The sequence below is a fragment of the Sphaerodactylus townsendi genome, linkage group LG13 (assembly GCF_021028975.2).
Source record: "Sphaerodactylus townsendi isolate TG3544 linkage group LG13, MPM_Stown_v2.3, whole genome shotgun sequence".
Taxonomy (NCBI): Eukaryota; Metazoa; Chordata; class Lepidosauria; order Squamata; family Sphaerodactylidae; genus Sphaerodactylus; species Sphaerodactylus townsendi.
Genome location: NC_059437.1, coordinates 11,107,741 through 11,179,040, shown reverse-complemented (window position 1 = coordinate 11,179,040; position 71,300 = coordinate 11,107,741). Strand labels below are relative to the sequence as shown.

General features: G+C 61.2%; 1 non-coding gene across 1 annotated transcript; it reads right to left on the bottom strand.

Annotated features, from left to right (window-relative positions):
- Positions 1-38,258: 38,258 nt before the first annotated feature.
- Positions 38,259-38,330, bottom strand: TRNAA-GGC. The gene has a single exon. It is a non-coding gene; the product is annotated as a tRNA-Ala (tRNA).
- Positions 38,331-71,300: the final 32,970 nt, after the last annotated feature.

The following is a 71,300-nucleotide window of genomic DNA, read 5'->3' as shown; positions in this document are numbered from 1 at the left end:
TGGCCCCAAGACTTAGGTTTTGGGGCTCAGAACACATTAAAAATTCAGGGCCATCAATTAACTCACACTTTTAATAGCTTCCTTCAGGATTTAAATGTATGCCTGCTTGGGGTAACTACCATATATGTAGATGAGAAGCTATAATCTGGCACTAACAGCCCCACTACTGTTTATTGGTACTGTTACTGTTTTAATTATGCTTCATCTATATGCTTGGCGCTATTTTTAGTTAAGGTTTTAGAAAATGGAATATCAATTGTGTTTATTGTACTATATTTTGTGGCAGTTAGTGGTCTTGGACTTTTTAATGGAAACGTGGGTAGTACTCTTTTAAATGAACGATATTTTATAGTCAATTTCCATGTTTTTTTTCAACATTATTTTTCCTTGTGTGCAGTCAATGATCCATCTCTTCCAAGTCTCCTGACTGTGACTACAGACATCCACAAACACTGCAGTTCAATTTCTAGTGGTATGTGAGAATTACTACCAACAGAATTACTGTTTAGTACCAGACCCTCCCCCATGATCTCAGGGTCTGAAATGTTGGGCGATTTCCCACCGGCGATTAATGCTGGAATAGTCGCCCAAAATAGCCAGACCTCCCCACTGCCGAACTGCGGAACACAGATCAGTCCCATTTCTGGCGCTCCCCCACCGCTTATCATGGGATTTTCCTGGACCTGCTTGTATATGCACCTTTTACTCCAATGGGAGCTAATAGGAGATGGGGGCTACACATTTGAGGGCCCATAACTTTGGCCCCATGAACAAAACTTCACCCAACCTGGGTGGTATCATCAGCAGAGTCTCCTACTGATGCCACCCTGGATCTGTGAAGTTTGGTGTAGGGGGTCCAAAGCTATGGACTCCCAAAAGGGGTGCCCCCATCCCCCATTGTTTCCAATGGGAGCTAATAGGAGATGGGGGCTACACATTTGAGAGTCCATAACTTTGACCCCCATGAGCTTAACTTCACCAAACCTGGGTGGCATCATCAGGAGGGTCTCCTAAAGATACTCTGAAATTTTGGTGCTGCTAGCTTAACAATTGCACTCCTGACAGCAGGCACCCCCCAGCCCCAAGGGTCAGGCCTAGACGTCTTCACTAGAAACATGCTGCATTGAGGATGTTGGAACCTGGATGAAAAGGTGCCGATTCTTTTGAAACTTGGTTGTATCTAGATTAAATTTTCAGTGGGAATTCGGATGTTAAGAACCCAGAAGCTCTGGTTTTGTTAAAGCTGCCTCAGATGCCTTGTGGCATGAGTACATGAGCAATATAACTTTAAAAAAATTACAAAATTGGGTAACATTGTATTAAACATCCTCTACCATGTAATTTTGGGATGTGGAATGGTATAGTATAGCCCAATCTCATCACATCTCGGAGGCTAAGCAAGTTCGGCACCTGGGTGGGAGACCAACAAGGAAGACTTTGCAAAGGAAGGCAAACCACCTCTGCTTAATTTCTTTCCTTAAAAACCATATGGGGTCAGCTGCAATTTGACAGCACTCCACACACACACTTACACCATGTGATCCTAAACACAGTCACATCCTTGATACTCTTCACTGAACTTAGAAGAGTATGTGTAGTAGGAAGTTTGGAGGTGGTTTGCCATTGTTTGCCTCTGTGTTGGCTGAGAGAGTTCTGAGCCAAGTGTAATTGGCCCAAAGTCACCCAGCAGGATTTCCAGCAACATGAGAATCCTATGGATGGAAATTATATGTGCACATTTGCTTTGGGACAAAATGAGGGCGAGAAGAATTGTGTAAGTCAACTTGGGTCAACTTGGGATATAAATAATGTAAATAAATAAAATATTTCACCAGTAAGCCCACTTCCCAATGATCTTGGAACCTAGGCATACTCTTTAAGACAGAGATGGTACTTTGAGTCCAAACCAGTAAGGGTTTTAAGAATCAAAATCAGCCGTTTGAATTGGGCCCCAAAACAAACTGGGGGCGATTCCGCACACGAGTAAAATAGGTTCGACCCAGTTCCCTGAGAAGGGTACTAACCTAGGTCGAAGCCATTGTTGTTCCCCACTGCAACCAGCTTGATCCCAGCTTGGAGGGCGAAATCATCCTGTGCCTCTTCACCGCTTCGTTCCGATTGGCTACTGTTCTACAGCCATGTTCTGTCTATCCCCACACACGTTATTTAAAAAACTGCCACAGGAATGGAGGGACGAAGGTGGCGTTTTTTGATTGGCCAGCTGTACGCATGCTCGAAACACTCAGCTGTGATTGGCTGAATGGGGGACTCCTGGCACCAGAGATTCCGCACTTTACTGGAATCGAGCTGAGTTCGAGCGTGGTTCCCTGAAAAAGTAGTCGTTCCCAACTGGAGTCGGAAATTTGACCGTTACACGGGGTGAAGCTGGTACAAAACCACGTCAATCCTAGTGGTTGTGCGGAGCACTTAGGTCGAACGCAGCTCGAACTTAGGTCGATAACCCAAGTGCGGAATCGACCTGGGAGTAAGTGCAGTTGATACAGCAGTGGTTTTATGTGCTTGACTTTAAAGAATGCTCTCATGGTCTTAGTATTCAGCGATGTGAGTAGGGGGCTGCTCAGGAAGTGAAACCTGCCAGATGTACCAAACGTACGAGGGCGTACCTGTTTTCATCAGGGAAATGTTAAAGGGTATGTCATCACCACTGGCCTTATGACATTTGCCAATGAGTCATACCTCCGTGACTAACTGCCATTCTGATGCATTCGTATCTCCAGATGTAATCCATTGCACCCAAACGCACAACTTCCTGTAGACTGAAGTAATTACTTTCAAACACGTTTAATTAAAAATACTATCTGTGGGTGGGGGGGCAGGGGGGGGGGAAGGACTACTGAATCCATGGCTCATATTTCCAGACATGTCTCAGTCTCTACCATAAGTGCCGTACACATAATTACACGGCTACAATCCATTAATTACAAATAGTAATTAAAAGCCACTGTAGGAATGTAACTGATTAAAATTAGCACTGCCTCTGTAATTTTATTAAAGAAACATGTTTTCCCCCCATCGATCGAAGAGACTTAAAATGCTAGTCTAACTTTTCACGTTTTGCCTCACTTGAGTAGGCAGAGAGAGCTTTCCGCTCCATTTGTAAAAGAAAAAACAACAACAAGGAAAACACAGTTACCCTTTGTGTTAGAAGAGTTAAATGGCTTCTTTACCCATGACAGAACGTATGGATTTTTTTTACACTTTGTTTCAACACATCAAAATAAATAAATGTGTGTTAAGAGAATACACAAAGCCTATTTTACAGTAAACAAAAATACACAGAGAAAATCTGAAATGAGAAGCTGGCCTAGAACAAGTTTAAACAAAGTACAGAGGTCCTATTTCAAGAGATCCAACATAAAGGACAAGTTAACGCTCCTTTGGATGCTTCAGGAACCATTGAAAGCAAAAAATGGTTTAGCAAGGATTGTTCGCTCCGGCTTGAGAAATTCCTGAAGATCAAGGGACAAAGCGTGGAGAAGGTGGAATCTGGGAGGGGAGGCAGCTCAGCAGAGATCATATAATCCCTTACAGCATAGGTGTCAAACTTGCGGCCCTCCAGATGTTATGGACTACAGTTCCCATCATCCCCTGCCAGCATCATGCTGGCAAGGGATGATGGGAACTGTAGTCCATAACATCTGGAGGGCCGCGAGTTTGACACCTGTGCCTTACAGTTTACCCTCCGAAGCTGCCATTTTCCCCAGGAGAACTGATAGCCTACAGCAGTGGTGGCGAACCTAAGCCACTCCAGATGTTCATGAACTATAATTCTCATCAGCCCCTGCCAGCATGGAGTGCCATAGGTTTGCCACCATGGGCCTACAGATTGGTTATGACTCAGGCCTACCTGAGAGTTGGCAACCCTCGTTTACCTCTAAGGGTGAAAATGCGTGTATATCAGTGATGGTGAACCTTTTCGAGACCGAGTGCCCAAATTGCAACCCAAAACCCACTTATTTATCGCAAAGTGCCAACACGGCAATTTAACCTGAATACTGAGGTTTTAGTTTAGAAAAAATGGTTGGCTCCGAGGTGTGAGTTACTCAGGAGTAAGCTTGGTGGTAGTCAGTGGCTTTGCTTTGAAGCAACCGTGCAACACTTTGAATGGATGAATCACGACCCTAGGAGGGTTTACTCAGAAACAAGACCCATTGCCAGCAACTGAGCTTACTCCCAGGTAAAGGATCATGCTTTTGTTCTTCCCATGAATATCAGTAGGGTTTAACAGCGCTTAACAGGGTTTCCTACACTGCTTCCCCAAAACTGGGTCTTAGGTTTAATGCTAATAATCTCCCTGAAATAATTACACTATTATCACATGATGAACTCTGTGTGCCACCACTGGTGTATATTCTGTGACCCTTCCTGTGCTCACCCTCTAGGGTTCCTGCATGCTCCTTTTCATTTATTTATTATTTTACAGCTTAGGACCATCTGCTGCAGTTCCAAAAAGAGAATCATTTGCACCCACTGGGGAAAAACTTAAAAATACCTGTAAGCTGGTCTCAGCCAGAGATAGAACAGCTTGGGGGAATGGCTATTTTGTTAGGAAAATGGAGTGGAGGAGTTAAATATCCTATCCCATCTGTTTGAAAGTAAAAGATCAGCAGGAGGGAAGGCAACACGCTGGGCCCAGGAGGTAAGTGGGGTGTTGGGGGTGTGGCATGGGGGTCCATGGGGGGGGACTCAGAGTCCGTCCCGGGCTCCATTTTACCCAGTTACGCCTCTGCCCAGCTTTCACCAGATTCCCCTTTTATATCAGAGTCTTGAGGCTGAATTCTATAAAAGAAAAAAGCCTTGGGGAAATCTTCCCAGCCTAGCATTGAACAGGTAACAGTGCCCTAAGCATGCCATTGCCTAGAACAGGGGGTCTGCAACCTGCAGCTCTCCAGATGTTCAGGGACTACAATTCCCATCAGCCCCTGCCAGCATGGCCAATTGGGCAGGGGCTGATGGGAGTTGTAGTCCATGAACATCTGGAGAGCCGCTGGTTGCAGACCCCTGGCCTAGAATCACAGAAGCTCCTGACTATGAATTTACAGCTTGGTTTTTAAAAGAAAAAAAAGAAACCATGCATTTTGGCACTGAAAATTCACTTTCAAAATGCAGGCTGAATCCCTTCTGATCAGAATATGAATATCTGTTTGCTTGGTGTTGGAAAGTCCTGCCCTGTCACAGCTGACTTATGGTGACCCTGTAAGATTTTCATGGCAAGTGATGTTCAGAGGCAGTTTGTCACTGCCTGCCTCTGAGTCATGACCCTGGTATTCCTTGGAGGCCTCACCTCCAAATACTAACCATCGCTTTTCGGAGGGAAAACTGGGAAAACCGCTGAATTTTTATTAGAAGGGCTCAAGTCAAAGACACAATGGAAACTTGACCACCTCTTCCTTACCAACCTTACATGCTTTGTCCAGTTTTATGTCCTGTTTTAACACCCACTCTGTCCTGTATTTTGCTTTATTGGTATGCCTAATAAAGGTCAGTTGAAGTTGAACCATAGCTTTTTGCATTTTATCCTGTTTTATTTATTTATTACTATTTATTATCTGTCAATGCCAATAAAGGTGGATGATGATGACGATGATGGTACTACTACTACTACTACTACTACTACTACTACTACTACTATAAGGTGACCAGATGTCCCGCTTTTGGCGGGACAGTCCCGCCTTAAACCAATCTGTCCCGCGTCCCACGGGGGTTTTTAAGTCCCGATTTTGCCTTCTGGGGTGCTCCCCTCCGCCCTATCACAGGGCGGGAAATGGGAGCACCCCCTAAGGAAGGCAGAAAAAAGCGGTAGAAGTTCTCAAGGCCAAGCCATGCCACGTATGCATGCCCCCCCCCGTCCCGGTTTTAAAAGGTGACAATCTGGTCACCTTATACTACTACTACTACTACTACTACTACTACTACTACTACTACTACTACTACTACTACTACTACTACTACTACTACTACTACTAGCCAGGGCTGTCCCTGCTTAACTTCCAAGATGCCATATGACCAGGCTATCCTACATTTTTTTAGTCCTCTGAATTTCAAAAGGAAGCATCAATGGACGGAAATATATTAGATCTGGTCATATGCCTGCAGTGTAGCAGAAAAGAGTTACGGCAATTGATAGCAAGGGGTGGTGAAAGGCAAGCTTCTTTAACTCTTTCTAATAAAGGCCTCTACATTTTAATCTGCATTATAGCTGTGGATATAGAAAATGCCCCTTTTTCCTTTTAGATATTTTAATCACAGTTTAAAAGACCTCAATTATATCATTCCTATAAATGAGCTTATAATAAAAACCCATCCCTAATTCAATATGGGAAAACCATTTAAAGAAGGAAAGCAGAGTTTGAGTTTCTAAAGGCCATAACTGCTGTAAGGAAGATGCGTGAGCTCCGGTCACCTTTGAACGTAAACAGCAGATACATGCCAGAGTGATTCACAATGTGTGTTGTTAGGGAGGATTTAAGGTTAAAACCACCACATGGTTTCAAAAGTCAAAACTGCCCCCTCTCCACACACTTATTAGCACTTCAAAGGAATAAAAGCGGCCACGACTTACTGCGGTCGCCATTGCTGGGGAAGGGACAGCCTCCCTTGGGCCGCGTCCTTCCCGGCTGCCTCGTAAGCTCCCTCTGCTCGCGAGGCTTTTGGTCTTTTAGGGCACCAGGCAGTGATGCTGGGCGCCCTGACGTCACCTGGGAGGAGGGCCGGGCAGCCTATTTAAGGCTAGGCCCAGCTTTGCCTCCTTCCCATTTGCTTATATGGCTTGCGCCCCTGGCAGCAGTAGAGTCTTCAGGTAGTGGCAACCGCCCATCTGGAATCTCACAGCTGCTCCAGCATGCATTCATTTTTCATCAGCAAGCGTGCTGTAGACAAATTTAGGTGTCTGGGGGACAGCACTCGGGCTGCCCAGCACACAGATCAAACCCCCATGCTGCGCCGTATGCTTTGTTTGCCTTGAACCAATTTTTGTTAAATAAAATGGCTATGGCCAACTTTTTACCACACAAGAAAGCATGTTGTACTCAATTTATTGTAAGTCTAGGAGGGTTCTTAGCTACTTCCCTCAGGCAGCAATTTAAAGGACTAGTCTCTTTTCCATCATAGCGCTAATAACTCACAAGAATTGACCTACATGAGCAGGAATTGAAATGTTCATACTCCTCCCCATCTGGTTCTGGCCCAAATCAGGACCATTGCACACCTGTAATTTACCTTTTAAAGAGAGGCACGAAAGTTCTTCATCATGATGATTCTGAACTGACATTCAAAATGTGTTGAAAAGAGATAAGTCTTGCTGTTGAATCTTCCCCCATTGCTTGCAGCGCCACTGCGCCAGTCAATATACCGGCTTGGGCCAGTCTTAAATTTTCATGGATGGGAGCAATTCTATCTGTGAAAGCATGATTTCCCCACCATTCCCTCTTCCGCTGTGGCTTCTGATGCCCCCTGAAATGGCTGCTTCTGGAAGATGGCAATTCCTCTCAGGAAGAGCTTGAAGGGTGAGTCAGAGTCGTCGACAAAACTGCCCCTCTTTGGTGCCTGGATTACTCTAAACCAGGGACCCCAAACTTTTTGAGCATGAGGCCACCTTTAGAATTCTGATAGAATGGTCACCACAGAAGATGCTTATCACAAAATGGCCACCACCAGAGGCAGAGACAAAGATAGGTACCTCAAATACAGGGGACAAGCGAGTTAATTTATATTCACAAACACATACATACGGATACTGGGGGAAAGGAGTGAAAGAGAGAACAGAACCATCATTGTCCTGTCAACTGCGGTTGAAATGTTATTTTAACCCACACAGCCAGTCGGGTCTCCAGTGGCTAGTGAGAAAACCTGCTGGACTCTTGCCCTGGCTTACCTTCTAAAACCACTGGACCAGCAGCAGGAGAGGTTTTTGCAGGTGCCATGGTTTGAAAGTGCCCTATACTTTCATCATCCCAGCACAGACAAACACGGATTCACTCACAGCCACCTAGAAGAAGAAGAGTTGGTTCTTACATCCCATTTTTCTCCAACTTCAAGGAGTCTCAAAGCTGCTAACAATTGCCTTCTATTCCCCACAACAGACACCCAAAGGAGATGTACTGAGAGTGACTCAAAGGAGATGTGTATATTAAAACTGCAAAGATTGTCATGCCCTTATATAAAGCAGTCGTGTGATCGCACTTGGAGTACTGTGTCCAGTTCTGGTCGCCACATCTCAAAAAGGATATTGAGGAGATAGAAAAAGTGCAGAGAAGGGCAACGAGGATGATTGAGGGACTGGAGCACCTTCCCTATGAGGAGAGGCTGCAGCGTTTGGGACTCTTTAGTTTGGAGAGGAGACGGTTGAGGGGGGATATGATTGAAGTCTATAAAATTATGCGTGGGGTAGAAAATGTTGACAGAGAGAAATTTTTCTCTCTTTCTCACAATACTAGAACCAGGGGGCATTCATTGAAAATGCTGGGGAAGAAGTAGGACTAATCAAAGGAAACACTTCTTCACGCAACGTGTGATTGGTGTTTGGAATATGCTGCCACAGGAGGTGGTGATGGGCACTAACCTGGATAACTTTAAAAGGGGCTTGGACAGATTTATGGAGGAGAAGTCGATTTATGGCTACCAATCTTGATCCTCTTTGATCTGAGATTGCAAATGCCTTAACAGACCAGGTGATCGGGAGCAACAGCCGCAGAAGGCCATTGCTTTCACATCCTGCAGGTGAGCTCCCAATGGCACCTGGTGGGCCACTGCGAGTAGCAGAGAGCTGGACTAGATGGACTCTGGTCTGATCCAGATGGCTTGTTCTTATGTTCTTACCCTCACTGCAGGGAAGAGCACCAGTGTATAACTGGCCAGACAGACATCTTTCAGCTCGACCAACTCACAGCTACCTGCTCATTCTTTGGCCTCCTCCCCAGCAACCTCAAAACTGCTGTGCCTCCAGGTACGTAGAAAGCCCGTTCCTTCTGTCAGCAAGTTATCACCTTCTCTAAGCACTGAGCAATCAGGAGGCCAACTTTTACCAATTAGTCCTCAAGTTGAGGGACGTTGACATTCTAAGGTCCCGACTCCCACCAGTTGTCACTTGGGGCCAAACTCTTATGGAGAGACCCATTCAAAGTAAAGTACAAGGTAAAGTTTCCCCTTCAGTCGAGTCCGACCCTGGGGTACCAGGGCAAGCAATGATTTCATAGGCAAGCCACTTTTGTGGGGTAGTTTGCCATTGCTTTCCCCGGCTATTCTTTACCCCCTAGCTGTGTGCTAAGTACTCAATTACCAACCAAGGAATGAATGGATGGTTGAGTTGACCATGAGCCAGCTGCCAAGATATCTGACCCACAGGGGCTCAAACTCCTGACCATGTGAATGGCAGTGCAAGCATTTAACCACTACACCACGTGTCTCCTCCATTCAAAGTACCCCAACATCCATTTAACCGTAATTGTCACTGTGTGACCAGAGCTCTTGAAAAAATGATGAGGTTGATAAAACAGTGTACACAGGGCAGCTGTCTTGATTATTGGTTAGCACGCTGACACCCCAGCTACCTGAAGCTGATATATTCATTTGTATAATGCATAATTGCTCCTTGAGGCCTTTTCTCTAAGGTCAGCCAAGTCAGCCATGAACATACCCCATATTAAAAAGAATTAAAATGTACTTTAAAAAGCCATCTAGCCACTGTAAAAAAAAAATAAAGCAACAAAGCAGACTCAGAGAAAGCAGGATGTGAAAAAAACAACAGCTTGTTTACAGACATGAAAGCAAACAGTGATTGTAATGGGAAATACTGATATTTTTGGATTATTAACTGACACTTTTGCCCACCCACATCTAAAAAATAGATTTTAACAACACATGTAAAATTATTATCTCCTGCTGGCAAATCCTTTAATGCCAACGTACTCCCAAGTGATGGCAGGGCTCTTCATTTTAATGTGTACAAGCTGGCTAGGATATGAACTTTGAGATCTAAACTTGGGACCAGGATTAACAAGCTACTGTTATCTATGCTTCCTTGAACTTGCCAAATCTTTGTAAGGGAACAGGAAAGGCCTGGTGGGAACAGTGTGAAATGAACAGTTCTGGGAATGCGCTTCAGTCAATAAATATCAACAAGATGCACACAAAAAGTGTAACAGAAAAACCACACCCAGCTATGCCCAGATAAAGGGTAAGGAAACCTTAGTACAATCTGGAGCACATGCAACAGACAAAGGCTCATTCCACACATGCAGAATAATGCACTTTCAAACGGCTTTCAGTGCTCTTTGAAGGTGTGCAGAATGGCAACATCCACTTGCAAACAGTTGTGAAAGTGGTCTGAAAACGCATTATTTTGCGTGTGCGGAAGGGGCCTTACTGAAATGGAAAGGACTTCAGTCCTGCCAAGTCAGTGTTGTCAGTGCAGCAAAACCCATCATGAAATGGTTGAGATGTTATCAGGCTGCTCCATGTGTTTGTATATAGCTGTAGCTTGTACAGGGTCTCATGGGGAAGTCCACCAATGGGTATTAGCTAGGGTAAGTTAAGGAACTTTCACATTCACAAGCAGGAAACTCTGAAACCCAAGGCAAGAAGGAAACGTAAAAAGAGCCAGCGTGGTGTGGTGGTTGAGTGGTGGACTCTGATCTAGAAAACCAGGTTTGATCCCCCGCTCCTCCACATGAGCAGTGGGCTCTTAGCTGGTGAACCGGGGTTTTTTCCCCTGCTCCTCCACATGAATCCTGCTGGGTGACCTTGGGCCAGTCACAGTTCTCTCAGCACTCTCTCAGCCCCACCTACTTCACAAGGTGTCTGTTGTGGGAACAGGAAGGGGAAAGGTTTGTAAGCCACTTTGAGACTCCTTTCAGTTGAGAAAAGTGAGGTATAAATCCAAACTCTCGTTTTTTCGCTTACGTTCACACAGTGGCCAATCAGTCATCAGAGTTGGAGATCAACAACAGAAGCAGTGAACAGGAGTGGCCAATCAGTCAGTGAACAGGAGTTCACACAGTGGCCAATCAGTCATCTCTTGGAAGCCCACACGCAGGATGACTACAACAGCATTCTCTCACCCATGCTCCCCAGCAACTGATAGAAAGAGACAGACTGCCTCAGGTACTGTGGGAAGCAGATATGCATCATATTTGGTAGCAAGATTTGGGGGTAGAGCCTGTGAGGGTGGGGTTTGGCGAGGAGAGGGATTTAAGTCAGCTATGATACAATAGAGCCCAACCACCACAGCACCTCTTTTCTCCAGGGAAACCAGTTTCTGTTAGACCACTTATAATCCCAGGAGATGTCCAGATGCCAAATGTGGGCAACACTTGCTCCCATTACCAGACACAATCCCATATTTGGTAGGATATTACAAACCAGAAGTTTGATTTTGCCTCCATTTTAGGCTTATTGGGGCTGTCTTTTCCATTTTCAACTGACACTGCTAGCATTTCTTGTGGTTCAGCCACATTCAAAGTATCTACAAATCAGAGCAAGGATACATCTCATTTCTAGTGTATGTGCCTAACAATCATATTTGCCTCATTTGACAGTGGGCCTTTCCCCACTTACCTTAAGCCCCGCGCTACTCTCCTCAAGTAGTACGGGGTCCCCATGCATTCCCCACGACGGGGCGGCGACAGCACAACCGCCCCGACGCTGCTGCTGTCGCGCCCCCTCAGCGCGTGGCATCCCTGGCGCTGGAGAAAACGGCGCCTTTTGATGACCCCGCGCAGAGCGGGGGGTCGTGGGGATGCCCGGGCGCGTGCCAGGGATGCCGCGCGCTGAGAGCAGCGCACGGCATAGGGGGGATCCTTGTGTGTGGGGAAACGCCCTGTGACAAACAGATGTGAGCTGATCACCTGGTTGGTTTGGTTCAGTGCCAAAGGCGTTGAACGCCTTTGAAGGTTGAACTCCTGCTGAACACATTTGTATCAGTTTTTTTTAAAAAATATATGAATGCACGAGAATATTGCTAATCAAAACCAATTGGCAGCAATTAATGTTGACAAGAGAAACTTGGACAAACACCAAATGGTAGGTGGGTTTAAAAAAAACAATGTTTATTTGTGATTGATTTATATAATTTGTGGCAGATTCTTAACTGTTCATTTAAACCATTTCCTGCCAACTACAGCAGCAAGGCAGAAAGGAAGAGAGTAGAACTCAACTTGGCTGGGTGCACGTACAGGCACGAACAGTCAGTTATGTTGTAATGCACTCTTAGGAAGGAACACCAGGGCGTAACCTAAGAAACAGCCATAAATGCTTTGACATGAATGCTTTGACAAACACATCCATGAAAAATGGGCTTCCTGTTCCCAACAGGTGACTGAGGTATGAGCTGAACTAGCATCCGCTTGCGCAGCCCTAATTCCTTGAAAATTTACATTTTCTAAGATACCTTGAACCTACAGAACTCACCCCTTCTTGGCTTTCCAGAAAGCTAGCTTAGGCCTCTTCCGCACACGCAAAATAATGTGTTTTCAAACCACTTTCACAACTGTTTGCAAGCGGATTTTGCTATTCCGCACAGCTTCAAAGAGCACTGAAAGCAGTTTGAAAGTGCATTATTCTGCATGTGCGGAAGGAGCCTAAGCTTCCTGAATGCAAAACCACCTGGGAGCTGCTGTGAGGTCTTCAGATAGATAGTTATGAATAATAAAACAGGAGCAAAACTCTAAAATAGTTCCGAAATGTCTCATAAAACCAAGCACAGTGAGATTCCCATTAAGGAGTTTTGTGAACCTTCTTCAATATCCTTTTAATTTTTTAGACAGTTCTTCAGAGAAATCTTCCCTCAAACAGGAACTTCCCAGTTTTTTTTATAGATGGGTCTGCCTTTATTTCTGACTCAAAGTGTTTCCCAGGGGCCTTTTGAATAAAGATAGAAGCAGTGAATAATGAATTACCCAGACTCCAAGACTGACCAATTTTCTATGTTCATGTGGCTGTGAAATGCCTGAGTGAAAAGTTTCACCCTCACTTCCATTTGTCATGCACAGTTCACCTCCTGTTCACTGCTTCTGTTGTTGATCTCCAACTCTGACACTTTTTTAAAAAAGCCCTGGACATCCTTAGGTGGTCCTAGGCCGTTTCCCCACTTACCATCGACCACCCTTGCTGCGCGCTTCTCTCAGCGCACGTCATTTTTGGCGCCGCTCGAGCGCTTCAACTGCGACCCCGTGCTCTGCGCGGGGTCATCAAAAGGCGCCGTTTTGAGGAGCGCCAGGAATGACGCGCGCTGAGGGGTCATGAGAGCGGCAGCGTCGGGGCAGCTGCGTTGTTGCCGCCCCTGTAGTGGGGAGTGCCGTGGGACCCCGCACTACTTGGCGAGAGTAGCGCGCAGCAGATGGTAAGTGGGGAAAGGCCCCTAGTCCCATGGTGGCGAACCTATGGCACTCCAGATGTTCATGGACTACAATTCCAACCAGCCTTTGCCAGCATGGCCAATTGGCCATGATGGCAGGGGTTGATGGGAATTGTAGTCCATGATCATCTGGAGTGCCATAGGTTCACCACCACTGTCCTAGTCAATCAGGGAGGACAACAGACCAAATCACCTCAGAACATGAAGCACTGCTGTTGCTTCGAAAAAGCCTCTTGAGATAAACACAACCAAGCCAACCAGAGCTGACTTCCTGATGGTGTCACACAGTAAACCCAGAGTTAATGCAGTACTTCCTGTCACCCTCAGAATGGGTGAACTTTTCCACCCCATCCTACTATCCTCCCCAATCTGCCAAACCAAAGGTGACTGTTGCTGTTGGTTTTTTTAAGATCTATGTTTCTACCATTCTGGCTCAGCCCTGTGGATTTAACTCATGTGCATAGACTGCCTTTCTGCTTCTCCAAGTGAGGCTTGTGTGCTCTGCTTCCTGCTTGCAGAGGAGAAGAGGGGAAAATCTGAACTGTAAAACGGGGCTCTCTTCCACATGACCCCTTAAAGACTGCCATTTTCTTGAGGTAAGGCTGACTCCAGAGTTATGATTTACACCATTGAGAGAATAGAGCCAAATGCGTTATAAGCGTGCCGCTTGCCCCCCCCCTCCTGCCCTGAAACGCAGGCAATTCATCTGAAAAACATTGGCTCAGCAAATTTGCGTGCTCGCGCCTATTGTATTATTAATGGAAGCTGCTTCAAGTGTTCTTTTCCTCCTATCTCTCTGGGGAAGCGGGGAAGCAAAATAACAGATTGTTAAGAGGACGGAGCCAAATTAAAAAATAAAGTGCATGCAAATGACTTGCTCTTGGTATGGATTTGGGGACGTAAGATGGCACGTGTCAAAGCGCCGCAAGTGGAGCTCTGTGCACGGTGTAAATCAGGGCAAAAATATGCCTCCAACCAAATATATCAACAGTCTTTTCCAGCCTCTGAACTTTTTTGCACAGATGGGCTGGAGAGGTGGGGGCGCTTATTTTTGTAACTGTAAATGTAGGTAGGCAGGGAAAGGATTTGGGCAGACATATGGCCTCTGGTGGGGGAAGGTAGGCGCCCCTTTTAATTACAAAGAGTTCATGAACATTTATGTACAAGGAGATGTAGTAGTACTCCTTCTGCATATATTTCTTAATATTCCGCTTCTTTAAGTGTGAAACATTACATCATTATCATCCAAAATAGAAACATGATCTCTTTAACAAAGATGAGGCATGCAAAAACATTTCACACTCCCTCCTTCAGAAAAAGATTTATCACAATAAACTAGCAGGACCATCATTATTCCCTCCATTATCACCTTGTGTGGTGGTTAAAAGCAGTGGATTCTAATCTGGAGAACCGAGTTCGATTCTCCACTCCTCCACATGAGCAGTGGACTCTGAACTGGACTTGTTTCCCCGTACCTACACATGAAGCCTGCTGAGTGGCCTTGGGCTAGTCTCAGTTTTCTCAGAACTCTCTCAACCCCACTTGCCTCACAAGGGCTCATTCCGCACATGCAAAATAATGCACTTTCAAACTGCTTTCAGTGCTCTTTGAAACTGTGCGGAATGGCAAAATTCACTTGCAAACAGTTGTGAAAGTGGTTTGAAAATGCATTATTTTGCATGTGCGGAAGGGGCCAAGGTGTCTGTTGTAGGGAGAAGAAGAGAAGGGGGTTGTAAGCTGCTTTGGGACTCCTTACAGTATAGAAAAGGGAGGAAAAGAACCAACTCTTCCTGTCCCAGTGGGATCCCAAGAAAAGGGATCCGTCTCACAGATAAGGCCGTCTGTCCTCAGACTCAAATTCAGGTTTCCATCCAAACACGGATGCCACACATCTAAGCTTACTTAACGTTTGCCATGAAATAATTTTACTGTGAAAAAGCCATCACACAGCTGAAATGCTACATGCAGAACATTCATCACAGCCCTTAATATTACATCAATTATTAGAGTAGGTTCACACACAAAGGCCCCTTCCGCACGGGAGCGAATAATATGGCTGACCCTCGGGAGACTGCGCAAAAACGCCAAACCATTCGCACCGACCATTCGCACATTGGCGCATGCTAGCAGCGTAACAGCCTGCGCCTCACCCTCGCGCCGCCCGACCAGCGCGAAGCCGGCGTTCCCAAACCACGCTTCCCCAGCATGGTTTTGGGAGCAGCCGGTGCTTGGAGCTCCACCTGCCGTCACGCAGCGGCAGCGGCTTCAAGCGCCTCCCCAGGGCGACTTACCAGTCCCGCGGCCCTTTCCGAAGTTGCTCGCCAGAGGAGCCTGGGGACACGCCCCCTTTGCCCTGCGACCCTGGAGCGGCCGTGCAGGGTACGGGGGCGTGTCCCCTGGCCTCGGCTTGATGTCGCCATGAAAAGAGCTTTCTTGCGGGACCTGAGACGGTCACAGCCGTCATTGGGATTACGGCGTGGGTTACGGAAGGGGCCAAAGTTAAGAATTGGAGAATTAATTGGGATCCCATGGAACCCTTTCATGCCATTATTCTTGGCAGGAGCCAGCCAGTGTCCCTGCCCTATCCGTTGATTCCAAGCATTCTTCCGGGGGTATATCAAAATAAATGGGATGTGTATGCATGTTCACAATCCAACGAGGATAAGCATAATTCACATGACTAGTTTCCCAGATAAAACCTAGGATGCGGCAGTACAATTCACGCCATTGTGCATACACCCACTCAAAAGACAATGCCCTCATGTTGATGGCTGGTGGAATCAGAAACAAATGGCAAATTCTCATGTCCTGCCATGCCTGCATTGTAATTTCCTTCACCTTTAAGTTCCTTTTCTTTGGGGATATTTTTCTGTTCTGCACATGGTTTGCTCCCCTTAATGGTCAATTCTACATTATATTGGTTTATATCCAGCATAGCTCCCTGAAGATTTAAACTGCAGATGTTTATGCCAGGCATAAATTGGTGTATTACTGATTAGACCGACTTGGATTGGGAACAAGGTGTTTGGGGGGGGGGCAGGGCAAGTAGCAGTTGCTTATAACCATTTCAGAGAGAGAAAATGGCATGGGAGGGAAGGCTGTATCCCCCTCCTCTTCCCCTCATGTACTGCAATCCTAATCTGAATAGGACCCCCGTTAGCCTGGGAATCAAATTCTCTGCAGGGACCTTGCAAGCTGCATCTTGCAGCTGTTATGGAAGTCCCAGGAAGAACACAAAGACAACATAACACAGAGTTAGGCCATTTATTAACAGGGTCTAAGTAAATACTAAGGAGAATATCTGCAACTATCAGGCACTGGGGAAGTACCGGTACTTTGGAAACTGGCCAGCAATTCATTTATGAACCAAGTTCTACCTTCTGCTCATTCATGCCTTAGACAAGCTACCTTCTTTTTAAACCTATCAACAGTTTACCTGGTGCTTTTAGAAAGTGGGAGAGGCCACTTCTGATTGGCTGAGTAGATTAAAATATAATTGCCTCAGTGCAGCTATGACAGCAAAATGTTGGTTTTATTCTCTATCTCATTCTTCTTTCCCAGTGTATTTTCAAAATTACTTACCTTTCCCTTGCACCTGAATTTTCTTTGGGTGTGTGGCTAGGTTTGCATCCCCTGGCAGCCATTTTGTTGTTGCACCCACCATCTATGTCAGACATGTCCACAGGCTCACAAACAGTTGACAGATTTACAGAGCAAATTCTGACTTGGTGCCTCCAGTGATTGATGTTTAGTACAGTGATATCAGGATCCCCAAACCCCTGGAATAGTCCAACTCGTATGATTTTTTTTCAGGACCTTGGACAGCGCTGCCCAACTTGCAATTCCATCAGTATAATACTGATGGAATTATAATACAGTATAATTTAACACTTTTTGGAAATGCGTTATCTTCACAACCTCTCCTTTTGTTTATAGTGGCCTGATAAAACAGAGGATGAACTTTGGGACTGAGGTAATTCTCGGGCTTTTTAAGCTGAGAAACATGAAAACAGTGTACTGCAATTATTTGCAGGGAAGTTTCTCTTTCATCAGCGGAATTTTCATCCTTTTAAAATTAGCACAATACTTCAATGTTGCTTCCTGCATCACTGATGCAAAAATAGCAAAAAACAAAAAACAAAAACAAAACAAAACAAAAACGGGGATCATCTCCAGCCAACAATGAGGCAAAACCAAATTGCTGACTACAATATCTGAAACACATTTTTAAAAATTAACGTGGCTACTTCTCTAACAGGGGATATATTACACCCTTGCTTATCTTACTTTCCATGTTCTATCCAGGAGAAATCCAGGGGCGTTTCTCCACTCACCACGATCCCCCCTATGTCTCTGGTGCGCGCCCGGGCGTTCCCACGACCCCGAGCTCTGCACGGGGTCATCAAAAGGCACCATTTACAAGAGTGCCAGGGATGCCGCACGTTGAGGGGGCACAATAGAGGCAGCGTCAGGGCGGCTGCACTGTCGCCGCCCCTGTCGTGGGGAGTGCCGGGGGACCCCATGCTACTTGAGGAGAGTAGCACGGGGCTTAAGGTAAGTGGGGAAAGGCCCCAGGACTACCCAGCTTGATCTAGAAATGCTGGAGATGAGACTCAGAAGGTTGAAGGAACAGGAAATCAAAAACAAGTAGATATAGATATGATTGACTAGTTTATATGTATCTCAGGTCATCTAGTTAGAATTTAATATACAAATCTCTTTCTGTATAAAACGGCAACAAGTATATATACTAAATAGATAGATCAAAATTGAACTGAATTATATGTATTAGATTAAATGTGTCCTAGCTGGAAGTATATTAGTTTAAAAACTGTAATGCATAAGTTGGAATGAGTTGTTTTTAAATGGATAGATTTTTTACGTAATAACTTTATGTAAAAACTTATATGCAACAATTTCTGTTAATCCTGCAATAACTGAAATTCAAATTGTCGATTTTTCTTACTCAATAAAATTTAATTAAAAAAACAAGTAGAAGTCACACTACGGTTGGGTAGTGAACACAATGACCAGTGGCAGACTCTTCAACACCTGGAATATCTCCATGTGGCCAGCCGGGATAACCATCAGACCCCTACATCATCTAGGCCTCCCGTGGGCCGGGTTGGGGTTGGGAGAATGAAGTCACCATACTTGTGTACAATTGTTGAGCTGGGAATTTTAATCCATGGTTTTATATTGGTTTTATTGTATTATTGATATGAAAATGTTGTATACCGCCCTGAGCCTCTGGGGGAGGGTGGTTTAAAAATGTAATAAATAAAATAAATAAATATTGGATCTCAAGTCCTGCTCTCAAATACATTACCACCTAAAAATGGGGAGGGGGAACCACCAAGGACCTGGAGGCAGGAATAAACACAGAAAGAATTAAGATTTGTCCGGGTAGTTACCCTAGAGATGAGGTGCACTGATCCAATATTAACACGTTTAGCGAAGTGTTGGTTGCGGTTTTTTAAAGAAATTGTTTCGTTAATGATAAACAGTTTCTTTTGCAGTGGTTAAGAGCAGTGGACTCTAATCTAGAGAACTTCGTTCCATTCTCCACTCCTTCACATGAAGCTTGTTGGGAGACCTTCAGCCAATCACAGTCCTCTCAGAACTCTCTCAGTCCACCCTGAGGCAGACTGTGGCAAACCACCTCTGAACATCTCATGCCTTGAAAACCCCAACAAGTCACTGTAAGTCAGCTGTAACTTGATGACACTTTCCACTCCCAAACAGTTTCTCTCTTCAATACACCAAGATGGGGACGGCAACCATTCACGCATCCCTTATGATCCCTTTCCTAGAGGTGTGTGTAAGTACTACCCACCAACTACGCTGTTCATGGGGGAATCACCAAGTAAAAGGTAAAGGTAACCTGTGCAAGCACTGGGTTAGTACTGACCCAGGGGAAGACAGCACATCATAACGTTAACTGGACATTGTTTATGAGGTGGTTTGCCACTGCCTTCCCCAATCATCTACGTTTTACCCCAGCAAACTGGGTACTCATTTTACCCACCTTGGAAGGATGGAAGGCTGAGTCAACTCTGAGCCAGCTAACTGAAATGAACTTCCCTTGGGATAGAACTCAGGATTAGAGCACCTTCCTTATGAGGAGAGGCTGCAGGGGGGCATTCATTGAAAATGCTGGGGGGAAGAATTAGGACTAATAAAAGGAAACACTTCTTCACGCAACGTGTGATTGGTGTTTGGAATATGCTGCCGCAGAAGGTGGTGATGGCCACTAACCTGGATAGCTTTAAAAAGGGCTTGGGCAGATTTATGGAGGAGAAGTCGATCTATGGCTACCAATCTTGATCCTCCTTGGTCTCAGATTGCAAATGCCTTAGAAGACCAGGTGCTCAGGAGCAGCAGCAGAAGCAGAAGGCCATTGCTTTCAAATCCTGCAGGTGAGCTCCCAAAGGCACCTGGTAGGCCACTGCGAGTAGCAGAGAGATGGACTAGATGGACTCAGGTCTGATCCAGCTGGCTTGTTCTTATGTTCTTATGTTCTTAGGTTGTGAGCAGAGTTTTGACTGCAGTGCTGCAGCTTTCTACTCTGTGCCATGAAAAATCAAGAGGGTCCCTGTGCAAGTCTCAGGTTTATGATGCTGGCAACTGGACTACCCAGGGAATGCCCACTGGAGAACAGAACCTTTTTACAGACTTAGCGTTTTGCCAGCTAAAATGGCCACTTCTTACTTTATCCACACGGACATTATGTTCATTTAAGCAGAAGGTGATATTCAAGCTGCCCGTAATAGCGGCAGATAACGAAGCAATGCCGCCCCATTCAGTAATTACACATCACCAGGTTATCTAATAGGACAAGCTTGTAGCTGAAGACCTGTATATTTTCATAGTTAGTGGAAATGTAATTATTCCATTTGACAAGTTAATGAAAATTGTTGACTCACATTAAGAACACTATTTTCCAGGATATTCATTCCGCAGCCAGTCATCTGGTGACATTCATTTACAGCAACTCAAATAAACCTTTCCAAATATAGTTTTAATAAGGTTCCAACAGAAGAGGATGTCAGCAGAACAGAAGTCGCAATATAATTACCTCAAAACTGTAGCAGCCACCCCAAGTGTTTTATTAGTTCATCATGCTATTAAGAAGTTTTCGCTTCTCCTCGCTTGACAGTTAATAAAGAAATCTCGTATAAAGCCCCAAAACCGTATCAGATAATGTCCAATCTGTTTTGACAAGCATTTTCACTGCACCAGAATCTCAGTTTAAATTACATAGCTATTTATTGCACAAAACACTGGGTGTTTTTTTTTAATCAACAACGGATTTGTGCAATTAAATGTATGATGTTTTGTATCGGTTGTGCTGAACGCAAGAAGCCATATTTGAATCCAAACGTAAGAGGGCATTTTTCTGCTCAGGGTACCTAAAGACAGCTGGAGTTGGAAAGGCAACAGGCAGAAAGCCTTATTTCGGTGACTGTTTGTTGGCCCCAACTTCCAAGGTTTCTGAAGGACCACCTCTTGTTGTATGAACCTGTTCTCCAGTTACAGTCAGCATACAAGGCTCTGTTCTCTACTCTTCCATCTTCTGAAGCAGACGTGTCCTTTTGTGGCTCCTCAGCTGCAGAACACCTGCTCTGCGGTGGCTGTCCTCACCACGAGTCATTCTGAGTTTTAGGCCCTAGCTGAAAACCCTTTCTAAACTATCTAGTTTCAAACACTTTAGCCTTTCCTCATCAGGATGGTGCTACAATCCCATTGCCTCCAGCCCCATGATCATTTATGCACTCACGGTCTCTATTAGCACGGAACATACATTCCTTGTAGGTTGGATTTTCAGTTATGGACACGTTTCCCCCTCTTCAGAGCTCACTGCGCCACAGATCAGAGAAGCACCATGGTTTGTGGAAGCAGGCAAAGCGTGATTTCTTTCCCAGCCTGCGCAGGGAAAGAGAACCAGATGAGTGAGTGAGTGAGTGAGTGAGTGAGTGAGTGAGTGAGTGAGTGAGTGAGTGAGTGAGTGAGTGAGTGAGTGAGTGAGTGAGTGAGTGAGTGTGTTTGTGTGTGTGTAGACTAAGATGAAAGCACACATACTCACAAAGCTGCCTCATACTGAATCAGCTCATCAAGCTCACTTAGGATTTTTTTTTGTTTGAAAAACAGGCTTCTTAAATTGGTCGTGTGATTGTTTACTTTTGAAGAATCACAAAAGCCTGTTCTTTTTAAAATAGCAATATATCCAGCTTTTAAAAAAACAACAACATCAACCCAGCAATGACTACAGTCTTCACAAAGTAATACTGTCCAAACTCTACCTCCTCAACCCACCTGGAAAGCCAGGCTTTCCTCTGGTTCAAGGTGGCCCGTTCAATAGCACACCTACCCCTCATCCATATTAAAAGGACAACTCAGACTGGTGATCAACCATAATCATTTACATGGTCTTGTGAATCCCCCCAAGATCACTTCTAAACCCCTTGTTGGCAAGTCATCATCCACTCCTCACCCTCAGTTTAATTAGTTAAGGAAAATCTAGGAGTTTAATTAGTTGCAGGAAATCTAGGAAAATCCAATTGTGGTAGTAGAGATACCACAATTTCCCTAAAAAAATCACACCCCAAACTGCCTTCTGAAAGCAGCCACATGCTCATGCTCCAGCCTTGTGAAGTTTTCAAAGCGTTATAACCACTGACCAAAACACCAAACATTGGGCCTTTCCCCACTTTTCCCTCTGCCGCCGTTGCTGCGCGCTACTCACTGCGTGCGTCATTTCTGGTGCGCGCCCTGGCTTCCCCACGACCCCGCGTGGTCGTCAAAAGGCCCCGTTTTCTCCAGTGCCAGGAATGACGCGTGCTAAGGGGGCGCGACAGGGGCAGTGTTGGGGCAGCTGCATTGTTGCCGCCCCTGCAGTGGGGAGTGCCCCGGGACCCCGCGCTACTTGAGGAGAGTAGCGTGGGGCTTAAGGTAAGTGGGGAAAGGCCCATTATCTCCCTCCTCACCTAGAGCTTCCTATACAGTCTTTTGAAATCATCTGCTAACCTTCAGATGTAGCTAAGGAAGTCTGCCAGATCGACAGTAGATTCCACCCTCCCACTCTGCACACAAACACTGGATGCAAGTTGTAAAAGTTTCATGAACACCCAGACCATTTACACACTTGTGGTCTCTTTCGCATGGAACACACATTCCCTTCAGGTTTCATTCTCAGCTATGCACGTCTTTCCCCCTCTTGGGAACTCACTGCACTCTATCACACCAGTCTCTCTTCACAACTTCCTAAGTGCGACGACTGCGACTGCGAAAGTACGTCTTTTTCCTCGCAGGGAGAATGAAGGAAAGCAGTGTGAACTTGGCTTTCTTCAGGTGTTCCCTCTCTCCTCCGCAACAGAACACAGTTCCATCCCCTCTTTGGACCAAGGGGATCAGAGGGGCTTCTTTTTTCAAAATTCAATGCTGTACATCAATCACTGGAGCAACAGACCACATAAAGCAGAGATGGCGAACCTTTTTGAGACCGAGTGCCCAAATTGCAACCCAAACCCCACTTATTTATCGCAAAGTGCCAACCCGGCAATTTAACCTGAATACTGAGGTTTTAGTGTAGAAAAAAACCGGTTGGCTCCCTCTTCCTCCGCCCCACCCGCTCGAGCAGGGGCCAGCCTGCTCTAGCCTCCAGAAAGTCCTGCATGCACCGCTCTGTGCCTCTCTAGCATCTCTGCCTCCTCTGCACCCCCCCTCCCCCCATTCAGGCAGCAGCCACCGGGAGCACAGGCACCAGGCCCGCCAGCCGCATCCTCCCTGCTCACTGTGATGCACGCATGTTATGCTCAGTGGCCCAGGTCAGTCTAGATGTGTGTGTGGGTGTGGGTGTGATTTTCCACCCCCCACATGATGAACTCTGTGTGTGGGTGCCCACATAGAGGGCTCCAAGTGCCATAGGTTCGCCATCACTGACATAAAGCCCTGGCTTAAAAAAAAAGTGACAGGCAACCTTTCCAATTGAAGGTAGCAGAAATGACCAAGGAAGGGGGCAGGCAAAATGGTGGCTCAGATCTGTTGTCTCTACACTTTTCAGACCGAACAGAGACATGCAGGGAAACCCCACTGAGAAGCAAACAGCCAAGGGGTAAGCACTGCATGCATAATGGGCCCCAGATTAAAAGTATACAGAGCTGTTGCACATTGTCTCCAAAGGCACCTGATGCATGAAGAAAAGGCCACTGAAGCAGAGAGGCTGCTTGGAGAAGAATTTCCTGCTTTGGCCGGAACAAACTGAAGCTCCTTTTCAATTCCGTTGACAAAAATCAGCAGTCATTCCAATCTGAAAACTGACGTTTTACTATGGTGATTATATCTATGGTTCTTGGCTATTACTATAAGTCAGTTTTACTGTGCCTTGTCTTCTTCTTCGAGCATAAATATGAAAAACATCATAAGAACTTGCTGCTTGGGTGGCCATCCAAAAAAAAAGACATTTAGAAGTTTATTGAGCAAAGAATGCTGGAGAAGTTAATTAACATGATAAGTTGCCAACCAGGTGGGAGAAAGTATTTATTCAGAGAATATGACAGCCTGCTGGTGTTTTTTCTAGTTTTCTTTGCTTTGGGAAGCAAATATGAATTTAAAAAACATAGTCACTCAGGAACATGTCAGGTTTGGTGATCAAACTAAAGATTATTCTTTTCAGGTACTTGCTTCATAAGGAAGATTTTTTTGTAAAATTAGAAGTGCTCCTGGACTTCTGAAGAGAAATCAGTGAACTAGCTTTAACACACATGCTCCTTTCTTCGTGGAATTCACCTGGTTCCTCCCCAGGTGGAGTGATTAACAGCAGTGGTTAACAGTGGTTAAGAGCAGCGGACTCTAATCTGGAGAATCAGGTTGGATTCTCCACTCCTCCAAAGTCAATAGGCTAGAAAAGCAGTTTGTTTCACAGTATTATAAGGAAAACACGAAGCAACGTTCAACAATGTTGGTTACATCAACTATTTGCTACTGGTATACAGTGCCTACCTCTGCCAGTAACCTGTGGGTTCATGGTCATCCAAAGTCAAATAACCTGTGGGTGATTCATAGAGAGATGCCGTAGTTTTGTTATCGATTGCCAGATGGTGTGACAATTGAAGGCTGTGGCAACCTACTGGAGTCAGATCAATTGTTCGCCCATTTCCTTGTCCCCTATCCCTTGCTCTGTGTTTGGCGCCAGCCCAACAAACTCTGTGTTTTATAGTGGAGCGTTGATACTGTACGTTGTTGTGATGCCTGGGTTCTGTTGGTGGGTCTTCAGTCTGGTCTGTGGAGAGCTGTATGGGAATGGCACTTTTGACGAGTTCATTTGGACTACACTATTGATAAGACTCTGAATGTTTGTTGTATTTATCTGTCTTTTATAGACAATTGTTTTATTGTAATTTGGTATGCCGATAAAGGCTTGTCTATGTCAAATAAGAACGAAGCAACGTTACCACACACCCGCCACTGAAATCAGATGGAGGTTTTGCCTGTTGCTTGGAGCTTGCATTATTCAAATAAATAATGTACTTCCGCCTACATACGGTGGTACAGCCCAAACTAGGGTTGCCAAGTGCAGTTTGGGAAATTCTTGGAGATTTCCTGGTGGCGCTTGAGGAAAATGAAACTTGGGAGGCAAAATGGCTGTCCGGGCCCTGTGGGACCTTGGGGAGTTCTGCAGGGCCTGTAAGACAGAGCTATTCCACCGGGCTTTTGGAGGGGCCGGCCGCGGTTCCACCGCCCCCCACTGAAATCAAAGCTGCCTGTCTGGACCACCTTGGTTGGGCCCTAATTCCATCTTGGGCCCTGCCTACCTCCTCCCCTTCTTTCTTCTTCTTTTCTGGCCATTTAGATCGGGCGCCTGTGTGTGTATGTTCTATACAATCTTCTTGTTTTAATTTATCTGTTGTTATTAACTGCTGTTGTGTTTTAATGGGTTAATGGGTTTAATGGGTTAATGGATTAAATTTTTATGCTGTATTAAATTGCTGTTGGAAACAGCCATGTTGTGAGCCGCCTCGAGCCCTTCGGGGATGAGGCGGCCTATACATTTAATAAATAATAATAATAAATAAAAAGAAAAAAAACTTGGGGGGCAAAGAAGCTCAGCAGAGATGTGATGCCATCACGCCCTGACCCTCCCTCCAAAGAGGCCGTTCCTTCCTGGGAAACAGATTTCCATAGGGAAGCTATATAGGGCTTTATATGTTTTCATAATTGTAATCATAAAAAGTTAGACCCACTGGATCATTACCTTTCTACATTCGCCAAATTTCTGAACCCGCTCCTCTCTAAAAGAAAAGGGCAATTGGATAAAGCTAAGGTATTATTTCTTTTGGCAAATCAGAAGCCAATCGTAACAGAATCAGCTGCATAGAACCTACAGCGTGCTGTGAGGCTTTGCCAGTATAGCCTCTTCAAGTTTTGGTATTTTAGACTGCCAGGATTTGTTTTAATCAAGATGAACTGGACTATACATCCCAGGGACGCTCCATCCTCCACACAACCCAGTGGTGGGTTAAAATCGAAGCCAAATCGAAGCCAAACTTAATGAGTTGGGCATTTCCTTGGAGGACCTGCTAATGTTAACAGAGCAGGAGGTCTATGGGGCTATCAAGAAGAGACTTTTTGATAGAGAGTTTCAACAGATGCTAGAGGAAGCTAATAAAACCTGTTCCCCGATCTCTCTGGGAATACCTGTGGATTAATCGTAGCCCGGTACCTTTATCTCCTGGTTGAGGCCCGGTGGCGTAGAGCAATCACCTTAGCTAGGTGTAATGCCCTGCATTCGTCCTTTAGCCTTGGACACCATCTTGGAATTCCACATAAAGAAAGGAAATGCCCGTGTGGCATGGGTTCTGTGGAAACAGTATCTCAGATGCTATTGGACTGTCTTTTTTATGAGATAGGTAGGAAGAAGCACATAATCCCCTTCCTGCATGGAAGTGAAGGCATTACAGATAAACAGAAGGTTATATATCTTTTAAACAGCCACAACTACGAGCTGTTGGAAGCGGTGGCTAAATTTTAAAATGGTGTTATTTTAACTCGTCAGAAGTTGTAAAGCCCATTATTATCTTGCAATGTTAATGTGAAACTATTTATATGCCATTAAAGGTTTTCGAAATCGAAATCGACTGCATTAAATGTCAAGTCCCTGAGCCTCAGCACTGCCCCAGGTGTCCTTCCCTAGGGTCCGAGGAGCCTTACTATATGCAAATAAAGGCTTTGTTGTTGTGTTAATCTGAGAAAATAAACCTATCTGGCATGTGCTTCCCTTATGTCTGCATTGTAGCCCATACCTGAGCAGTTTTTACTCAAAATGCATAAATAGTAAGAAAGAGTTAACCAATGAGGCAATTATAGGATGTAAATTCCGGCATCCCTGGTTCTTTCCTTTCCCTTTGCCAGTCACTGCTGAGTTGTGTGGTTTTTGCTGCCTAAACAAATACAGTTCCTGTCAGAATAACCACATGCATTCTGGGAAGGAACACTTGCCATTTCAGCCTCCTTAGCCTTTTATTTTCACTCTGCTCAGGATGGCACTGATATGCTCCCCAGTGTTAACACTTTCACAAATTAAATTAAGGTCAGACTTGTAAATACCTTGGTTCTCAAGGACTACTGCCCGAGCCCTCACTACATTTTGCGTCTATTACGTTGGCCTTATACTGAATTCCCTTGCTGCACATTTGATCATTCTCCATTAACTTTAAAGCCAAGGCAGTGCTGGGGAGAGGGGGGTGCATAAAGATGTTTTCAAAAAACCTAGTTGTTGTCTTAGGTGCTGTCTCAGTTCAAAATATACCCTCAGTACCTAGAGCAGTGATGGCGAACCTAGATAGAGCCCCCACACACATCTAGGCTGGCCTGGGTTGCTGGGCTCGATTATTAGAATAAACCTAAGACCTAGTTTTGAGGAAGCAGTGTAGGTAACCCTGTTAAACGCTGTTAAACCCCACTGATTTTCATGCACTGAACTAAAGTGCAGTCCTTTACCTGGGAGTAAGCTCGGTTGCTGGCAATGGGGCTTGCTTCTGAGTAAACCCTCCTAGGGTCGTGATTCACCCGTTGGAAGAGTTGCACAGTTGCTTCAAAGCAAAGCCACCAACTACAACCAAGCTTACTCCTAACGCACGCCTCAGAGCCAACTGTTTTTTCTCAACTGAAACCTCAGTATTTGGGTTAACTTGCTGTGTTGGCACTTTGTGATAAATAAGTGGGTTTTGGGTTGCAATTTGGGCACTCGGTCTCGAAAAAGTTCGCCATCACTGACCTAGAGTATGTGAAACAGCAAGATGCTGATGACATGATACCAACATTCACGCACAGAAAACTGCAGGGATATGTGTAGGCACAGAAGTCTGCCGTCCCCTTTCCTGGTGTGTGTCAAGAGTTTTTAGAAAGTGGGTGGGGCCAGGTGGTTTGCTTTTGCCCAACAAGGCTTCCAATCGGACACTGGACATTGAATTGGCTGTGCAGATTTTGAAAGACGTTGCTTTAGCGTCAGCTGCCGCCATAGCACCAGGATTTTTACTGTACAACTGAAGGTAAGCTGCGGCAGCCATTTTGTGACTGGCTGTGCCTATTATGATGCCATTTTATGGCTGTGCCCACTACGCTGTGTCAGAATGCAAAAGGTGCTCACAGGTTCAAAATGGTAGGGATACCTGTGTTGGAGCCGACATTATCCTTCCTTCAAAAAGCTTCAGGTTGACCTTTGTGATTCACCTCCTGCCGTCTTGTTGCTACAAGTACCCTGAGAAGTAGGTTGGAAGACAAAAAGTGATTGGTCCATGACCTCTTTGTGAACTTCAAAGCTGAGGAAGGACTTAAACCAAGGAGCCTCCAGTCACCACCCAAGTTTGTTGAGTCTTCAGGTACTTCTGGAATTTTGAGAAAGGGCACAACCACAAAACAGATGCCACGGCAAGGCAATCGCAAAATACTGGGAGGTTCCAAGCCAGGTGTCCTATGATGGGGCAATGGGCATTTCCTGCAGATCTATGAGGCATGTCTCCAGGATGTTCTGAAGCACCAATGACATGGAGGAAGACCACGACGGTCTTTTTATCTTGGTGAAGAAGCAAATGTTGTTCTAGGAAAAGAATCAATGCATACCATGACACCCATGGGCACCACATCACTGCTTTAGCATCTATATCACACCACCTTTCCATTTCCCTCTCAAAAAATCAGTCTTTTGGAACTCTGGGAGAGAACCAAGCCCTGAATAATGACATCGCTGATCCTCATGAAGACATTTCAAAGACCCCCACCAAAAGGCTGAAATGGGGACAGTGACATTTAAGGGACCCATAGCCCAAAAAAAAGGGCAGGGGGCAACCGGGGAGCATGAAGAAATTCCACTGCAAATGAACATTTCAGGGGAAGATTGGTAGCGAGGGGAGAGTTGTCTTTTAGGAAAGATAAGGAGGAGCAGCAGTGGCGTAGGAGGTTAAGAGCTCGTGTATCTAATCTGGAGGAACCGGGTTTGATTCCCAGCTCTGCCGCCTGAGCTGTGGAGGCTTCTCTGGGGAATTCAGATTAGCCTGTGCGCTCCCACACATGCCAGCTGGGTGACCTTGGGCTAGTCACAGCTTCTCGGAGCTCTCTCAGCCCCACCTATCTCACAGGGTGTTTGTTGTGAGGGGGGAAGGGCAAGGAGATAGTAAGCCCCTTTGAGTCTCCTGCAGGAGAGAAAGGGGGAATATAAATCCAAACTCCTCCTCCTCCTCCTCCTCCTCCTCCTCCCTCTTCTTCTTCTTCTTCTTCTTCTTCTTCTTCTTCTTCTTCTTCTTCTTCTTCTTCTTCTTCTTCTTCTTCTTCTTCTTCTTCTTCTTCTTCTTCTTCTTCTTCTTCTTCTTCTTCTTCTTCATCATAACCTTTTTATAGTGGCGTCCCTGCCAAGGAGCCCCGGGGCTTTCAGGATCACCACTTGAAAGATCCAGTGAGACACAGAAATAAAGTCACAAGATGCCAAGACTACTTAGAAGAAACAGTTGGACATAATCAGCATTTTCTGCAGGCCTGCCTGAGTCAGTGGTACGATTAATCCAAAGGCTCTCGTGTGGGTCAACGCCATTCAGGGCCTACTACTTTTGAGGGTGGTCATGGAGAATCATCAGCTGGAGCTGAATTTCCATGCATCAGCCTTTCCCAAACTCACAGGCTGACTTTTTTTTTTAAAGAGTGATTAGTTTTCTACCTCTTGCAAAATTAATGCGGAAAACAGCCTGGGGAGCGAAGGGGGGGGGCCTATTCTGTTGCCAACTTCAAATAGGAAATTAGGTCACTAACTTGAGAAGCGACATCATTAGCAGACTCTGCCAGTACTTTTTTTTCGGTGGTCTTTCTGACAGATCAAACAGCAACAGGCCCTGGGATTCGGCATCTGCAGCTGACGTGACAGCATTCGTATAGTTAACTGTCTTCCCTTGCCCAACTTCTGGATTTGTTCTTAGGGTAAATAGCTGGGAGATCAGCAGCAGCATGAAAGAGCAGTTATGATCAGCCTGGAAGCAAATCAAAGATGAGCATTTTGGGGATGGGCGGGGGGGGAAGAGTTATGGGAAACATACAATGAGATAATCGGGTTGGTCAATTGCGCATTCAGTGCTGACTGCTAGCCAAAAATACGGCCAAATATTTTTTTTAAAAAAAATCCATGTGGAACAGCTTGCTCCCCTCTCTCCCTTTTTGGTCCTTGGCTTCCTCCTTCGCTCCAAAACCTTTGCCCTTCTCCCCTCTCCCCGCTGCCCCCTGCTTTTAGATCCTTCATGAGGTTTATTCCTAACCTCCATTCCTTCCTTGTCTCTTGCTCTGCTACTTCATCTCTCTCACTCAGGGCCACTGAGAGAAGGGGACTAGGGCAGAGGTGGGATCCAGCAGGTTCGCACAGGTTCCCGAGAGTAGGTTACTAATGATTTGTGTGTGCCGAGAGGGGGTTACTAATTGGTGATTTTGCCACCTGATTTTTGCCTTAGTTACGCCCCTCCTCTCAGCAGTAGCGCGCAGAACTTGAAGCAGTCTAGCAGGAGGTGCACTGGCGTGCGTGGCAGCCTGCGCCTGCGTGCATTCGTTTCCCACCCAAGGACCGGCACAGCGGCTGCATCCTTGCCACAGCCCCGCCCAGCAATGCCCCGCCCCCGGAATGCCCGGCCACGCCCCCGTCATGCCCCGCCCAGTCCCATTGGCGCTACGCCACTGTTTGAATCCCACCACCATGGGAACCTGTTACTAAAATTTTTGGATCCCACCACTGGACCAGGGGGTGGATTTCCTGTTATCCATGGGACTGCATCAGTTCTGGGATTCATTTTCACATGATATTTGGGTTGGCTCTGAAGTACACTCACATGGAATTCTGTTCACTCTTCAGAAGCCCTTTCCCAAGCTTCAAACCCCCCCCCCCCCAATGATACAGAGCTATGCTTTTACCTAGGTCCTGGATATGCAAGTGTATTCTGCCTCACGTTGCTAAGCTAGTGTTATAGCAGCTGAGCTGACTGGCAAGATTCTGCAACCGTTCTTAGGCATTTGCCTATTTGAATATTTGTGGTGGTTTTATGAAAATCACAGCACTTCAGTTTAGAGCAGGGATCCCCAGCCTTTCTGAGTCTGCAGGCCCCTTTGGAATACTGACCCAATGTGGCCGGGGCACCCACAAAATGGCTACCATTGCTTAATTTCAGCCATACGGTGAAGATTCTTACACCAAAGCAATGCCCAGGCAATATCTGCCCAGGCAATGAAGTCTCCAATGGCTAATCTGAAGTTTTGAAGGGCAAAAGCATAGTACCTGGTTCCAACACTTTCTAAAAACTTTCTAAAAACATGTGGTCAGTCAGTGAGTCAGTCAGTCAGTCAGTCAGTCAAGTATTTATTGTTTGAGCCATTGGCTATAACAATACAGAGATACATGCAGTTAAAACAGTAACTTAGTTAAAACAATAATTTAAATTAAAACAATAACTTAGTTTTACATTAAAATATAAATTATTAGTATTCGCAATCTCTAAATTAAAATGCCCCATCAAATACTCTCCACGTCAGATGTTTTTGCAGCTTCTTCAGCTAGTCTAAGTTAATCTCCAGTACTTTGGAACATCAGTTCAAACAGCGCTTTAAATACTTTGCTCGTAATTTCCTAGCCGCCAGGGCAAAGAGAGCCATCTTGTAAGAAACATAGGAATCAATATCAGATAGTAAGAAAATCAGTTTCTCAACATCGGACAAAAAAGCTGTCCTAGGTAGTATTGGCTCCAAAAACCTTTTCCTTATGTGGGGGATGCCAGAAAAAGGCCTGGTGGGGAACCTTGATTCAGGGGAAGACAGTTTGAAGGAGAAGTACAAGAGGTAGCAAACAAGCAAGTAGTGTTGTATTGTCGAAGGCTTTCACGGCCGGAATCACTGGGGTGCTGTGTGTTTTCCAGGCTGTGTGGCCGTGTTCTAGCAGCATTCTCTCCTAACGTTTTGCCTGCATCTTTGGCTGGCATCTTCAGAGCCCTTGCTGTCCTACTATCAGATCCTCAGAAGATGCCAGCCACAGATGCAGGCAAAACATCAGGAGAGAATGCTGCTAGAACACGGCCATATAACCCGGAAACCACACAGCACCCCAACTAGTATTGTCATTTTCTATTTGTTTAACATATCTATAAATTACCTTCCACTAAAAAATGTGCCGTATTATTCATTAAAATATTTCTGTTCTAGAAGAAGAAGAAGAGTTTGGATTTATATCTCCCCTTTCTCTCCTGTAGGAGACTCAAAGGGGCTTACAATCTCCTTGCTGCTCTCCTCAGGGGAAAGGCATGCTGTGCATGACGTAGTTCCTGAAGAAGAAGAGGAGGAGGAAGAGGAAGAGGAGGAGGAGGAGGAGGAGTTTGGATTTATATCCCCCCTTTCTCTCTTGTAGGAGACTCAAAAGGGCTTACAATCTCCTTGCCCTTCCCCCCTCACAACAAACACCCTGTGAGGTAGTAGGTGGGGCTGAGAAAGCTCAGAAGAACTGTGACTAGCCCAAGGTCACCCAGCTGGCATGTGTGGGAGTGCACAGGCTAATCTGAATTCCCCAGATAAGCCTCCACAGCTCAGGCAGCAGAGTGGGGAATCAAACCCGGTTCCTCCAGATTAGAATGCACCTGCTCTTAATCACTATGCCTCTGCTGCTACCTTTCCTTCCATCCCTCTCTGAATGTCTGAACGAGGAAGGACTGCCATATATAAAGCCTAATGTGTTTAGAGATAGCAAATTAAAATCTTTGTGCTGAGAACTCCATGGATTTGTAACCCGCATATCTAAAGTCTTTGCCAAAACAAATGCAGGGCATAAAAGCTAAAGACGGTACAAATCTTACAGGAAAAGGAAATCTAATTTTACTTTGAAAATAAAAGCGATGCTTGCCTTTGCTCCAAATCCCTGCTTACAAAAAAATCTATGGAAGAAATTACTTTGCTCGGGTGAAAGAGGTAAAAAATGGAGCATGAGTAACTCAGCTGGAATCATAAAACCATTAAGACATCATTCCATCATTCGCTAACTGGAAACAAGTTCAGAGACCCTTCACAATATATATAGGTCAGCAGATGTCACTCAGACTTAGATCTTTTCTTGGAGCCGAAGTAACCAGAAGGGAAAAATAGCTCCTTCAGAAAAAGTCCTGAGTAGTACTGAATGTACCTACCAACACAAATGCAATTTGATATACTTTACCTGGGAATTCCAGGAACAATTTATAGACATATGGCAAAGTAAAAAATACTCAGCACCGCATTTCATGTACAGAGGCCTTCCATAATAGGTGTTTATAGCGACAGATTATATTCAGCATGCTAGACAGGGGCTCAAGTTATTTATTACAAATACACAAACATGACTATTAGAAAGGCCTCCTGAATAAAACAGTCTGTCTTTCTTCTTGGAGGCATAATATAATGCAGCTGGCTTGTTGCAATTAAAGCCAGTGGGCCATCTAGCCCAATTTTGAATTATTTGAATCATTTTGAAGCACAAATGACTTTAAAGCAGAGTGAGCTAGACTGGTGAAGGAGACAGCCATCAATGGTGAATACAGCAGACTTTTATAGAGGCAGGAAAGCTCTGAATCCCCGTGCCAGAAGAGAGCATCAGGGGAAAGCCTTGGTCTGTGTGCCCAGTTGTTGAACCTCCAGAGTAACTGCCTGGCCATTATGTGGAACAGAATGCTAGAATAGATGCACCACTAGTCTGATGCGGCAGGCTCTATTTATGTTCTTATGTTTGACGGGCTTTCTGCACTACAGAAGGGAGCTAAGGTCGACTCGGTTCCCTTCAGTGGGGGGCGATTCCAGGCTGTCCGCACAGCAACTTACTTGGCCCCCTGGAACTGAGCTAAGTGGGCGGGATCATCTTGGTGCCTGTTTTGCTCCTCGATCGTGATTGGAGCTTGTGTTACCATGGGAAACGGGAGCGGTTTTTTTTACAGTTTTTACAGTTTACAGTTTACAGTTTACAGTTACAGGCCCGCCACGACTCTCCCATTCTGCGCATGCCACAAAAGCAGCGCCTGATTGGTTGAACGGATGAGGTGTCGTTTCAACACGTCCGCACTTCGAAGCGGTATCGACCTTGTTCCAGCAGAAAGGTGCCGTTCATAACTGCGACAGGGATGTCATAGTTCTGAGGGGGGGGTGGGGGAACTGAGACAAAACAACGTTGAGCTCAGTTGCAGTGCGGATACACTGAGGTGAACCTAGATAGAAACCAGTACAACTCTGTCAGTGTGGAAGTGGTGCACCCAATTTCCAGTGCCTTCCCTAGAATCTGCTGCCTGAGATCCTTTAACAAGACTGAACTCAGCATGTAAAACATGCATGTTGCCATTGAGCCAATGGGCTGTAAGCGTTATGCTCTTCTGTGGTTTCCAAAAGACCCTGATAAGGCCCTCCTATATCCAAAATGGAGTCACGACACTTATTTCAGTTTCATGAAAGAGAACAGAGACCCTTTTAGACAAGCTCCTTGGGGCTGTGCAGAAGGTACCTGGTTCAATCCCTGACATTGCCAGATAAGTATTTTAAAATCACCTGTGTTCAAAAAACATTGTCTTTGCCCGAAGTAAGCAGCAGGAGACCTCTTGAGGTGTGGTTTAGAAGCTAGAGCTGTAATCCTAAGACCACTTTTTCTGGGAGAAAGATCCACTGAATAAAAGGGGGCTTACTTCTGAGTAAACCTGCTTAGGCGTGCTCTCTACAAGCATTGGAGTCTTTGCATCAAATACATCAAATGTGGCTTTAGGCACTTCTGTGACTTTTTGCCCAGTTCAGCTCCACACTTGAAATACATAACACTGGCCCACCTTTCAGGGTTGCTGTCAGGCATAATAAATGGCCTTCCAGAGCAATCACTGTATAAATTTGAAGTATTCTTCATAAGCGTCTGAGGCTGGCTTCAAAGGCAATTTATACGGTTTAATTGACATCTCCCCCCACCCACCCACCCACCCAAAAAAGGTGCAGGTACTAGAATCAATGGGACTTGCTTCAGAGTACACATACTTTAATTGGCTGATGCATTTCCTTGTTGATTAACCCTTCGCAAGTCTTTGTTTTTCTGGCACAGGCCTAAATATGAAACAATCACTGATGTCTGCATGGTAGGAGACAGAAGGAAAGAAAGCCTTCCTACTTAGTCTCTGTAATTGGGTCCTCTCTTTGATCTTGCATTTCCTTTTCCCTTTTCCAAGACAGCTTGCAAGTATCAGAGAAGCCTCCCCCGGTCTGACTTCAAAACCGACTGACAGCACTAAAACTTCCAAGGCTGTGTTCCTCTCAAGCGGCGCCACCCATTGATCCATGAATAAATGTTCTGGCTTCAAGGCACATGGTGGCTGTAAACTTATCCCTTCTCATTTCAAACAAGAAGAAGAGAGAACTCCTTGTCTGGCGGTGGCTGCAGTCAAAATGAAGCTCCTGATACAAGCGGTTGCTTCAGGTTTTTGTTTTTTGTCCTGTTGGTTCCAACAGCTCTGTTGAAAATCCTGGCAATTTGGAGAGCATGGTGTGACGGGCCTGTCAGGGTGACAGGCTGGTCCATTCACACATGCACATTGTCACTTGATATCAGGGGCGTAATGCCCATTGGGCAAGGTGGGCAGCTGCCCAGGGCACCACCTTGTGGGGGGTATCAAAATGCAGGGTTCGTTTTTGGGTATTTTTAGTGGTTTTCAATTTTTGGCCTGCAGGGGGTGCAGTTTTTAGGCAGCGTATCATCAGGAGACTGTCCTTATGCTATCCCCCAAGTTTGGTGAGGCTTGGTTCAAGGAGTTCAAAGTTATGGACTCCCAAAGGGGGTGCCCCATCCCCCATTGTTTCCAATGGGAGCTAATAGGAGATGGGGCTACAGTTTTGAGGGTCCATAACTTTGCCCCCCCCAAACCAAACTTCACCAAACCTGGGGGAGTTATAGAGACAGTTTCCGGAAAATGATACCACAAAATATTGATGCTGGCCATTAAAATGCCCCCCTGCAGGAACATCCCAGAAATTTGCCCAAGAATCTTTGTTCTGCATTGAGTTTTCTGTATTGCTGTCAATGGGGGTTGCAGGCTGGGGGGGCACATTTCTGAAGGCACAGTCTCAAAACTTTCAGGGTATCATCAGGAGACTGTCCTGATGATACCCCCCAGGTTTAGTACAGTTTGGTTCGGGGGGGGGGGCAAAGTTATGGACCCTCAAAACTGTAGCCCCCATCTCCTATTAACTCCCATTGGAAACAATGAGGGATGGGGCACCCCCTTTGGGAGTCCATAACTTTGGATTCCTTGAACCAAACCTCACCAAACCTGGGGAGTAGCATAAGGACAGTCTCCTGATGATACACTGAAAATTTGGTGCTGACATGTTTAAAAATTCACCCCCTGCAGGCACCAATGTCCTGGTACAAAAAGAAATTTGGTCGTGGTGGAGTGGCCACCCATGGGGGGGCATCCAACTCAGGTGTTGCCCAGGGCTACCGTTTGCCTCGTTACACCCCTGCTTGATATTATAGCTGGCATGTGATGACTGGGCAAACAAATATGCCAACAGACTCCTTTGAAAGCTTTGCATTTGAGGTGTGTCAGTGGTCCATCTGTTAGGCTGTTTCCGTGGCGGCCCATCCACATCCGCGACTGATCACATGACTTTGCTACCGGCAAGTAGTGAACACCCGATGGAAGGACTTAGATACAGGGTTGCCAACTCTGGGTTGGGAGATTTGGGGGCGGAGTCTATGGAGGGCAGGGTTGGGAGATGGGAGGGACCTAATGGGATATAATACCGTATGGTTAGGGTTGCCAACGTCCAGATGGTGGCTGGAGATCTCCCAGAATTACAGCTGATCACCAGGTTACAGAGGTCCCTTCCGGACACACGAGGCGACTCAGGGTCGACTCGTGTCGGTGGAATCGTACGTCAACTCGAGTCCTCCCGTTCCTCCACACAGCAGCTGACTTGTGTCTCCAGAGCCGAGCTCAGAGGGTGGGACCACCTCCCTGCGCATGCCCAAAGCTTCTCGCCGCCGCTACGAGTCTCCTGTTTCTGCGCATGCCCAAAGCTTCTTGCCGCTGCCACGAGTCTCCCGTTTCTGCGCATGGGCGAAATACTTAGCTGTGATTGGCTAGATGGCAGAGTCGAGTCGACGGAGATTCCGCACTCCGTCAGCTTCAGCTCGAGCGCAACCCGAGTCCGCCGGTCGACTTGACCCCCCCAGTTGAGCTCAGAAATTCAACGGCGAGAGGGGGGTGAGTCAAGTCAGACACGAGTCCGACACTACGTCTGTGCGGAGGACTCGGGTCGGACTCAAGTCGATCTAAGGTCGACTCCTACAATGCGGAAGGCCCCAGAGATCAGTTCCTCCTGAGAAAATGGTTTCTTTGGAAGGGGGCTCTATGGCATTATATCCCATTGAAGTCTCCCCCTCCCCAATACCCCCTCTCCTCAAGCTCTACCCCCAACATCTCCAGGTATTTCCCAACCCAGAGCTACAGTCCATCTTTCACAGCTACCATTTTCTCCAAGGGAACCAACCTTTTTTTATAGTCTACATATATAGGTCAGTTGCAATTCTGGTACATCTCCAGTCCTCACCTGGCTGGTAGCAACCCTAAGTATAGAGCTAAAGGTGTCAGGACTGCGTTTCCCAGAATCCACCAGTTCCTGCTCCTTCACGGTGGCGGGAGAAAGGGCCAATCGCAGCTACGACTGCCTGTTCAAAACACCCTATATATACTGGGACTGAGGGCAAGAACCCTCAGTTCCAGCACCCTGTAGATGGGCGACATAAATCAATAAAGTTTGTTCTTTTTCTATAAAGTCAACTTTGTTTGAGTCTGTTCAGCCTTAAAAAGGGTGCCAGGGTGTCAAACTGCCTTTCATCTAAACTGAAGGAGAGCCCTGCTGGATCAGAGCAAAGATCTGCCAAGCACCCTGTTTTCCACAGTGACCAACGAGATGTCTGTCGGAAGTTTTATCAGCAGGGCACAGGAGAAAGGGCTCCATGTATTCCAGTGGTTCTCAACCTGTGGGTCGGAACCCCTTTGGGGTTCTAACGACCCTTTCACAGGGGTCGCCTAAGACTCTCTGCATCAGTGTTCTCCATCTGTAAAATGGACAAATGTTAGGGTTGGGGGTCACCACAACATGAGGAACTGTATTAAAGGGTCGCAGCATTAGGAAGGTTGAGAACCACTGAAGTATTCCTTCTGAATCCTGACTGTGCCATTTCAGACTGAACACATGAAACGACCATATGCTGAATCAGACCATTGGCCCATTAGGGTCAGTGCTGCCTAACCCAGACAAGCAGCAGCTCCCCAGGATGGGAGGTGAGGTCATTCACATGACCTATTACCTGATCTTTAACTGGAGATGACAGGGATTGAACCTGGGACCTTCCGCATGCCAAGCAGATGCTCTACCACTGAGCCACAGCCCCTCCCCTGTAGATGGAGGATGGACCATATCCTGAATGCGCTTTTTCATACAAAACAATTCTCTCCACCTAGAACAGGGGTCTGCAACCTACGGCTCTCTAGATGTTCATGGACTACAAATCCCATCAACCCCTGCCAGCACATGCTGCCAGGGGCTGATGGGATTTGTAGTCCAAGAACATCTGGAGAGCCACAGGTTGCAGACCCCTGACTTAGAAAATTAGTATGTCAACGAGAAGGCTCAGTATGTACTACTTATGTACTAGGGTGTTTTTTTTCTGTGGGAGCTATTAAACACCCCATGAGTAGTCTGACATGGTACAATCCATTCATTAGGTCAGAATATCTATAGAGGGGCCAGAAAGGAGCCACCAGAAAAAGATCCACTATAGATGGGGCACCAGAAAAGGTTGAAAGGTAATTCTCTCTAGCACCGCTTCTGATGGTCCTGGATACTTATTTACTTTTTTTAAATTTACATTTATTTATTCACTCCTTTTCTTTCCAGAGGGGACCCAAAGGACCTTACATTATTTTCCGGTCCTCTGTTTTATGCTCACAACAACCCTAATTGGTAGGCTGGGATGAAAGTGTGCTCCAGATTACCCAGCAAGCTTCCACGAAACTAAACCACATTAGCTCCTCTAGGTAGGCACATGTCTATAAAACCTCCAATCAGAGAAATCTGGTCCACACAGATAGAAATTATTTGCAACACACCACTCCAATTATAAGGAAGAAGACAGATTAGTTGTTTCAGTTAAAGCCTTCAGATAATCTCACCGAGCCCATTCAGTAGGTAATAATTTAATAGATTAGCATTCTCAGAATTATACTTTGCAAGGACAATTGGCACATCTAAATCTTAATCTAATTACACTGATATTTACCTCACTGTTTCTCGTGCTGTGATTGCACTCCAGATATGTGGTAGAAAGTATTTGAACTTCTCTGAAACACAGAGAGCCATTCTGAGAAGGGACGGGGGCCAATCTTGTCATCTCTGCAGAAATAAAGGTGTCCACTCCTCTGTAAAGAGGTTTAAAGGTTTTATAGACGCTTGCATCCTAGGAGTTAATGTGGTATAGGGCCTTGGAAGAATGCTGGGTAATCTTTAAAGAGGAATCAGTTTGCTTCTCCCTCTAAGGGCGATTTCCCACTGGCGATTAATCCTGGGATAGTCACCCGAAATATCCAGGTTTCCTCGCGATCTCCCCACTGCCGAACCGCAGAAAACAGATCAGTCCCATTTCTGGCGCTCCCCCGCCCCCTATCACGGGATTTTCCTGGACCTGCTTGTATATGCGCCCTTTTTTTAAAAAAAAAAAAACACCACTCCAATGGGAGATGGGGGGTACACATTTGAGGGTCCATAACTTTGGCCCCCATGAACCAAACTTCACCAAACCTGGGTGGTATCATCAGCAGAGTCTCCTATTGATACCACCCAGGTTTCGTCCAGGGGGTCCAAAGCTATGGACTCCCAAAGGGGGTGCCCCAATCCCCCATTGTTTCCAATGGGAGCTAATAGGAGATGGGGGCTACACATTTGAGGGTCCATAACTTTGACCCCCATGAAGCAAACTTCACCAAACCTGGGTGGTATCATCAGGAGGGTCTCCCAAAGATACTCTGAATTTTTGGTGCTGCTAGCTTAACAATTGCACCCCTGACAGCAGGGGTGCTGCTAGCTTAACAATTGCACCCCCACCCCCAAGGGGCAGGCCTAGACGTCTTCACTAGAAACATGCTGCAGTGAGGATGTTGGAACCTGGATGAAAAGGTGCCGATTCTTTTGAAACTTGGTTGTATCTAGATCAAATTTTCAGTGGGAATTCGGCCTAAGCTTCAGCAAGAAGAAATGAGGAGTTAAAAAGTGCTGGACTTGTTGAACTGAAGTAACTATTTTTGTAAACATGGCCCTGGAAGAGGACAAGAATTCACTACCTCAGTAATTTGTAGAACTCTTTGAACTATTGCCTGGTATTGATTTCTGGGCGGAAAACAACAACTTCTGCAAGGGAGACATTTTCCCCTAAAATTGCTTTGTTCAGTTCTTTACCTTCTCTCGGGTCTGTTCAGTGACATGGTCTGGCAAAACTGCTGGTTGTTTCTCCTCCCCAGATTGGTCAGCATCTACCAGCCTGTTTGTCCTAAACCCAAACACAGGGCGATTCTGCACATGAGTAAAAAAGGTTCGACCCAGTTCCCTGAGAAGGGTACTAACCTAGGTCGAAGCCATTGTTGTTCCCCACTGCAACCAGCTTGATCCCAGCTCAGAGGGCGGAATCATCCGGTGCCTCTTCGCCGCTCCGTTCCAATTGGCTACTGTTCTACGGCCATGTTCCGTCTATCCTCACACACGTTATAAAAAAAACTGCCACAGGAATGGAGGGACGAAAGTGGCGTTTTTGATTGGCCAGCTGTACGCATGCCCGAAACACTCAGCTGTGATTGGCTGAATGAGGGACTCCTGGCACCAAAGATTCCACACTTTACTGGAATCGAGCTGAGTTCGAGCTTGGTTCCCTGAAAAAGTAGTAGTTCCCAACTGGAGTCGGAAATTTGACCGTTACACGGGGCGAAGCTGGTACAAAACCACGTCGATCTCAGTGGCTGTGTGGAGCACTTAGATCGAACGCAGCTCGAACTTAGGTCGATAACGCAAGTGCGGAATCGACCACAGTCACGAAGCCTGTGAAAATGAGACCCAGGCCTTTTCAGTTTTATTGATATATGCATGCCCAGTGTTTTTTTTTAAGTGTGTCACCCTCCCAAATAAAGTTAGTCTTGTGGGTCACTGTCACATGAAACCTGAATGCTACTGACACAGGGAATTTTATCTAATTAGGCCCTGAGGTGCACAAAACAGGATTCCATTGCTATGTAGGTCATGATAGCCTTTATTGGCATTCCAAAATACAATAAATACAATAAAACAATAAATACAATAAAACAATTGTCCATAAAAGACAGATAGATACAGCAGCCATTCAGAGTCTCATCAATAGTTTAGTCCAAATGGACTCATCAAAAGTGCCATTCCCATACACCTCTCCACAGACCAGACTGAAGACCCACCAACAGAGCCCAGGCATCACAACAGCATACAGTATCAACACTCCACTATAAAACACAGAGTTTTTTAGAGTGGCACCTAACACAGAACAAGGGATAGGGGGCGAGGAAATGAGCAAACAATTGATTTGACTCCCATAGGTTGCCACAGCCTGCAGTTGTCACTCACTCCATCTAGCAATCAATAACAAAACTACGACGAAAGGGCTATTTTCTTACTTCACACTGGGATTTGTGGGTATTTGGCAGCTACCAAGAATTCTTCCCGACAAGCTGCTTTCATATGCCTTGATAGCAACGTGTGATATGAGCATCTGAGTCATACCATTCCTCAGGTTCTTAGTAACAAAGGTCCTATAGCAGAGGTTCCCAGTGTGGCACCCATAGTCCCCAGTCCTGGCACCTGCCAAGTCTTTTTAGAAAGTCAGACAGGCCAGGCAGGGTTCTTGCTCTCAAAGCTTCTGATTGACAGTGCAGTTTTTTTTTTAAAAAAAAATGATTGCCGCAAACATCTCATCACAAGAAACTTCCCTGGATAGCTTTAAAAAGGGCTTGGACAGATTTATGGAGGAGAAGTCGATCTCTGGCTACCAATCTTGATCCTCCTTGGTCTGAGATTGCAAATGCCTTAACAGTCCAGGTGCTCAGGAGCAGCAGCCGCAGAAGGCCATTGCTTTCACATCCTGCATGTGAGCTCCCAAAGGCACCTGGTGGGCCACTGCGAGTAGCAGAGAGCTGGACTAGATGGACTCTGGTCTGATCCAGCTGGCTTGTTCTTATGTTCTTATGTTCTTATCTGCATGCACACGCATACGCACACCCATGAGTAGTTTCTACTGAGCTCTAGTTGTAAGTAAGATAAGTAAGCCTTGTAAAGCTCAAAGAAACAAAAAAAAATTAAATAAAAAAATTGGAACTAGATTGCAAGCGACTAATCCAACAATTATATGGCTGTCTTATAGCCTATTGTTTTGCGCCCTTGGAATATTAAACATTATAATAATTTGCTGTTATAGGAGGCAGTAAATCTTCCACACACTTTCCCAACATTAACAAAGTGGTTTGCCCGACACACATGCAAGCTACATTGAAGAAGTTGCTAATTACCAATTCATTGCATAAGCCACTGCAACTTCTAAAGAATAATCATGTAATTAAGCGGCTTCTCAAAATGTTTAAAAGAAGTTTGTCCCATCTTTAATTACAGAAAAAATAAAACCCAGTGATATTTTTTTAATCTGTACAAGACGCCACCGTAATTGCCCAGGGATGTTAAAAAATGTTTGTCTGTTTCCTCCCAGTGTTTGCACAGTGTACCAAATTTGGAGCAGTTCTCCGAATTAAAGACATACGTCTCAATGACACTAATGGCTTTAAGACTTAGGACACTTTTAAATATAAAACATTTTATGCCATGCATGGGAAAGCCTTTGTAATCTCGGCTGTTGCTAGAAGCGCAAGTAAAAAAAGATGACTCCCGTGTATTAAAGATTAAAGGGTACATCGAAAATCTTTGTTAAAAGATGGTCAATGCCTCTCAACATTCCCTCTTTTAAATTTCATGTCTCTCTGAGCTGCTGCACACGAGTTCTTCAGAATGTAGGTACTTGCTGTGACTAATCTCCAAAATATTGCTGCAGGGAGATCGGAGACCCTGAAGAACAACATACAGCGAGGCTGCAGCGGGAAGGAAATCCAGATACCATTTGCAATTTAGTATGGATTAAATCCAAAGCCAGGTTGCCAATTCAGTAACCTATGAACCTCCTTATACTGAGTCACAACAGCAGTCCAGCTGGTTCAATATTGTCTATGCTTCAAACTCCAGGGGTGCTACGCAGAGGTGGGATCCAGCAGGTTCTCACCAGTTCCCGAGAGTGGGTTACTAATTATTTGTGAGTGCCGAGAGGGGGTTACTAATTGGGTCCGCTTTTCCGTTAGAAATTCCATTAGGTCCAAAAATCATAAAGTCCTGTTGTTTCCTATGTGGCTGGTTAGCAAAGGTAGAAAACGGGATTATTCTCCCTGTTGGGCTGTTTTAAAAACATGTTTTAGAAATATGGTCAAGTTCCTTGTTTAAGGAAAGTATCCTTCTTTTGATTTCTAGAAACAAAATTAAATATTTGAAAGTATTAAGTATTTGACAGGCAGTCAATTCGAGGAGAAGTAGTTGTTTCTGTTGGCAGTAGACGATAGGACTTGCTAGAATGAGTTTAAATTATGGACAGAAAGATACCAGCTGGAAATTAGGAACTTTTTTTTTACAGTAAAGCTCATTCCGCACACGCAGAATAATGCACTTTCAAGCTGCTTTCAGGGCTCTTTGAAGATGTGCGGAATGGCAAAAACAGTTGTGAAAGCAGCTTGAAAGTGCATTATTTTGCGTGTGCGGAATGAGCCTAAGAGTTTTTTACAGTAACAGAGAAATGATTAACGTCCCGCCCCTGGAATGTCCAGCCACGCCCCCGTCATGCCCCACCCAGCCCCATTGGCGCTACGTCACTGTTTGAATCCCGCCACCATGGGAACCTGTTACTAAAATTTTTGGATCCCACCACTGGTGCTATGTGATCCTAAAAGCAGCATGGGGGCAATCTGGATCACAGTCCGGCTGCTTCTTCACAAGAAATTGTCTCCAGTGGAATTTTTTTTTTTGCCATGGCAGGGAAAAGATACGCACAATGCAGGTGTGTGTGTGTGTGTGTGTGTGTGTGTGTGTGTGTGTGTGTGTGTTGTAAAGTGCCATCAAGTCACAGCCAACTTTTAGAGGGCCCCGGTGGGGTTTTGAAGGCAAGTGATTGAGCAGAGCTGGGTTTCCTTCTTCAGCAGAGTCTTTGCTGGAGGTCTCCTTTCCAAATACTTATCCAGCTTACCCTGTTTCCCCGAATATAAGACATCCCCGGAAAATAAGACATAGTAGAGGTTTTGCTGAAGTGTGAAATATAAGGCATCCCCCAAAAGTAAGACATAGCAAAGTTTTTGTTTGGAAGCATGCCTGATGAACAGAACACAGAAAAATAAGACATCCCCTGAAAATAAGACATAGCACATCTTTGGGAGCAAAAATTAATATAAGACACTGTCTTATATTCGGGGAAACACGGTAGCTTCCAAGTTCTTATTAGACTGGGCTATACAATGCCATTACGCACATCTCTTTTGTCCCTATTGGGGCGCCAAGCAACCTAGGAAGTAAGGTTGCCAACTCTTGAGTTATGAAATTCCTGGAAGTTTGGGGGGGGGGGAACCTGGGAAGTGTGGGGTTTGGGAAAGGATGGAATATAATGTCATAAAGCCCACCCTCAGAAGAAGCCAATCCTTCCATGGAAACTGTCCTTTTTAGTCTTGCAACTCTGGGAGAACTCCAGATCCCACCTGAAGGTTGGCAACCCTACAGGGCATTTTCAATCATTGAAATCGTGCAAGGCAGTGGTGGGATCCAAAAATTTTAGCAGCAGGTTCCCATGGTGGTGGGATTCAAACAGTGGCGTAGCGCCAATGGGGCGGGGCAGGGTACGACGGGGGCGTGGCCGGGCATTCCGGGGGCGGGGCATTCATAATTTCTCTGTTACTGTAAAAAACTCTTACTGTAAAAAAAAGTTCCTAATTTCCAGCTGGTATCTTTCTGTCCATAATTTAAACTCATTCTAGCAAGTCCTATCGTCTACTGCCAACAGAAACAACTACTTCTCCTCGAATTGACTGCCTGTCAAATACTTAATACTTTCAAATACTTAATTTTGTTTCTAGAAATCAAAAGAAGGATACTTTCCTTAAACAAGGAACTTGACCATATTTCTAAAACATGTTTTTAAAACAGCCCAGCAGGGAGAATTATCCCGTTTTCTACCTTCGCTAACCAGCCACATAGGAAACAGCAGGACTTGATGATTTTTGGACCTAATGGAATTTCTAATGGAAAAGCAGACCCAATTAGTAACCCCCCCTCGGCACACACAAATAATTAGTAACCCACTCTCGGGAACTGGTGAGAACCTGCTGGATCCCACCTCTGGTGCAAGGGAAAAACAGTACATCCATCCCCTTCCTGGCACTGCTGCCCCTATGCACACACTCCACCTCCTGCTGCTTTCTTGCTCTACATTTCATTTCTAGGGAGCAAACCTAAATAGGGCTACTCAGAACTAAGCCCTCCTGGGCTTACTTCCAGGAAAGCGTTAAGACTGCAGTCCAAGACTCCCAATCACAGATCTCCAGCATCCAATCTAGTTTGATCCAAGTGTAAACAAATGAGTCAGGCACACACCAGAGCGGAACATCTAGGAAATTTCTTCTGAGCCGTTGTTTTCTTGCTACGTAATGTCTGCTAGCCAGGGAGATCCAACCCAGCATACAAAAGAACAGAAGATGAATTTTCCCTCATTCTCTGCAAACGATCAGCTCAATTATACAATCAACTGAAGGCTAATTGCACTGTCTGTGCATCCTACCTATCAAAGCAGCCAATCTGACTTAAAAGGTACCACTTCCCATTAACTGCAAGCCAGCCCAGATCTTCATTATCTGCCAGGGACGAAAGAATTAAGTTAGCAATTTTCCCATTCCGTCGTTATCTCCAGCCTGTTCCACAAGGCGGTTGTAACCCAGAGCGAACGAGTCTTGTCACAATATTCTCCCAGTAGGTTATTTTCATTAAGTCATAAATTTCAAGTCATTACCAAGCAAATGAGATTGGCAACTCTTGCCAACAAACAACTTTGTTCAGGTAATTTTTTTTTTTTTGGGGGGGGGGGGGGGGGGGGGTCAAAATCATAGATTTCTACAAATCTTCCTTGGTGTGGATTCCAAATAGTGAAACTATAATGCTGATCTACTAGGAAGGAAGGAAGGAAGGAAGGAAGGAAGGAAGGAAGGAAGGAAGGAGAATAATTTGGATTTATATCCCCCCCCCCTTTCTCTCCTGTAGGAGACTCAAAGGGGCTTACAATCTCCTTGCCCTTCCCCCCTCACAACAAACACCTTGTGAGGTAGGTGGGGCTGAAAGAACTCCAAAGAACTGTGACTAGCCGAAGGTCACCCAACTGGCATGTGTGGGAGTGCACAGGCTAATTTGAATTCCCCAGATAAGCCTCCACAGCTCAAGCGGCAGAGCGGGGAATCAAACCCGGTTCCTCCAGATTAGAATGCACCTGCTCTTAACCACTACGCCACTGTTGCTCCACAGGGTTTTCAAGGCAAGAAAGAAAGAAAGAAAGAAAGAAAGAAAGAAAGAAAGAAAGAAAGAAAGAAAGAAAGAAAGAAAGAAAGAAAGAAAGAAAGAAAGAAAGGCCTTCTATTTTGTTGAGCAATTACAGCTGACACTGATTTCTCCATGCAATGTGTAACTAACATACAGGATTCACTAGTGCAAGATGAGGGGACTAGCTCAGATAGCTTTTTAAAAGGATTAATTTGTGGAAGTATAGATCAATGATCAATGGCTATTATGTGCCATGATAGCTAAATAGAACCTCCATAAAGAGAGGAAGTGTACCTCAGAATACCAGATGCTTGAGATGGGCAATTGAGGAAGGTCACTCTATTTATTTTTACCCCACTTTTTCCCCAATGGCCCCCAACATGGCTTACAACATATAAAAACACCATTTAAATGAAGAAGAGCTGGTTTTTATACCTGGCTTTTCTCTATCTTTTCTGGCTCTCCACAAAGGCTACAACGCATCCGCTTCCCAGCCTTGTTCTGGATCTGCTGGTCCAGCTTAATCAGGGCCACAGGAAATGAATCATAGACCAAGAGCCCTTTGGCCCTTGCTCTTCAATTCATGCCAAAGGGCTCCTGCCTCTGGCCATTCCCAGAAATAATCAAAACAGAGGAGGGATAGAAGTTCAGCCCAGACCTCATCTGGATGCCACAAAGGAGCTCCCTGCCTTCCTCCTCTGCTCAAAATGCCTCTAGCTACCTGAGGGTGCTTTTTATCCCTGCTTATGGAATTCTCAGAGGCATCTTGAAAGACTATTGATGGAACAGAATCGCTGCCTTTAAGGACACTTGGATGTGCAGACGGGGAGGGGTATCTCCATGCCGTGCAAGTCTTCACCCCCGGATTCCTGCATGCCTAGATGCTGGGAAAGGCACGCTGAAGAGCCATCTAGTCAACATCTGATTTTGGCACAAGAGGAAAAAGTCCTGGTCCACTTAGGTTATTTGTGGCGAGAAGGGCTGTCAAGGCTTACGGCAACTCCACAGGGTTTTCAAGGCAAGAGACCACAGAGGTGGTTTGTCACTGCCTGCCTCCAGATGGGCAGAGAGAGTTCTGAGAGAACTGTGACTGGCACAAGGTCACCTTGCAGGCTTCATGTGGAAGAATGGAGAATCAAACTCAGTTCCCCAAATTAGAGTCCACCTCTCTTAGCCTCTCTCTTAGGTTGGCTCTGTTACTTTCTTAATGATGTTTAAATAGAACCTCAGTGTATAGAAGTTATAAATATTTGGTTACAAGATGAGGGCTGCTCTCTTCCTGCCCATCTTGCGAGTCTTTTACAGATCTGCCCCTCACTCTCCTTCCCAAACTGCTGAACTGTAAGACTACTGATTTCTCTCGGGGCTCTATGAATGCAGGCCTGGCATCTGGATTGGAAGAATGTTCATGCAGCACCCATTGAAATGGCTAGTTCAGGGGTCTGCAACCTGCGGCTCTCCAGATGTTCATGGACTACAAATCCCATCAGCCCCTGCCAGCATGGCCAATTGCCCCCCCACCCCCCCCCCCGCCCCCCCCCCGCCCCCCCCCCCGCCCCGCCCGGCCCCCCCCCCCCCCCCCCCCCCCCCCCCCCCCCCCCCCCCCCCCCACCCCCACCCCCCCCCACCCCCACCCCCCCCCCCCCCCCCCCCCCCCCCCCCCCACCCACCACCCACCTCCCGCCCCCACCCCCCCCCCCCACCACCCCCCACCCCCCCCCCCCCCCACCCCCCCCCCCCCCCACCCCCCCCCCCCCCCACCCCCCCCCCCCCCCACCCCCCCCCCCCCCCACCCCCCCCCCCCCCCACCCCCCCCCCCCCCCACCCCCCCCCCCCCCCACCCCCCCCCCCCCCCACCCCCCCCCCCCCCCACCCCCCCCCCCCCCCACCCCCCCCCCCCCCCACCCCCCCCCCCCCCCACCCCCCCCCCCCCCCACCCCCCCCCCCCCCCACCCCCCCCCCCCCCCACCCCCCCCCCCCCCCACCCCCCCCCCCCCCCACCCCCCCCCCCCCCCACCCCCCCCCCCCCCCACCCCCCCCCCCCCCCACCCCCCCCCCCCCCCACCCCCCCCCCCCCCCACCCCCCCCCCCCCCCACCCCCCCCCCCCCCCACCCCCCCCCCCCCCCACCCCCCCCCCCCCCCACCCCCCCCCCCCCCCACCCCCCCCCCCCCCCACCCCCCCCCCCCCCCACCCCCCCCCCCCCCCACCCCCCCCCCCCCCCACCCCCCCCCCCCCCCACCCCCCCCCCCCCCCACCCCCCCCCCCCCCCACCCCCCCCCCCCCCCACCCCCCCCCCCCCCCACCCCCCCCCCCCCCCACCCCCCCCCCCCCCCACCCCCCCCCCCCCCCACCCCCCCCCCCCCCCACCCCCCCCCCCCCCCACCCCCCCCCCCCCCCACCCCCCCCCCCCCCCACCCCCCCCCCCCCCCACCCCCCCCCCCCCCCACCCCCCCCCCCCCCCACCCCCCCCCCCCCCCACCCCCCCCCCCCCCCACCCCCCCCCCCCCCCACCCCCCCCCCCCCCCACCCCCCCCCCCCCCCACCCCCCCCCCCCCCCACCCCCCCCCCCCCCCACCCCCCCCCCCCCCCACCCCCCCCCCCCCCCACCCCCCCCCCCCCCCACCCCCCCCCCCCCCCACCCCCCCCCCCCCCCACCCCCCCCCCCCCCCACCCCCCCCCCCCCCCACCCCCCCCCCCCCCCACCCCCCCCCCCCCCCACCCCCCCCCCCCCCCACCCCCCCCCCCCCCCACCCCCCCCCCCCCCCACCCCCCCCCCCCCCCACCCCCCCCCCCCCCCACCCCCCCCCCCCCCCACCCCCCCCCCCCCCCACCCCCCCCCCCCCCCACCCCCCCCCCCCCCCACCCCCCCCCCCCCCCACCCCCCCCCCCCCCCACCCCCCCCCCCCCCCACCCCCCCCCCCCCCCACCCCCCCCCCCCCCCACCCCCCCCCCCCCCCACCCCCCCCCCCCCCCACCCCCCCCCCCCCCCACCCCCCCCCCCCCCCACCCCCCCCCCCCCCCACCCCCCCCCCCCCCCACCCCCCCCCCCCCCCACCCCCCCCCCCCCCCACCCCCCCCCCCCCCCACCCCCCCCCCCCCCCACCCCCCCCCCCCCCCACCCCCCCCCCCCCCCACCCCCCCCCCCCCCCACCCCCCCCCCCCCCCACCCCCCCCCCCCCCCACCCCCCCCCCCCCCCACCCCCCCCCCCCCCCACCCCCCCCCCCCCCCACCCCCCCCCCCCCCCACCCCCCCCCCCCCCCACCCCCCCCCCCCCCCACCCCCCCCCCCCCCCACCCCCCCCCCCCCCCACCCCCCCCCCCCCCCACCCCCCCCCCCCCCCACCCCCCCCCCCCCCCACCCCCCCCCCCCCCCACCCCCCCCCCCCCCCACCCCCCCCCCCCCCCACCCCCCCCCCCCCCCACCCCCCCCCCCCCCCACCCCCCCCCCCCCCCACCCCCCCCCCCCCCCACCCCCCCCCCCCCCCACCCCCCCCCCCCCCCACCCCCCCCCCCCCCCACCCCCCCCCCCCCCCACCCCCCCCCCCCCCCACCCCCCCCCCCCCCCACCCCCCCCCCCCCCCACCCCCCCCCCCCCCCACCCCCCCCCCCCCCCACCCCCCCCCCCCCCCACCCCCCCCCCCCCCCACCCCCCCCCCCCCCCACCCCCCCCCCCCCCCACCCCCCCCCCCCCCCACCCCCCCCCCCCCCCACCCCCCCCCCCCCCCACCCCCCCCCCCCCCCACCCCCCCCCCCCCCCACCCCCCCCCCCCCCCACCCCCCCCCCCCCCCACCCCCCCCCCCCCCCACCCCCCCCCCCCCCCACCCCCCCCCCCCCCCACCCCCCCCCCCCCCCACCCCCCCCCCCCCCCACCCCCCCCCCCCCCCACCCCCCCCCCCCCCCACCCCCCCCCCCCCCCACCCCCCCCCCCCCCCACCCCCCCCCCCCCCCACCCCCCCCCCCCCCCACCCCCCCCCCCCCCCACCCCCCCCCCCCCCCACCCCCCCCCCCCCCCACCCCCCCCCCCCCCCACCCCCCCCCCCCCCCACCCCCCCCCCCCCCCACCCCCCCCCCCCCCCACCCCCCCCCCCCCCCACCCCCCCCCCCCCCCACCCCCCCCCCCCCCCACCCCCCCCCCCCCCCACCCCCCCCCCCCCCCACCCCCCCCCCCCCCCACCCCCCCCCCCCCCCACCCCCCCCCCCCCCCACCCCCCCCCCCCCCCACCCCCCCCCCCCCCCACCCCCCCCCCCCCCCACCCCCCCCCCCCCCCACCCCCCCCCCCCCCCACCCCCCCCCCCCCCCACCCCCCCCCCCCCCCACCCCCCCCCCCCCCCACCCCCCCCCCCCCCCACCCCCCCCCCCCCCCACCCCCCCCCCCCCCCACCCCCCCCCCCCCCCACCCCCCCCCCCCCCCACCCCCCCCCCCCCCCACCCCCCCCCCCCCCCACCCCCCCCCCCCCCCACCCCCCCCCCCCCCCACCCCCCCCCCCCCCCACCCCCCCCCCCCCCCACCCCCCCCCCCCCCCACCCCCCCCCCCCCCCACCCCCCCCCCCCCCCACCCCCCCCCCCCCCCACCCCCCCCCCCCCCCACCCCCCCCCCCCCCCACCCCCCCCCCCCCCCACCCCCCCCCCCCCCCACCCCCCCCCCCCCCCACCCCCCCCCCCCCCCACCCCCCCCCCCCCCCACCCCCCCCCCCCCCCACCCCCCCCCCCCCCCACCCCCCCCCCCCCCCACCCCCCCCCCCCCCCACCCCCCCCCCCCCCCACCCCCCCCCCCCCCCACCCCCCCCCCCCCCCACCCCCCCCCCCCCCCACCCCCCCCCCCCCCCACCCCCCCCCCCCCCCACCCCCCCCCCCCCCCACCCCCCCCCCCCCCCACCCCCCCCCCCCCCCACCCCCCCCCCCCCCCACCCCCCCCCCCCCCCACCCCCCCCCCCCCCCACCCCCCCCCCCCCCCACCCCCCCCCCCCCCCACCCCCCCCCCCCCCCACCCCCCCCCCCCCCCACCCCCCCCCCCCCCCACCCCCCCCCCCCCCCACCCCCCCCCCCCCCCACCCCCCCCCCCCCCCACCCCCCCCCCCCCCCACCCCCCCCCCCCCCCACCCCCCCCCCCCCCCACCCCCCCCCCCCCCCACCCCCCCCCCCCCCCACCCCCCCCCCCCCCCACCCCCCCCCCCCCCCACCCCCCCCCCCCCCCACCCCCCCCCCCCCCCACCCCCCCCCCCCCCCACCCCCCCCCCCCCCCACCCCCCCCCCCCCCCACCCCCCCCCCCCCCCACCCCCCCCCCCCCCCACCCCCCCCCCCCCCCACCCCCCCCCCCCCCCACCCCCCCCCCCCCCCACCCCCCCCCCCCCCCACCCCCCCCCCCCCCCACCCCCCCCCCCCCCCACCCCCCCCCCCCCCCACCCCCCCCCCCCCCCACCCCCCCCCCCCCCCACCCCCCCCCCCCCCCACCCCCCCCCCCCCCCACCCCCCCCCCCCCCCACCCCCCCCCCCCCCCACCCCCCCCCCCCCCCACCCCCCCCCCCCCCCACCCCCCCCCCCCCCCACCCCCCCCCCCCCCCACCCCCCCCCCCCCCCACCCCCCCCCCCCCCCACCCCCCCCCCCCCCCACCCCCCCCCCCCCCCACCCCCCCCCCCCCCCACCCCCCCCCCCCCCCACCCCCCCCCCCCCCCACCCCCCCCCCCCCCCACCCCCCCCCCCCCCCACCCCCCCCCCCCCCCACCCCCCCCCCCCCCCACCCCCCCCCCCCCCCACCCCCCCCCCCCCCCACCCCCCCCCCCCCCCACCCCCCCCCCCCCCCACCCCCCCCCCCCCCCACCCCCCCCCCCCCCCACCCCCCCCCCCCCCCACCCCCCCCCCCCCCCACCCCCCCCCCCCCCCACCCCCCCCCCCCCCCACCCCCCCCCCCCCCCACCCCCCCCCCCCCCCACCCCCCCCCCCCCCCACCCCCCCCCCCCCCCACCCCCCCCCCCCCCCACCCCCCCCCCCCCCCACCCCCCCCCCCCCCCACCCCCCCCCCCCCCCACCCCCCCCCCCCCCCACCCCCCCCCCCCCCCACCCCCCCCCCCCCCCACCCCCCCCCCCCCCCACCCCCCCCCCCCCCCACCCCCCCCCCCCCCCACCCCCCCCCCCCCCCACCCCCCCCCCCCCCCACCCCCCCCCCCCCCCACCCCCCCCCCCCCCCACCCCCCCCCCCCCCCACCCCCCCCCCCCCCCACCCCCCCCCCCCCCCACCCCCCCCCCCCCCCACCCCCCCCCCCCCCCACCCCCCCCCCCCCCCACCCCCCCCCCCCCCCACCCCCCCCCCCCCCCACCCCCCCCCCCCCCCACCCCCCCCCCCCCCCACCCCCCCCCCCCCCCACCCCCCCCCCCCCCCACCCCCCCCCCCCCCCACCCCCCCCCCCCCCCACCCCCCCCCCCCCCCACCCCCCCCCCCCCCCACCCCCCCCCCCCCCCACCCCCCCCCCCCCCCACCCCCCCCCCCCCCCACCCCCCCCCCCCCCCACCCCCCCCCCCCCCCACCCCCCCCCCCCCCCACCCCCCCCCCCCCCCACCCCCCCCCCCCCCCACCCCCCCCCCCCCCCACCCCCCCCCCCCCCCACCCCCCCCCCCCCCCACCCCCCCCCCCCCCCACCCCCCCCCCCCCCCACCCCCCCCCCCCCCCACCCCCCCCCCCCCCCACCCCCCCCCCCCCCCACCCCCCCCCCCCCCCACCCCCCCCCCCCCCCACCCCCCCCCCCCCCCACCCCCCCCCCCCCCCACCCCCCCCCCCCCCCACCCCCCCCCCCCCCCACCCCCCCCCCCCCCCACCCCCCCCCCCCCCCACCCCCCCCCCCCCCCACCCCCCCCCCCCCCCACCCCCCCCCCCCCCCACCCCCCCCCCCCCCCACCCCCCCCCCCCCCCACCCCCCCCCCCCCCCACCCCCCCCCCCCCCCACCCCCCCCCCCCCCCACCCCCCCCCCCCCCCACCCCCCCCCCCCCCCACCCCCCCCCCCCCCCACCCCCCCCCCCCCCCACCCCCCCCCCCCCCCACCCCCCCCCCCCCCCACCCCCCCCCCCCCCCACCCCCCCCCCCCCCCACCCCCCCCCCCCCCCACCCCCCCCCCCCCCCACCCCCCCCCCCCCCCACCCCCCCCCCCCCCCACCCCCCCCCCCCCCCACCCCCCCCCCCCCCCACCCCCCCCCCCCCCCACCCCCCCCCCCCCCCACCCCCCCCCCCCCCCACCCCCCCCCCCCCCCACCCCCCCCCCCCCCCACCCCCCCCCCCCCCCACCCCCCCCCCCCCCCACCCCCCCCCCCCCCCACCCCCCCCCCCCCCCACCCCCCCCCCCCCCCACCCCCCCCCCCCCCCACCCCCCCCCCCCCCCACCCCCCCCCCCCCCCACCCCCCCCCCCCCCCACCCCCCCCCCCCCCCACCCCCCCCCCCCCCCACCCCCCCCCCCCCCCACCCCCCCCCCCCCCCACCCCCCCCCCCCCCCACCCCCCCCCCCCCCCACCCCCCCCCCCCCCCACCCCCCCCCCCCCCCACCCCCCCCCCCCCCCACCCCCCCCCCCCCCCACCCCCCCCCCCCCCCACCCCCCCCCCCCCCCACCCCCCCCCCCCCCCACCCCCCCCCCCCCCCACCCCCCCCCCCCCCCACCCCCCCCCCCCCCCACCCCCCCCCCCCCCCACCCCCCCCCCCCCCCACCCCCCCCCCCCCCCACCCCCCCCCCCCCCCACCCCCCCCCCCCCCCACCCCCCCCCCCCCCCACCCCCCCCCCCCCCCACCCCCCCCCCCCCCCACCCCCCCCCCCCCCCACCCCCCCCCCCCCCCACCCCCCCCCCCCCCCACCCCCCCCCCCCCCCACCCCCCCCCCCCCCCACCCCCCCCCCCCCCCACCCCCCCCCCCCCCCACCCCCCCCCCCCCCCACCCCCCCCCCCCCCCACCCCCCCCCCCCCCCACCCCCCCCCCCCCCCACCCCCCCCCCCCCCCACCCCCCCCCCCCCCCACCCCCCCCCCCCCCCACCCCCCCCCCCCCCCACCCCCCCCCCCCCCCACCCCCCCCCCCCCCCACCCCCCCCCCCCCCCACCCCCCCCCCCCCCCACCCCCCCCCCCCCCCACCCCCCCCCCCCCCCACCCCCCCCCCCCCCCACCCCCCCCCCCCCCCACCCCCCCCCCCCCCCACCCCCCCCCCCCCCCACCCCCCCCCCCCCCCACCCCCCCCCCCCCCCACCCCCCCCCCCCCCCACCCCCCCCCCCCCCCACCCCCCCCCCCCCCCACCCCCCCCCCCCCCCACCCCCCCCCCCCCCCACCCCCCCCCCCCCCCACCCCCCCCCCCCCCCACCCCCCCCCCCCCCCACCCCCCCCCCCCCCCACCCCCCCCCCCCCCCACCCCCCCCCCCCCCCACCCCCCCCCCCCCCCACCCCCCCCCCCCCCCACCCCCCCCCCCCCCCACCCCCCCCCCCCCCCACCCCCCCCCCCCCCCACCCCCCCCCCCCCCCACCCCCCCCCCCCCCCACCCCCCCCCCCCCCCACCCCCCCCCCCCCCCACCCCCCCCCCCCCCCACCCCCCCCCCCCCCCACCCCCCCCCCCCCCCACCCCCCCCCCCCCCCACCCCCCCCCCCCCCCACCCCCCCCCCCCCCCACCCCCCCCCCCCCCCACCCCCCCCCCCCCCCACCCCCCCCCCCCCCCACCCCCCCCCCCCCCCACCCCCCCCCCCCCCCACCCCCCCCCCCCCCCACCCCCCCCCCCCCCCACCCCCCCCCCCCCCCACCCCCCCCCCCCCCCACCCCCCCCCCCCCCCACCCCCCCCCCCCCCCACCCCCCCCCCCCCCCACCCCCCCCCCCCCCCACCCCCCCCCCCCCCCACCCCCCCCCCCCCCCACCCCCCCCCCCCCCCACCCCCCCCCCCCCCCACCCCCCCCCCCCCCCACCCCCCCCCCCCCCCACCCCCCCCCCCCCCCACCCCCCCCCCCCCCCACCCCCCCCCCCCCCCACCCCCCCCCCCCCCCACCCCCCCCCCCCCCCACCCCCCCCCCCCCCCACCCCCCCCCCCCCCCACCCCCCCCCCCCCCCACCCCCCCCCCCCCCCACCCCCCCCCCCCCCCACCCCCCCCCCCCCCCACCCCCCCCCCCCCCCACCCCCCCCCCCCCCCACCCCCCCCCCCCCCCACCCCCCCCCCCCCCCACCCCCCCCCCCCCCCACCCCCCCCCCCCCCCACCCCCCCCCCCCCCCACCCCCCCCCCCCCCCACCCCCCCCCCCCCCCACCCCCCCCCCCCCCCACCCCCCCCCCCCCCCACCCCCCCCCCCCCCCACCCCCCCCCCCCCCCACCCCCCCCCCCCCCCACCCCCCCCCCCCCCCACCCCCCCCCCCCCCCACCCCCCCCCCCCCCCACCCCCCCCCCCCCCCACCCCCCCCCCCCCCCACCCCCCCCCCCCCCCACCCCCCCCCCCCCCCACCCCCCCCCCCCCCCACCCCCCCCCCCCCCCACCCCCCCCCCCCCCCACCCCCCCCCCCCCCCACCCCCCCCCCCCCCCACCCCCCCCCCCCCCCACCCCCCCCCCCCCCCACCCCCCCCCCCCCCCACCCCCCCCCCCCCCCACCCCCCCCCCCCCCCACCCCCCCCCCCCCCCACCCCCCCCCCCCCCCACCCCCCCCCCCCCCCACCCCCCCCCCCCCCCACCCCCCCCCCCCCCCACCCCCCCCCCCCCCCACCCCCCCCCCCCCCCACCCCCCCCCCCCCCCACCCCCCCCCCCCCCCACCCCCCCCCCCCCCCACCCCCCCCCCCCCCCACCCCCCCCCCCCCCCACCCCCCCCCCCCCCCACCCCCCCCCCCCCCCACCCCCCCCCCCCCCCACCCCCCCCCCCCCCCACCCCCCCCCCCCCCCACCCCCCCCCCCCCCCACCCCCCCCCCCCCCCACCCCCCCCCCCCCCCACCCCCCCCCCCCCCCACCCCCCCCCCCCCCCACCCCCCCCCCCCCCCACCCCCCCCCCCCCCCACCCCCCCCCCCCCCCACCCCCCCCCCCCCCCACCCCCCCCCCCCCCCACCCCCCCCCCCCCCCACCCCCCCCCCCCCCCACCCCCCCCCCCCCCCACCCCCCCCCCCCCCCACCCCCCCCCCCCCCCACCCCCCCCCCCCCCCACCCCCCCCCCCCCCCACCCCCCCCCCCCCCCACCCCCCCCCCCCCCCACCCCCCCCCCCCCCCACCCCCCCCCCCCCCCACCCCCCCCCCCCCCCACCCCCCCCCCCCCCCACCCCCCCCCCCCCCCACCCCCCCCCCCCCCCACCCCCCCCCCCCCCCACCCCCCCCCCCCCCCACCCCCCCCCCCCCCCACCCCCCCCCCCCCCCACCCCCCCCCCCCCCCACCCCCCCCCCCCCCCACCCCCCCCCCCCCCCACCCCCCCCCCCCCCCACCCCCCCCCCCCCCCACCCCCCCCCCCCCCCACCCCCCCCCCCCCCCACCCCCCCCCCCCCCCACCCCCCCCCCCCCCCACCCCCCCCCCCCCCCACCCCCCCCCCCCCCCACCCCCCCCCCCCCCCACCCCCCCCCCCCCCCACCCCCCCCCCCCCCCACCCCCCCCCCCCCCCACCCCCCCCCCCCCCCACCCCCCCCCCCCCCCACCCCCCCCCCCCCCCACCCCCCCCCCCCCCCACCCCCCCCCCCCCCCACCCCCCCCCCCCCCCACCCCCCCCCCCCCCCACCCCCCCCCCCCCCCACCCCCCCCCCCCCCCACCCCCCCCCCCCCCCACCCCCCCCCCCCCCCACCCCCCCCCCCCCCCACCCCCCCCCCCCCCCACCCCCCCCCCCCCCCACCCCCCCCCCCCCCCACCCCCCCCCCCCCCCACCCCCCCCCCCCCCCACCCCCCCCCCCCCCCACCCCCCCCCCCCCCCACCCCCCCCCCCCCCCACCCCCCCCCCCCCCCACCCCCCCCCCCCCCCACCCCCCCCCCCCCCCACCCCCCCCCCCCCCCACCCCCCCCCCCCCCCACCCCCCCCCCCCCCCACCCCCCCCCCCCCCCACCCCCCCCCCCCCCCACCCCCCCCCCCCCCCACCCCCCCCCCCCCCCACCCCCCCCCCCCCCCACCCCCCCCCCCCCCCACCCCCCCCCCCCCCCACCCCCCCCCCCCCCCACCCCCCCCCCCCCCCACCCCCCCCCCCCCCCACCCCCCCCCCCCCCCACCCCCCCCCCCCCCCACCCCCCCCCCCCCCCACCCCCCCCCCCCCCCACCCCCCCCCCCCCCCACCCCCCCCCCCCCCCACCCCCCCCCCCCCCCACCCCCCCCCCCCCCCACCCCCCCCCCCCCCCACCCCCCCCCCCCCCCACCCCCCCCCCCCCCCACCCCCCCCCCCCCCCACCCCCCCCCCCCCCCACCCCCCCCCCCCCCCACCCCCCCCCCCCCCCACCCCCCCCCCCCCCCACCCCCCCCCCCCCCCACCCCCCCCCCCCCCCACCCCCCCCCCCCCCCACCCCCCCCCCCCCCCACCCCCCCCCCCCCCCACCCCCCCCCCCCCCCACCCCCCCCCCCCCCCACCCCCCCCCCCCCCCACCCCCCCCCCCCCCCACCCCCCCCCCCCCCCACCCCCCCCCCCCCCCACCCCCCCCCCCCCCCACCCCCCCCCCCCCCCACCCCCCCCCCCCCCCACCCCCCCCCCCCCCCACCCCCCCCCCCCCCCACCCCCCCCCCCCCCCACCCCCCCCCCCCCCCACCCCCCCCCCCCCCCACCCCCCCCCCCCCCCACCCCCCCCCCCCCCCACCCCCCCCCCCCCCCACCCCCCCCCCCCCCCACCCCCCCCCCCCCCCACCCCCCCCCCCCCCCACCCCCCCCCCCCCCCACCCCCCCCCCCCCCCACCCCCCCCCCCCCCCACCCCCCCCCCCCCCCACCCCCCCCCCCCCCCACCCCCCCCCCCCCCCACCCCCCCCCCCCCCCACCCCCCCCCCCCCCCACCCCCCCCCCCCCCCACCCCCCCCCCCCCCCACCCCCCCCCCCCCCCACCCCCCCCCCCCCCCACCCCCCCCCCCCCCCACCCCCCCCCCCCCCCACCCCCCCCCCCCCCCACCCCCCCCCCCCCCCACCCCCCCCCCCCCCCACCCCCCCCCCCCCCCACCCCCCCCCCCCCCCACCCCCCCCCCCCCCCACCCCCCCCCCCCCCCACCCCCCCCCCCCCCCACCCCCCCCCCCCCCCACCCCCCCCCCCCCCCACCCCCCCCCCCCCCCACCCCCCCCCCCCCCCACCCCCCCCCCCCCCCACCCCCCCCCCCCCCCACCCCCCCCCCCCCCCACCCCCCCCCCCCCCCACCCCCCCCCCCCCCCACCCCCCCCCCCCCCCACCCCCCCCCCCCCCCACCCCCCCCCCCCCCCACCCCCCCCCCCCCCCACCCCCCCCCCCCCCCACCCCCCCCCCCCCCCACCCCCCCCCCCCCCCACCCCCCCCCCCCCCCACCCCCCCCCCCCCCCACCCCCCCCCCCCCCCACCCCCCCCCCCCCCCACCCCCCCCCCCCCCCACCCCCCCCCCCCCCCACCCCCCCCCCCCCCCACCCCCCCCCCCCCCCACCCCCCCCCCCCCCCACCCCCCCCCCCCCCCACCCCCCCCCCCCCCCACCCCCCCCCCCCCCCACCCCCCCCCCCCCCCACCCCCCCCCCCCCCCACCCCCCCCCCCCCCCACCCCCCCCCCCCCCCACCCCCCCCCCCCCCCACCCCCCCCCCCCCCCACCCCCCCCCCCCCCCACCCCCCCCCCCCCCCACCCCCCCCCCCCCCCACCCCCCCCCCCCCCCACCCCCCCCCCCCCCCACCCCCCCCCCCCCCCACCCCCCCCCCCCCCCACCCCCCCCCCCCCCCACCCCCCCCCCCCCCCACCCCCCCCCCCCCCCACCCCCCCCCCCCCCCACCCCCCCCCCCCCCCACCCCCCCCCCCCCCCACCCCCCCCCCCCCCCACCCCCCCCCCCCCCCACCCCCCCCCCCCCCCACCCCCCCCCCCCCCCACCCCCCCCCCCCCCCACCCCCCCCCCCCCCCACCCCCCCCCCCCCCCACCCCCCCCCCCCCCCACCCCCCCCCCCCCCCACCCCCCCCCCCCCCCACCCCCCCCCCCCCCCACCCCCCCCCCCCCCCACCCCCCCCCCCCCCCACCCCCCCCCCCCCCCACCCCCCCCCCCCCCCACCCCCCCCCCCCCCCACCCCCCCCCCCCCCCACCCCCCCCCCCCCCCACCCCCCCCCCCCCCCACCCCCCCCCCCCCCCACCCCCCCCCCCCCCCACCCCCCCCCCCCCCCACCCCCCCCCCCCCCCACCCCCCCCCCCCCCCACCCCCCCCCCCCCCCACCCCCCCCCCCCCCCACCCCCCCCCCCCCCCACCCCCCCCCCCCCCCACCCCCCCCCCCCCCCACCCCCCCCCCCCCCCACCCCCCCCCCCCCCCACCCCCCCCCCCCCCCACCCCCCCCCCCCCCCACCCCCCCCCCCCCCCACCCCCCCCCCCCCCCACCCCCCCCCCCCCCCACCCCCCCCCCCCCCCACCCCCCCCCCCCCCCACCCCCCCCCCCCCCCACCCCCCCCCCCCCCCACCCCCCCCCCCCCCCACCCCCCCCCCCCCCCACCCCCCCCCCCCCCCACCCCCCCCCCCCCCCACCCCCCCCCCCCCCCACCCCCCCCCCCCCCCACCCCCCCCCCCCCCCACCCCCCCCCCCCCCCACCCCCCCCCCCCCCCACCCCCCCCCCCCCCCACCCCCCCCCCCCCCCACCCCCCCCCCCCCCCACCCCCCCCCCCCCCCACCCCCCCCCCCCCCCACCCCCCCCCCCCCCCACCCCCCCCCCCCCCCACCCCCCCCCCCCCCCACCCCCCCCCCCCCCCACCCCCCCCCCCCCCCACCCCCCCCCCCCCCCACCCCCCCCCCCCCCCACCCCCCCCCCCCCCCACCCCCCCCCCCCCCCACCCCCCCCCCCCCCCACCCCCCCCCCCCCCCACCCCCCCCCCCCCCCACCCCCCCCCCCCCCCACCCCCCCCCCCCCCCACCCCCCCCCCCCCCCACCCCCCCCCCCCCCCACCCCCCCCCCCCCCCACCCCCCCCCCCCCCCACCCCCCCCCCCCCCCACCCCCCCCCCCCCCCACCCCCCCCCCCCCCCACCCCCCCCCCCCCCCACCCCCCCCCCCCCCCACCCCCCCCCCCCCCCACCCCCCCCCCCCCCCACCCCCCCCCCCCCCCACCCCCCCCCCCCCCCACCCCCCCCCCCCCCCACCCCCCCCCCCCCCCACCCCCCCCCCCCCCCACCCCCCCCCCCCCCCACCCCCCCCCCCCCCCACCCCCCCCCCCCCCCACCCCCCCCCCCCCCCACCCCCCCCCCCCCCCACCCCCCCCCCCCCCCACCCCCCCCCCCCCCCACCCCCCCCCCCCCCCACCCCCCCCCCCCCCCACCCCCCCCCCCCCCCACCCCCCCCCCCCCCCACCCCCCCCCCCCCCCACCCCCCCCCCCCCCCACCCCCCCCCCCCCCCACCCCCCCCCCCCCCCACCCCCCCCCCCCCCCACCCCCCCCCCCCCCCACCCCCCCCCCCCCCCACCCCCCCCCCCCCCCACCCCCCCCCCCCCCCACCCCCCCCCCCCCCCACCCCCCCCCCCCCCCACCCCCCCCCCCCCCCACCCCCCCCCCCCCCCACCCCCCCCCCCCCCCACCCCCCCCCCCCCCCACCCCCCCCCCCCCCCACCCCCCCCCCCCCCCACCCCCCCCCCCCCCCACCCCCCCCCCCCCCCACCCCCCCCCCCCCCCACCCCCCCCCCCCCCCACCCCCCCCCCCCCCCACCCCCCCCCCCCCCCACCCCCCCCCCCCCCCACCCCCCCCCCCCCCCACCCCCCCCCCCCCCCACCCCCCCCCCCCCCCACCCCCCCCCCCCCCCACCCCCCCCCCCCCCCACCCCCCCCCCCCCCCACCCCCCCCCCCCCCCACCCCCCCCCCCCCCCACCCCCCCCCCCCCCCACCCCCCCCCCCCCCCACCCCCCCCCCCCCCCACCCCCCCCCCCCCCCACCCCCCCCCCCCCCCACCCCCCCCCCCCCCCACCCCCCCCCCCCCCCACCCCCCCCCCCCCCCACCCCCCCCCCCCCCCACCCCCCCCCCCCCCCACCCCCCCCCCCCCCCACCCCCCCCCCCCCCCACCCCCCCCCCCCCCCACCCCCCCCCCCCCCCACCCCCCCCCCCCCCCACCCCCCCCCCCCCCCACCCCCCCCCCCCCCCACCCCCCCCCCCCCCCACCCCCCCCCCCCCCCACCCCCCCCCCCCCCCACCCCCCCCCCCCCCCACCCCCCCCCCCCCCCACCCCCCCCCCCCCCCACCCCCCCCCCCCCCCACCCCCCCCCCCCCCCACCCCCCCCCCCCCCCACCCCCCCCCCCCCCCACCCCCCCCCCCCCCCACCCCCCCCCCCCCCCACCCCCCCCCCCCCCCACCCCCCCCCCCCCCCACCCCCCCCCCCCCCCACCCCCCCCCCCCCCCACCCCCCCCCCCCCCCACCCCCCCCCCCCCCCACCCCCCCCCCCCCCCACCCCCCCCCCCCCCCACCCCCCCCCCCCCCCACCCCCCCCCCCCCCCACCCCCCCCCCCCCCCACCCCCCCCCCCCCCCACCCCCCCCCCCCCCCACCCCCCCCCCCCCCCACCCCCCCCCCCCCCCACCCCCCCCCCCCCCCACCCCCCCCCCCCCCCACCCCCCCCCCCCCCCACCCCCCCCCCCCCCCACCCCCCCCCCCCCCCACCCCCCCCCCCCCCCACCCCCCCCCCCCCCCACCCCCCCCCCCCCCCACCCCCCCCCCCCCCCACCCCCCCCCCCCCCCACCCCCCCCCCCCCCCACCCCCCCCCCCCCCCACCCCCCCCCCCCCCCACCCCCCCCCCCCCCCACCCCCCCCCCCCCCCACCCCCCCCCCCCCCCACCCCCCCCCCCCCCCACCCCCCCCCCCCCCCACCCCCCCCCCCCCCCACCCCCCCCCCCCCCCACCCCCCCCCCCCCCCACCCCCCCCCCCCCCCACCCCCCCCCCCCCCCACCCCCCCCCCCCCCCACCCCCCCCCCCCCCCACCCCCCCCCCCCCCCACCCCCCCCCCCCCCCACCCCCCCCCCCCCCCACCCCCCCCCCCCCCCACCCCCCCCCCCCCCCACCCCCCCCCCCCCCCACCCCCCCCCCCCCCCACCCCCCCCCCCCCCCACCCCCCCCCCCCCCCACCCCCCCCCCCCCCCACCCCCCCCCCCCCCCACCCCCCCCCCCCCCCACCCCCCCCCCCCCCCACCCCCCCCCCCCCCCACCCCCCCCCCCCCCCACCCCCCCCCCCCCCCACCCCCCCCCCCCCCCACCCCCCCCCCCCCCCACCCCCCCCCCCCCCCACCCCCCCCCCCCCCCACCCCCCCCCCCCCCCACCCCCCCCCCCCCCCACCCCCCCCCCCCCCCACCCCCCCCCCCCCCCACCCCCCCCCCCCCCCACCCCCCCCCCCCCCCACCCCCCCCCCCCCCCACCCCCCCCCCCCCCCACCCCCCCCCCCCCCCACCCCCCCCCCCCCCCACCCCCCCCCCCCCCCACCCCCCCCCCCCCCCACCCCCCCCCCCCCCCACCCCCCCCCCCCCCCACCCCCCCCCCCCCCCACCCCCCCCCCCCCCCACCCCCCCCCCCCCCCACCCCCCCCCCCCCCCACCCCCCCCCCCCCCCACCCCCCCCCCCCCCCACCCCCCCCCCCCCCCACCCCCCCCCCCCCCCACCCCCCCCCCCCCCCACCCCCCCCCCCCCCCACCCCCCCCCCCCCCCACCCCCCCCCCCCCCCACCCCCCCCCCCCCCCACCCCCCCCCCCCCCCACCCCCCCCCCCCCCCACCCCCCCCCCCCCCCACCCCCCCCCCCCCCCACCCCCCCCCCCCCCCACCCCCCCCCCCCCCCACCCCCCCCCCCCCCCACCCCCCCCCCCCCCCACCCCCCCCCCCCCCCACCCCCCCCCCCCCCCACCCCCCCCCCCCCCCACCCCCCCCCCCCCCCACCCCCCCCCCCCCCCACCCCCCCCCCCCCCCACCCCCCCCCCCCCCCACCCCCCCCCCCCCCCACCCCCCCCCCCCCCCACCCCCCCCCCCCCCCACCCCCCCCCCCCCCCACCCCCCCCCCCCCCCACCCCCCCCCCCCCCCACCCCCCCCCCCCCCCACCCCCCCCCCCCCCCACCCCCCCCCCCCCCCACCCCCCCCCCCCCCCACCCCCCCCCCCCCCCACCCCCCCCCCCCCCCACCCCCCCCCCCCCCCACCCCCCCCCCCCCCCACCCCCCCCCCCCCCCACCCCCCCCCCCCCCCACCCCCCCCCCCCCCCACCCCCCCCCCCCCCCACCCCCCCCCCCCCCCACCCCCCCCCCCCCCCACCCCCCCCCCCCCCCACCCCCCCCCCCCCCCACCCCCCCCCCCCCCCACCCCCCCCCCCCCCCACCCCCCCCCCCCCCCACCCCCCCCCCCCCCCACCCCCCCCCCCCCCCACCCCCCCCCCCCCCCACCCCCCCCCCCCCCCACCCCCCCCCCCCCCCACCCCCCCCCCCCCCCACCCCCCCCCCCCCCCACCCCCCCCCCCCCCCACCCCCCCCCCCCCCCACCCCCCCCCCCCCCCACCCCCCCCCCCCCCCACCCCCCCCCCCCCCCACCCCCCCCCCCCCCCACCCCCCCCCCCCCCCACCCCCCCCCCCCCCCACCCCCCCCCCCCCCCACCCCCCCCCCCCCCCACCCCCCCCCCCCCCCACCCCCCCCCCCCCCCACCCCCCCCCCCCCCCACCCCCCCCCCCCCCCACCCCCCCCCCCCCCCACCCCCCCCCCCCCCCACCCCCCCCCCCCCCCACCCCCCCCCCCCCCCACCCCCCCCCCCCCCCACCCCCCCCCCCCCCCACCCCCCCCCCCCCCCACCCCCCCCCCCCCCCACCCCCCCCCCCCCCCACCCCCCCCCCCCCCCACCCCCCCCCCCCCCCACCCCCCCCCCCCCCCACCCCCCCCCCCCCCCACCCCCCCCCCCCCCCACCCCCCCCCCCCCCCACCCCCCCCCCCCCCCACCCCCCCCCCCCCCCACCCCCCCCCCCCCCCACCCCCCCCCCCCCCCACCCCCCCCCCCCCCCACCCCCCCCCCCCCCCACCCCCCCCCCCCCCCACCCCCCCCCCCCCCCACCCCCCCCCCCCCCCACCCCCCCCCCCCCCCACCCCCCCCCCCCCCCACCCCCCCCCCCCCCCACCCCCCCCCCCCCCCACCCCCCCCCCCCCCCACCCCCCCCCCCCCCCACCCCCCCCCCCCCCCACCCCCCCCCCCCCCCACCCCCCCCCCCCCCCACCCCCCCCCCCCCCCACCCCCCCCCCCCCCCACCCCCCCCCCCCCCCACCCCCCCCCCCCCCCACCCCCCCCCCCCCCCACCCCCCCCCCCCCCCACCCCCCCCCCCCCCCACCCCCCCCCCCCCCCACCCCCCCCCCCCCCCACCCCCCCCCCCCCCCACCCCCCCCCCCCCCCACCCCCCCCCCCCCCCACCCCCCCCCCCCCCCACCCCCCCCCCCCCCCACCCCCCCCCCCCCCCACCCCCCCCCCCCCCCACCCCCCCCCCCCCCCACCCCCCCCCCCCCCCACCCCCCCCCCCCCCCACCCCCCCCCCCCCCCACCCCCCCCCCCCCCCACCCCCCCCCCCCCCCACCCCCCCCCCCCCCCACCCCCCCCCCCCCCCACCCCCCCCCCCCCCCACCCCCCCCCCCCCCCACCCCCCCCCCCCCCCACCCCCCCCCCCCCCCACCCCCCCCCCCCCCCACCCCCCCCCCCCCCCACCCCCCCCCCCCCCCACCCCCCCCCCCCCCCACCCCCCCCCCCCCCCACCCCCCCCCCCCCCCACCCCCCCCCCCCCCCACCCCCCCCCCCCCCCACCCCCCCCCCCCCCCACCCCCCCCCCCCCCCACCCCCCCCCCCCCCCACCCCCCCCCCCCCCCACCCCCCCCCCCCCCCACCCCCCCCCCCCCCCACCCCCCCCCCCCCCCACCCCCCCCCCCCCCCACCCCCCCCCCCCCCCACCCCCCCCCCCCCCCACCCCCCCCCCCCCCCACCCCCCCCCCCCCCCACCCCCCCCCCCCCCCACCCCCCCCCCCCCCCACCCCCCCCCCCCCCCACCCCCCCCCCCCCCCACCCCCCCCCCCCCCCACCCCCCCCCCCCCCCACCCCCCCCCCCCCCCACCCCCCCCCCCCCCCACCCCCCCCCCCCCCCACCCCCCCCCCCCCCCACCCCCCCCCCCCCCCACCCCCCCCCCCCCCCACCCCCCCCCCCCCCCACCCCCCCCCCCCCCCACCCCCCCCCCCCCCCACCCCCCCCCCCCCCCACCCCCCCCCCCCCCCACCCCCCCCCCCCCCCACCCCCCCCCCCCCCCACCCCCCCCCCCCCCCACCCCCCCCCCCCCCCACCCCCCCCCCCCCCCACCCCCCCCCCCCCCCACCCCCCCCCCCCCCCACCCCCCCCCCCCCCCACCCCCCCCCCCCCCCACCCCCCCCCCCCCCCACCCCCCCCCCCCCCCACCCCCCCCCCCCCCCACCCCCCCCCCCCCCCACCCCCCCCCCCCCCCACCCCCCCCCCCCCCCACCCCCCCCCCCCCCCACCCCCCCCCCCCCCCACCCCCCCCCCCCCCCACCCCCCCCCCCCCCCACCCCCCCCCCCCCCCACCCCCCCCCCCCCCCACCCCCCCCCCCCCCCACCCCCCCCCCCCCCCACCCCCCCCCCCCCCCACCCCCCCCCCCCCCCACCCCCCCCCCCCCCCACCCCCCCCCCCCCCCACCCCCCCCCCCCCCCACCCCCCCCCCCCCCCACCCCCCCCCCCCCCCACCCCCCCCCCCCCCCACCCCCCCCCCCCCCCACCCCCCCCCCCCCCCACCCCCCCCCCCCCCCACCCCCCCCCCCCCCCACCCCCCCCCCCCCCCACCCCCCCCCCCCCCCACCCCCCCCCCCCCCCACCCCCCCCCCCCCCCACCCCCCCCCCCCCCCACCCCCCCCCCCCCCCACCCCCCCCCCCCCCCACCCCCCCCCCCCCCCACCCCCCCCCCCCCCCACCCCCCCCCCCCCCCACCCCCCCCCCCCCCCACCCCCCCCCCCCCCCACCCCCCCCCCCCCCCACCCCCCCCCCCCCCCACCCCCCCCCCCCCCCACCCCCCCCCCCCCCCACCCCCCCCCCCCCCCACCCCCCCCCCCCCCCACCCCCCCCCCCCCCCACCCCCCCCCCCCCCCACCCCCCCCCCCCCCCACCCCCCCCCCCCCCCACCCCCCCCCCCCCCCACCCCCCCCCCCCCCCACCCCCCCCCCCCCCCACCCCCCCCCCCCCCCACCCCCCCCCCCCCCCACCCCCCCCCCCCCCCACCCCCCCCCCCCCCCACCCCCCCCCCCCCCCACCCCCCCCCCCCCCCACCCCCCCCCCCCCCCACCCCCCCCCCCCCCCACCCCCCCCCCCCCCCACCCCCCCCCCCCCCCACCCCCCCCCCCCCCCACCCCCCCCCCCCCCCACCCCCCCCCCCCCCCACCCCCCCCCCCCCCCACCCCCCCCCCCCCCCACCCCCCCCCCCCCCCACCCCCCCCCCCCCCCACCCCCCCCCCCCCCCACCCCCCCCCCCCCCCACCCCCCCCCCCCCCCACCCCCCCCCCCCCCCACCCCCCCCCCCCCCCACCCCCCCCCCCCCCCACCCCCCCCCCCCCCCACCCCCCCCCCCCCCCACCCCCCCCCCCCCCCACCCCCCCCCCCCCCCACCCCCCCCCCCCCCCACCCCCCCCCCCCCCCACCCCCCCCCCCCCCCACCCCCCCCCCCCCCCACCCCCCCCCCCCCCCACCCCCCCCCCCCCCCACCCCCCCCCCCCCCCACCCCCCCCCCCCCCCACCCCCCCCCCCCCCCACCCCCCCCCCCCCCCACCCCCCCCCCCCCCCACCCCCCCCCCCCCCCACCCCCCCCCCCCCCCACCCCCCCCCCCCCCCACCCCCCCCCCCCCCCACCCCCCCCCCCCCCCACCCCCCCCCCCCCCCACCCCCCCCCCCCCCCACCCCCCCCCCCCCCCACCCCCCCCCCCCCCCACCCCCCCCCCCCCCCACCCCCCCCCCCCCCCACCCCCCCCCCCCCCCACCCCCCCCCCCCCCCACCCCCCCCCCCCCCCACCCCCCCCCCCCCCCACCCCCCCCCCCCCCCACCCCCCCCCCCCCCCACCCCCCCCCCCCCCCACCCCCCCCCCCCCCCACCCCCCCCCCCCCCCACCCCCCCCCCCCCCCACCCCCCCCCCCCCCCACCCCCCCCCCCCCCCACCCCCCCCCCCCCCCACCCCCCCCCCCCCCCACCCCCCCCCCCCCCCACCCCCCCCCCCCCCCACCCCCCCCCCCCCCCACCCCCCCCCCCCCCCACCCCCCCCCCCCCCCACCCCCCCCCCCCCCCACCCCCCCCCCCCCCCACCCCCCCCCCCCCCCACCCCCCCCCCCCCCCACCCCCCCCCCCCCCCACCCCCCCCCCCCCCCACCCCCCCCCCCCCCCACCCCCCCCCCCCCCCACCCCCCCCCCCCCCCACCCCCCCCCCCCCCCACCCCCCCCCCCCCCCACCCCCCCCCCCCCCCACCCCCCCCCCCCCCCACCCCCCCCCCCCCCCACCCCCCCCCCCCCCCACCCCCCCCCCCCCCCACCCCCCCCCCCCCCCACCCCCCCCCCCCCCCACCCCCCCCCCCCCCCACCCCCCCCCCCCCCCACCCCCCCCCCCCCCCACCCCCCCCCCCCCCCACCCCCCCCCCCCCCCACCCCCCCCCCCCCCCACCCCCCCCCCCCCCCACCCCCCCCCCCCCCCACCCCCCCCCCCCCCCACCCCCCCCCCCCCCCACCCCCCCCCCCCCCCACCCCCCCCCCCCCCCACCCCCCCCCCCCCCCACCCCCCCCCCCCCCCACCCCCCCCCCCCCCCACCCCCCCCCCCCCCCACCCCCCCCCCCCCCCACCCCCCCCCCCCCCCACCCCCCCCCCCCCCCACCCCCCCCCCCCCCCACCCCCCCCCCCCCCCACCCCCCCCCCCCCCCACCCCCCCCCCCCCCCACCCCCCCCCCCCCCCACCCCCCCCCCCCCCCACCCCCCCCCCCCCCCACCCCCCCCCCCCCCCACCCCCCCCCCCCCCCACCCCCCCCCCCCCCCACCCCCCCCCCCCCCCACCCCCCCCCCCCCCCACCCCCCCCCCCCCCCACCCCCCCCCCCCCCCACCCCCCCCCCCCCCCACCCCCCCCCCCCCCCACCCCCCCCCCCCCCCACCCCCCCCCCCCCCCACCCCCCCCCCCCCCCACCCCCCCCCCCCCCCACCCCCCCCCCCCCCCACCCCCCCCCCCCCCCACCCCCCCCCCCCCCCACCCCCCCCCCCCCCCACCCCCCCCCCCCCCCACCCCCCCCCCCCCCCACCCCCCCCCCCCCCCACCCCCCCCCCCCCCCACCCCCCCCCCCCCCCACCCCCCCCCCCCCCCACCCCCCCCCCCCCCCACCCCCCCCCCCCCCCACCCCCCCCCCCCCCCACCCCCCCCCCCCCCCACCCCCCCCCCCCCCCACCCCCCCCCCCCCCCACCCCCCCCCCCCCCCACCCCCCCCCCCCCCCACCCCCCCCCCCCCCCACCCCCCCCCCCCCCCACCCCCCCCCCCCCCCACCCCCCCCCCCCCCCACCCCCCCCCCCCCCCACCCCCCCCCCCCCCCACCCCCCCCCCCCCCCACCCCCCCCCCCCCCCACCCCCCCCCCCCCCCACCCCCCCCCCCCCCCACCCCCCCCCCCCCCCACCCCCCCCCCCCCCCACCCCCCCCCCCCCCCACCCCCCCCCCCCCCCACCCCCCCCCCCCCCCACCCCCCCCCCCCCCCACCCCCCCCCCCCCCCACCCCCCCCCCCCCCCACCCCCCCCCCCCCCCACCCCCCCCCCCCCCCACCCCCCCCCCCCCCCACCCCCCCCCCCCCCCACCCCCCCCCCCCCCCACCCCCCCCCCCCCCCACCCCCCCCCCCCCCCACCCCCCCCCCCCCCCACCCCCCCCCCCCCCCACCCCCCCCCCCCCCCACCCCCCCCCCCCCCCACCCCCCCCCCCCCCCACCCCCCCCCCCCCCCACCCCCCCCCCCCCCCACCCCCCCCCCCCCCCACCCCCCCCCCCCCCCACCCCCCCCCCCCCCCACCCCCCCCCCCCCCCACCCCCCCCCCCCCCCACCCCCCCCCCCCCCCACCCCCCCCCCCCCCCACCCCCCCCCCCCCCCACCCCCCCCCCCCCCCACCCCCCCCCCCCCCCACCCCCCCCCCCCCCCACCCCCCCCCCCCCCCACCCCCCCCCCCCCCCACCCCCCCCCCCCCCCACCCCCCCCCCCCCCCACCCCCCCCCCCCCCCACCCCCCCCCCCCCCCACCCCCCCCCCCCCCCACCCCCCCCCCCCCCCACCCCCCCCCCCCCCCACCCCCCCCCCCCCCCACCCCCCCCCCCCCCCACCCCCCCCCCCCCCCACCCCCCCCCCCCCCCACCCCCCCCCCCCCCCACCCCCCCCCCCCCCCACCCCCCCCCCCCCCCACCCCCCCCCCCCCCCACCCCCCCCCCCCCCCACCCCCCCCCCCCCCCACCCCCCCCCCCCCCCACCCCCCCCCCCCCCCACCCCCCCCCCCCCCCACCCCCCCCCCCCCCCACCCCCCCCCCCCCCCACCCCCCCCCCCCCCCACCCCCCCCCCCCCCCACCCCCCCCCCCCCCCACCCCCCCCCCCCCCCACCCCCCCCCCCCCCCACCCCCCCCCCCCCCCACCCCCCCCCCCCCCCACCCCCCCCCCCCCCCACCCCCCCCCCCCCCCACCCCCCCCCCCCCCCACCCCCCCCCCCCCCCACCCCCCCCCCCCCCCACCCCCCCCCCCCCCCACCCCCCCCCCCCCCCACCCCCCCCCCCCCCCACCCCCCCCCCCCCCCACCCCCCCCCCCCCCCACCCCCCCCCCCCCCCACCCCCCCCCCCCCCCACCCCCCCCCCCCCCCACCCCCCCCCCCCCCCACCCCCCCCCCCCCCCACCCCCCCCCCCCCCCACCCCCCCCCCCCCCCACCCCCCCCCCCCCCCACCCCCCCCCCCCCCCACCCCCCCCCCCCCCCACCCCCCCCCCCCCCCACCCCCCCCCCCCCCCACCCCCCCCCCCCCCCACCCCCCCCCCCCCCCACCCCCCCCCCCCCCCACCCCCCCCCCCCCCCACCCCCCCCCCCCCCCACCCCCCCCCCCCCCCACCCCCCCCCCCCCCCACCCCCCCCCCCCCCCACCCCCCCCCCCCCCCACCCCCCCCCCCCCCCACCCCCCCCCCCCCCCACCCCCCCCCCCCCCCACCCCCCCCCCCCCCCACCCCCCCCCCCCCCCACCCCCCCCCCCCCCCACCCCCCCCCCCCCCCACCCCCCCCCCCCCCCACCCCCCCCCCCCCCCACCCCCCCCCCCCCCCACCCCCCCCCCCCCCCACCCCCCCCCCCCCCCACCCCCCCCCCCCCCCACCCCCCCCCCCCCCCACCCCCCCCCCCCCCCACCCCCCCCCCCCCCCACCCCCCCCCCCCCCCACCCCCCCCCCCCCCCACCCCCCCCCCCCCCCACCCCCCCCCCCCCCCACCCCCCCCCCCCCCCACCCCCCCCCCCCCCCACCCCCCCCCCCCCCCACCCCCCCCCCCCCCCACCCCCCCCCCCCCCCACCCCCC